The sequence below is a fragment of the Trachurus trachurus genome, assembly GCF_905171665.1.
Source record: "Trachurus trachurus genome assembly, chromosome: 3".
Lineage (NCBI taxonomy): Eukaryota > Metazoa > Chordata > Actinopteri > Carangiformes > Carangidae > Trachurus > Trachurus trachurus.
Window position 1 is genome coordinate 3,591,389 of NC_139893.1, and position 72,089 is coordinate 3,663,477.

Here is a 72,089-nt window from a genome sequence, read left to right on the forward strand (position 1 = left end):
GTAAAAGAGGCAAAGGAGGAGGTAAAAGAGGCAAAAGAGCCAAAGGAGGAGAAGGGGCAAAAGAGGCAAAGGAGGCAAATGAGGGAAAGGAGGGAAAAGAGGCAAAAGATGCAAAGGAGGCAAAAGAGGCAAAGGAGGAGGCAGAAGAGGTAGACAAGGCAAATGAGCAGGTAAAAGAGGCAAAGGAGGAGGGAAAATAGGTAAAAGAGACAAAGGAGGAGGGAAAAGAGGTAAAAGAGGCAAAAGAGGCAAAGGAGGAGGCAGAAGAGGGAAAAGAGGGAAAAGAGGCAAAGGAGGGAAAAGGAAGTAAGGAGGCAAAAGAGGCTGAAGGGGCAGAAGAGGAAGAGTCGAATGAGCAGCTGCTGCTCTGTTCAGTGATGGCTGATAATCACAGCTGATGTCAGGTCTGTTATTATATTGCTGCTGCTGCTGCTCATCATCATCTCAGTGGACGGGAACCAGAGGAGCTGAGATCAGTGTGTGATTAATGGAGAAGAGAAGAGAGGAGAGGAGAGGAGAGGAGAGGAGAGGAGAGGAGAGGAGAGGAGAGGAGAGGAGAGGAGGAAAGGAAAGGAAAGTGTGGCAGAACAGATAAGAGCAAAATGTTACGTAACTGTTGTTGGGAATAAAGTCACAAGTCGACCCCCGTCACCTCAACACAACCATTCACAAAAAAACACCTCAGTCAGTGTACAAACACATGACAAACACACATCAGTCACAGATAACATCCAGGAGGGAAAAACATGACACACTGCAAAAACTCAAAGTCTTACCAAGAATATTTGTCTTATTTCTAGTTAAAATGTCATTTCTAGTCAAAACAAATCCAATTATACTAAAAATAAGACTCATCGCATAAAAAGTAGCTTGTTTTTAGACGCTTTTTACTTCTTTCAAGCATATTTTCACTTACTGTAAAATAAGTAGAAAAATCTGATAGTGGATCAAGTTTTTCTTTCTTATTACAAACACAAAAAACTTGCTTTCACTGGCAGATTTTCAATTGAAAATTTGTCTTATTTTAAGTGGAAAGAGATTAGTTTTGACAAAAATTGAGACATTTTGACAAGAAATAAGACAAATATTCTTGGGAAAATTTTGAGTTTTTACAGTGTAGGGTTTCTTTTTGTCATCTTCATTTGTTTTACCCTTTTATTTTATTTTATGTACATTGGAGTATCTTACATACGTTCTTTGATGACAATCCGATTGTGCAGATTTAATGTAAGTTTTTGTTGACTTGTCTTTTTCGTGTTGTGATTGTACACTGCAAAAACTCAAAATCTTACCAAGAATATTTGTCTTATTTCTAGTCAAAACTAATCTAATTATACTTAAAATAAGACTCAAGACACTTTTTACTTCTTTGAAGCATATTTTCACTTGAAATAAGTAGAAAAATCTGATAGTGGAGCAAGTTTTTCTTCCTTATTACAAGCACAAAAAAACTGCTTTCACTGGCAGATTTTTCTACTTATTTCAAGTGAAAATTTGTCTTATTTCAAGTGAAGAGAGATTAGTTTTGATTAAAATTGAGACATTTTGACAAGAAATAAGACAAATATTCTTGTAAAGATTGTGAGTTTTTACAGTGTAAAGCAACAGCAACAATGTGCAGAGAAGCAGGTTCTGGAATCAGCTGAAGACACAGAACGTCCTTGATCTTATTTGAAGCCCAAATATTATGAGTAATGAGCCGATGTGGTGTTACAACACATCAAGATAACAGCGTTTTAAACTGCTGCCGCCTCATATCTGCCAATCTGTGTGTGTGTGTGTGTTGTAACGCTGTGGACTGTGTGTTCCTGGTGTGTAATAATGACAGAGGTTTATGGCCGAACAACGAGCTTTTCCTCCAGGATTTGTTTCGTCACAGCTGCTGAAGAAACGAGGAGCAGTTTCTCACTTTGACCTCCTTTTTTTTATCTTTATGGTTTTATTACTATTTCACAAAAAAAAAAAAAAAGGGAAAGGTTTCCACAGGAGTGTTTCATGTCGTGTTGTGTTGTGTCATCTGAACCTGTGGAAAGTTACTCACACCAGTTTGAGTTAATTTGTTATGCTGCCTTCAAAACAACTCGGAAGTCGGAAAAAAACCATCTCTGAGGTGTAGGTCGGAAACTCGGGAATCATTTCAGATCTCCGACGTTCTGACTTGACGTCACAACAACGTCAAAACATGGCGGCCCTCGTCTTAAGCGGTTAGAATTTGAACATTTTAAGTTATTTGTTGAGGTTTTTAAGGCATATTTTTTGTGTATTATTGCAGTATGAAATACGATCCCTATAGCCATAGCAGTAGGTTCGTAACCTTTAATTGTCGGTGCAAGCTGTTTTTAGAACGGCGGAGCAGAGCCGTGAGCTGCTCAGAGCTACACTACGGAGGCTCATGATTTCTTGGTTTCCCTCATCAAACTCATCAAATACACAATCCAACAACTCCACAACGCTCTGGTGGACAAGTTGTGAGCTGCACATTCACCACGCTATGAGATAATAACACAACGTTACCACACAGAGTTGTTTTAGAGGGAAATACAGAGACTGTTGATGAAAAACTGTCCCTGAAGGCAACGTGCATCAGTGGTTTTGCATGAATTTCCCTCTAAAACAACTCTGTGTGGTAACGTTGTGTTATTATCTCATAGCGTGGTGAATGTGCAGGTCACAACTTGTCCACCAGAGCGTTGTGGAGTTGTTGGATATGTGTGTCTCCTCTTCTCTTCATTTGCCTCCAAAACAAACAGAATTTACTGCTGCATTTATTTTTAAATTTCCGAGTTGGGAATTCCAACCTCTGAGTTGTTTTGAACGCAGCATTTTATTGTAAAGAAAACGGTGTGTGTGTGTGTGTGTTGTAGGTTCATTTAGCAACAGGCTCAAGATACTGTAAAAGATTATTACAGCAGGTGTCCAAGTGTGTGTGTGTGTGTGTGTGTGTGTGTGCGTGTGTGTGTGTGTGTGTGTGTGTGTGTGTGTGTGTGTGTGTGTGTGTGTGTGTGTGTGGGCTAACGGACTAATTAAGGCTGCATCTATATTTAGTCCAGATTGTGAATTAATCAGGTTCTGGCTTATGAAACACACACACACTCACACACACACGGTGTCAACATGGAGGGAGTTTGTCGATGTTGACAACATGTTTGTTACCTGAAGCTGTTTCCACCACACACACACACACACACACACACACACACACACACACACACACACACACACACACACACACACACACACACACACACACACACACACACACACACACACACACACACACACACACACACACACACACACCACACACACACACACGGTGAAAGGTTTGTGTGTTAGTCCTGTTAACAAACCTCCAGATTCCACAGCTTCTGATCCTCTTACATCACAAAGAACCAGTTTTATCTCTTACCCCCAAACACACACATTTAATCACAGCGCACAAACACACACATGGACACACACACACACACACGGACACACACATGGACACACACACACACACACACGGACACACAATATACAAAACAAACAATGGCCGTGCTAGAATCAGTTAATCAGAGTTCTGTTCAACGTCCAGAGAACTGACTGACGGAGTCTCCTTTAATATTGATGTTGTTGTTATTAGTGTGAAAGTCAAGAACAGGCTACACACACACACACACACACACACGCACGCACACACACACACACACACACACACACACACACACACACACACACACACACACACACACACACACACACACACACACACACACACGGACACACACACACACAAACACGGACACACACGGACACACACGGACACACACACGCAGCCCTGCAGGTCTTAGGATGCTCCACTCACAGATGGAGACGCGACAGAAAAGCAAAGGCAGATGGTCTCGTTGTCTCCTTTCCTTCTCTCCTCCTTTCCTTTCCTTCTCTCCACCCCTCTTCTCCTTTTCTCTCATCTCCTCCTTTCCTTTCCTTTCCTTTCCTTTCTTTATTTCATTTCCTTCTCTACTTTCCCCTTTTCCTCTCCTCTCCTCCTTTCCTTATTTCCTTTCCTCATTTTCTTTCCTTCTCTCCTCCCCTCCTCTCCTCCTTTCCTTTTTCGTCTTCTCTCCTCCTTTCCTTTCTCCTCTCCTCTCCTCTCCTCTCCTCCCCTCTTCTCCCTCCCTCCTCTCTCTTCTCACCTCTCCTCTCCTCCTTTCCTTTCCTTCCCTTTCCCCTCTCCTCTCATCTTCTCTCCTCCTTTCCTTTCCTTTCCTTTCCTTTCCTTTCCTGTCCTGTCCTGTCCTTTCATTTCCTTTCCTTTCCTTTCCTTTCCTTTCCATTCCTCATTTCCTTTCCTTTCCTTCTCTCCTCCCCTCCCCTCCTCTCCTTTCTCCTCTCCTCCTTTCCTTTTTCGTCTCCTCTCCTCTCCTCTCCTCTCCTCTCCTCTCCTCTCCTCTCCTCTCCTCTCCTCTCCTCTCCTCTCCTCTCCTCTCCTCTCCTCTCCTCTCCTCTCCTCTCCTCTCCTCTCCCCTCCCCTCCCCTCCCCTCCCTTCCTCTCCTGTCCTGTATGTCGGCCTGTATAGATTTTTTAAGTGCAGCTTCCCGGTCAGTGGTGTCGACTCTGCTGTGTTGTTATGTAATAACTCAGTCTTGTCCCACTAACACTCTCCAGGGCCGTTGCTAGGAATTCTGGGCCCCCTTAAAGAATACTAAAGTGGGCCCCTACACCCTGACTTTTCCAGTTTTTTTTTCTTAGACTACGTATGTATTATCATTTTTTATTTAGCCTTCTTTGTTTTGACGCTAATGCAGCATTACTATGAGTATTAGTCAGGGTCTTATGCAGAATAAATCAGTCATACAACAGCCCTGCCTCTCTCTCTCTCTCTCCCAGTGAATCATTAGAACAGCTGATCCCGTCTGTCCTGCTGCTGCTGCTGCTGCAGGCGTCATTGTCATGCAGGTGTGTGAACCGTCCTGTTTTTACAGTCTTTACCTCCGAGCAGGCGAGTGTGTGTGTGTGCGTATGTGTGTGTGTGTGCTGACGCAGGAGCAGAGAGCAGTCAGATGAAACATCCGGTTTAATGGATACGGGGACGACGAAGCTTCTTCTTCTTCCTCCTCCTCCTCCTCCTCTTTGTTTTAGAGACAGAGAGATGAGCTAAACGGTGTCAGGAGTTAGAGAGCGCACAAAGACAATCTCTATGTGTGTGTGTGTGTGTGTGTGTGTGTGTGTGAAGAAAGTCCTTGCAGTTATCACCTGAACCCGACCAGAGGAAGATGCCGTTGTACGTTACATAAGCTCAGTCTGCACAGTGTCACCAACCAACCAACCAACCAACCAACACTGTAAAAACTCAAAATCTTTCCAAGAATATTTGTCTTGTTTCTTGTCAAAAGGTCTAAATTTTAATCAAAACTAATCTCTTTCCACTTAAAATAAGACTCGTCACCTAAAAATTAACTAGTTTTTGATCATTTTCACTTGTTTCAAACTAATTTTCAATTGAAATAAGTAGAAAAATCTGCCAGTGAAAGCAAGTTTTTGTGCTTGTAATAAGAAAGAAAAACTTGCTCCACTATCAGATTTTTCTACTTATTTCAAGTGAAAATACGCTTGAAAAATGTAAAAAGTGTCTAAAAAAACAAGCTGATGAGTCTTATTTTTAGTATAATTAGATTTGTTTTGACTAGAAATTACATTTTAACTAGAAATAAGACAAATATTCTTGGTCAGATTTTGAGTTTTTGCAGTGAACCAACACTGGTGGTGCATGGGCCTCTTTCTTTCACAACACTGTGAAATGCCTGAGTTGCACAGCAGCAGCAGACCAGACATGAACTCTGTGTGTGTGTGTGTGTGTGTGTGTGTGTGTGTGTGTGTGTGTCTCTCTGTGTGTGTGTGATAGTGTATGGATAACACGGCTGCTTCAAGAGACCAAAAGTCACGGAAAATTAACGAAGGTGCAGGAACAGTGAACTCCTTAGCGGCGTTGGCGTCCAGTGGGACAGAGAGATAGACTCTTATATAACATCAGATACTGTATGGAAAACAGTATGCTGTGATGCTACAGAGTTACATAACGTTGTCTCACACTACAATAATTAAATGTGTCACTGATAAATTCATGAATGGTGGAGATTCTCACACAGCAGAACACACACACACACACTGCAAAAACTCAAAATCTTACCAAGAATATTTGTCTTATTTTTAGTTAAAATGTCATTTCTTGTCAAAACTAATTAGTCCAGTAATTTTAGGCCAAAAAAGGGGTCAACGTTAAACAAATTGCAACAGAAGCAAACTCAACTGATTTTGTATCCTCAACATGTCCTGAGTGAGGGGAAAAAAGCCCCGGAGAATCCCATTAGGGGAAAGTTTAAAAAAAGACCCAAACATATCCCATTTATACGCATATAAAACATTTTTTTCACATGAATAGGGTAACATTTTTAACCTTTAGATATCTCCATGAAAATTACTGAGTTGATTACTTACATTAAGACAAACAAAAAATGTATTACAAGTTTTTTGAAATTCTTTGTTAACATGAGCAAATTAGCATAAATCTGAATAAATTTGCATAAATTGCACCGTTTTGACGGCACATGTATACGTGAACTTGCTGTGGTGGTACCGGCATGAAAATTGGAATGAGTTGACTCCATCGGTCAACCGACAAGTTGACCACTTTAAATTTCAAGATGACTGCAATTTTTCAAGACAGACACATCCTTAGTAGAGCAGGTATGACATGCTCCGACTCTATTAATGCTCATGGGCCTAAATTGGTTCCATTCCTTAAGTTTTTTAACTGTAATATGTTAACAAGATTGAACAAGACATTTTCACCTGCTCTACCCAATGTTTAGATCAGGTGCTGTATACGCAAATTAGCCATACGTAATTGGATTATGCACTGTTGGCTCATGTCATACCTGCTCTACTAAGGATGTGGCTGTCTTGAAAAATTAACCAAAACCCGGCCATAGCAGCGTATTTCAGTTTGTGCGAATCAGGGGATTTTACAGTCATCTTGAAATTTAAAGTGGTCAACTTGTCGGTTGACCGATGGAGTCAACTCACTCCAATTTTCATGCCGGTACCACCACAGCAACTTATACATGTGCCGTCAAAACGGTGCAATTTATGCAAATGTATGCATATTTATGCAAATTTGCTCATGTTAACAAAGAATTTCAAAAAACTTGTAATACATTTTTTGTTTGTCTTAATGTAAGTAATCAACTCAGTAATTTTCATGGAGATATCTAAAGGTTAAAAATTTTACCCTATTCATGTGAAAAAAATGTTTTATATGCGTATAAATGGGATATGTTCGGGTCTTTTTTGAAACTTTCCCCTAATGGGATTCTTCGGGGCTTTTTTCCCCTCACTCAGGACATGCTGAGGATACAAAATCAGTTGAGTTTGCTTCTGTTGCAATTTGTTTAACCTTTTCTCATAAAATGACTGGACTAAATCTCTTTCCACTTAAAATAAGACTCATCACCTAAAAATTAACTTGTTTTTAGATCATTTTCACTTGTTTCAAACTAATTTACACTTGAAATAAGTAGAAAAATCTGATAGTGGAGCAAGTTTTTCTTTCTTATTACAAGCACAAAAAACCTGCTTTCACTGGCAGATTTTTCTACTTATTTCAAGTGAAAATTAGTTTGAAACAAGTGAAAATGATCTAAAAACAAGTTAATTTTTAGGTGATGGGTCTTATTTTAAGTGGAAAGAGATTAGTTTTGATTAAAAATGAGACATTTTGACCAGAAATAAGACAAATAAATATATTCTTGGAAAGATTTTGACAGGTTTTTACAGTGCAGAGAACAGTGAACCCACAGCTTTGCCCTCATTTCCTCACACGTCCGCTCTGATGTGATAACACACACACACACAGACACACACAGACACACACAGACACACACAGACACATGCTCGTCGTCGTCCAGACCCTGCAGCCGTCTGGTTTGAATATCAAACAAATACACACGCACACACACATTTCCTCACAGTCCAAACACGCAACGTCTGTCGAGACGCCTGCAACCTGCTGCCGCCATACGGAGGTTGAACTGATGATATTGATACTGAATTAATGACTTATATAAAGATATTATAATCACATATGTTCATGGGAAGATGTAAAGATATAAAACTCAGTAAAATGTATTAAAAAATATCTATTACATGAGTTTTTTCTTATAAAACAAGTTGCAACCTCACAAAATTACACATGTTAATTCTCTATGACAATAAAGTTGAATCAATCAATCAAAGTAAAGCAACAAAGATTCATTTTGGTTTATGCAAATATATTCATGTGACATCTGCCCACGATATTATCAGACTACACGTAAACATGCATGTGAGTCATGCAGATCTGTTAATATATGAAAATTGGTCTAATTTCTAATATATATTTTCATATAGAGTTATTACATGTGTGCACAGGCTGCAGAAACATATAAAATATAGAATATATAACGTGCACAGACACATTTACTGTAGGAGGAACAGATCTGAGGAAATGCATGAGCTGTGATTTTATTTATAGCTAAAGAAGACAGACATGTAGCCTATTTCTCACCTTATTCAAATATGTTTCGTGCATGGGCGTTTATACAGTAATCCTCTGGTGTTGTTGTTGTGTAATCCTTTTGATTTACACTGATAAAAAAAAACATGAATCACAAACAAAGAGCTGGACGGATTTACACAAATCTCACCCAGAAACAAGACGCTGATTCATTTCATTTCATTTCATTTCATTGGAGGCTGCAGAAACATTTGTTCTAGTTTTAGGACCGGGACTCAAACATGAAGACAAATGATTTATTAAGGGCAAATCTGAGAAATGAAGGAGGATAAAGAGAGAAGAAAGAGAGAAGGAGAGAGTGAGACAGAGAGGAGGAGGAGGAGGAGGAGGAGGAGGAGGTGTTGGTGTCGGTGTCAGACTCTCACCATACACAGAACAAGCTCCTCCCCTCTCTCCGGCCGGGACTATATTAACTTTCCATGGAGCTCCACCTCACAACCAGAGGCACATGGAGTAGGATAACACAGCGCTGAGGGCTCGGAGCAACGCACACACACACACAGACAGACACACACACAGAGAGAGAAGGAGAAACTCTCTGCACCTGTCACTCTCTCGCTTCACTGTTGGATTTATTTTTATTTTTGTATCTTCATCTCCTCTGGACTTTTCTTTTCTTTTCTCCTGGATGGACTGTTAAACTTCTGCACCATGTTGCTGCGGCCGCCTCAGCAGGAAGATGTCGTCGCCCTCAGTAAGTGACAATGACTGTTTATTATTTTTTTTTTTTTTTTTGGCAGGGTATACACACAGAAGGAGCAGCATTGCATGTTTTGTGTTGTTGCGTTGCTGTGTTATATAAATTAAGTTGTCTATTTTCTGTAGGATAAGCCCCTTGAGTTGTCACAACTCATTTACGAGGGCGTCTTACACACATAACATCAAGACACAACACTCAGCACAATACAATGAAAGGAAACAAGACAATACAGTACAATAAAATAAAAACACAAGACAGATATACAAGAATCACTTGGACAAAATTGCAACCAAAGTTTGTACAAATATGAGATTAAATATAGCGACAGAGTTAATGAAAGCATGAGCAAGATGTTTCAAGATAGGAGGATGATCTAATACCCACAGGTAAATGGTTCCAGTCATTTGAACATAAATGCTTTTCTACCTATTAATTTCCTATTGTGAGGGACTGAAAAGTAGGGATAAGTGGTTTGATAGTTGGATGTAAGTTGCACAAAATACTGTTTTAGATAAGGCCGCTATAGTTAAGGTAAATACATTTAGAAGAGATAGATAGAGAAGAGAAGTGAAGAGACTGGAAAATAGTGAGTATTATAAGGACAATAAAGTATAAATCTTCAAATGATATTGTTAAGAGGAGCTAGAACACGTTTAGAGGAAGAAGTGTACACAACATCACAGTAATCTAATATTGGAAGGATCAGTTGCACAACAAGTTTCTTAGTAAAACATTTCCTGGACCTACAGTATAGGCTATAACATATTAATCCGACAATTCACTTTACATTTACTTTGTTGAAGTTGAAACAGTGAGAACAGCTGATTAGGAGGAGGAGTCGGTCGCGCTGACCTGCATGTACAGAGTTCAGCTGAAAAGTGAGTAAGTGAGTCAATAAGAGTCAGAGCAACTATCTATGATGATGATGATGATGAACGGAGGGTAAACAGCATGTGCAATGACTTCACTGGACACACAAACACACACACAGACCGCCGCGCTCCACAAACACCTTGCAACAGTGTTTGTTTAACTGGAGAGAGAGAGAGAGAGAGAGAAGCACTAACACTAACACACAGCTGAGAGATCGGCTCAGATCGGTGTCAACTGGTTGTTGTCGTGATGTAAGAGAGGAAACCTGAAGCAGCCGAGGCCGTGTGACGATGATGATGATGATTTATTTATATATTTATTTATTTATTTGAAGAGGACAGTGCACATTAATAAACATGACTGTAAAGGTGCCAGTGTTAACCAGAGGTTCATTTTCCACTGTATAGTCCTCCGGTAAGATGTTAAAAGCCATTAAAATATATAACAAGGACACAAGGAACATAGATAAAAACAGGAAACACAGGAAACACAAAAATTAGCACAAGAATAGAACGAAACCAGCAGACAATGACACTAAATAAGAGACAATTAACATGACACTACTAAACAAAAACAACAGATAGACAGTAATACAGGATGAATAGTGCAATTAAATACATTTAAGTGAGATGAACTGTTAGTTAGGGATGGATAGATGAGATGGAGGTGCAGCAACGCAAAGACCAGAGCAGAGTTTCTTGTTGGAGTTGTGCTAAGATGGATTGAGAAACACAACGAAACCAAACAACGAAACCAAAGATAATACAGTGTAATAAAGTGCTACAGTGCTCATGTAAATTGGGTGAGAAACAACTGGGATGGATAGATGAGATGGAGGTGCAGTGATGCAAGAACTAGAGCAGGGTTTCTTGTTGGAGTTGTGCTAAGAGAGACACAACGAAACCAAAAACATACAATGTAATAAAGTACATAGCTCAAGTAAAGTGCTACAGTGCTCGTAAGTTTGTCCGTCTCTTCTGGTGGAGGATGATTCAGGTCCAACTAACTCGTCTAAACCAGACAAATCTGATACATTTTTTATTCACTTTGACTTAGATATACACTTTTTTTTGTATTTTAGTATGTTAGTTATTATTTATTTATTTTATCAGCCTAGTGCTGCGTCTCCGGCCTCGTGTTTCATGGTGTGAATGACGATTTTAGAAAAATCTATCTATCTACAGAGTCAGACCTGACGACCTTGACCTCTGACCTTCCAGTATAAGTTACAGCTGTAGGAGGGAAATCAAACCTCCGATCAATAAGGAATCAATTAAAGCAGAAGTGAGTGATCCGGTCGTTTTGGCTAATGCTGCGTTCCAGGCAGGCTCTTGAAATCATAAATTACAGCTTCAAGTCACAACTTACGACTTTGTAGCGTTCCAGGCAACCCACTCGTGTTTTTCCGACCTGTTTTACCGGTGAAAGTCACTATAACGGCCACTCGTAACTTCCGACCCGTGAAATCATACCAGTAAGTCTTTTTGTACAGTCTATGTACCAGATCGAACTGGTACGACTTCACAGGTCGGAAAAAACCGAGTTTCCTTGAACGCACCATAACAGTCCTCGTCCCTACGTCGCCACATTCACAGCGTCCCTTGGCTGCACACACAGCCCTGCATGCCGTTCTCTCTCCTCATTGGATAAAAACTGTAGGATACGATAAATGTTTTCTCCTCGACTCAGAGCAGAGCAGAGGGACTGAGAGACCCGTGTTTCAGACCAAACACTCTATGTAAGTGATTGCTGTCGGAAGATATAACTATTTAAGACTTATATTAACACAAATATATCACTTACTTCTGCTTTAAGTATCATCATAGAACACTGGAGGGAATTAAAAAAAACAACAAAAAAAAGTCCATCCGTCAGGCCTGGAGACTCTCATGAGGAGGTTGAACTGATGATATTGACAATGAATATATGACCACGCTATGAGATAATAACACAACGTTACCAGACAGAGTTGTTTTACAGGTAAATTCATGCAAAACCGCTAATGTGCGTTGCCTTCAGGTGCAGATTTTCAGCAAGCAGACTCTGTATTTACCCTGAAAACGGCTCAGTTTCGTAACATTATTTACTTTACATTATTACCTCATAGCGTGGTGAATGTGCAGGTCACAACTTGTCCACCAGAGCGTTGTGGAGTTGTTGGATTGTGTATTTGATGAGTTTGATGAGGGAAACCAAGAAATCCCATAATGAGCCTCCGTAGCGTAGCTCTGAGCAGCTCACGGCTCTGCTCCACCATTCTAAAAACAGCTTGCACCGACAATTAAAGGTAGCGAACCTACTGCTATGACTATAGGGATTATGGCAATGGGCCAATTTGCCAAAATGTTGAACTATCCCTTTAATATGAAAATTATCTAATTTCTAATATATATTTTCATATAGAGATATTACATGTGTGCATAGGCTGCAGAAACATAGGCTATACAATATAGACTATAGAATAACATGCACAGACACATTCCAATAAATCATATTATAATGAGATATGATGATATATCGACACCTGATCCTGAACTATGAAGACATCTAACATCTAAACGCAGAGAATCCATCATCGGTCAGGCCTGGAGACTCTTTCTGTTTCTGTTTCTCTCTCTCTGGACTCTGTCGCATGAGAGAGAGAGGCTGCATCTGCATCTGCATTCCCGGGCACATGGCTTCTCACATGGTCTGCCTGCGGAGGATGCTGCTGATGTAGAGCTGCAGCTGCTCATCCATTCACAGCATCCACAGAGAGAGAGGGAGAGAGAGGGAGGATCAGAGCAGCAGCAGCAGCAGTCTGAGAGAATCTGCTGAGCCAGAATAAACCACCACCAGCCTCTAGTTCCTCCTTTACATCTCTGCGCTTTTGTTTTTGTCCGCAACGTGGAGAGGAAGCGTGATTGAGAGGAAGAGGAGGAGGAGGAAGGACTGACCGCTGCCAGAGGGAAACACCCCGAGTCGAGCATCATCTCGCTGCTGCCAGATGGACTTTCTCTCTAAATCCTCCTCCAGCAGCCTGCAGTGACCGACCTGTCTGAAATCTGAGGAGGGATTTCTCTCACTGCGACTCAAAACCGGAAAACATTATTAGCTAATAATTCCCAGAATCAAAAGGCAAAAGGCAAAAACAACAGCAGCTGGAGGAGCAAAAACAAACGGAGGCTGGAAAACAACAGAGGACGCAAACAACGCGTATGTAAAAATAAATAAATAATAGGTTTAATATTGACGTGCATGGGTGAAAGTCCTCATATAGGCTGCAGGATATCGGATTCTGCTGCTGCTGCTGCTGCGTCTTCTAGAGGAAAATAACACACAGAAAGACGCAGAGGTTTTAAATCCAGCTGGAAGCAGAACAAACTGTTCTCAGGCCTTGTTTTGTGCAGTTCAGGACTTTTCCATCTCTCCCCAATAAGGGCAATAAATAAAACAGGGACACAATGTCCTCTCTCTCTCTCCCCATCTCACCTCTGTTTATTCTCACCTGCAGAAATCAACACATATCAATCAGTGACAGGAAGAAGAAGAAATGACCTCAGAGAGTTCTGGTTTTACCCAACAGGATCAGGAGGACAGGGCTGGTGTTAATGATAAACTAGGCCTAGACTAATGTGTTTTACTGTTTCTGCAGCAGTGGCTGAACTTTGCTGCTGCGGCTCTACACGCACACACGCACGGACACACACACACGGATTCAGCCTATAATTGAAGTGTTGACACGCATTTGAACGATGCTGTTATCATTTCAATCATAAACCTGTAAATAAATAGAAGAGGGATTTTTGAATCTACCGCTATCACGTGATGTGCAACTGTTTTGAATGACTGTTGATGCTTTCACTGACTGCTCGGTGTTCCCAGTGCTTGATAATAGGCCTAGCTGTTCCTGGTGCAGAGGAAAGGGTAGGATGTAGCTACAGTATATTATGAAGGTGCAACGTTGCAGGACAAGGAGCTTCTTCTGTGGCTTTGTTCAATTCAATTCAATTCAGTTTTATTTGTCACTTTCATGAGAAACCATTTGTTTAACATGGGAGCGAGAAGCCGTTCTCCCTGTCATGTTGTATGCAAAGATAAGAAAAGATAAGAGATAAAAAAGAGGCATGTTTAATGTTGTTTTATTTGCAATTAAGAATAATCAACCACGAGGAGCAGCTGACTGCTGTTGTAGCTGCATAAGGTTGTTATTTACATAATCTGCTATGAAAAGGTCATATGTAGCCTTTATTTATTTCATTATTACGTGTATTTAAATGGATAAAAATGAATTAGAATTAAGATGAGACAGAGAACAACTGGTAAAATATTTCTAGTACCATAAACAGCATACTACATGTAAAAAAAGAAAAAAAAGGTCAGTCAATGTAAATGATGCAAATTAGATTTAATTTGTGATAAATAAATAATATAAATGCTGATCAATAACCTCCATGTAAAAAATAAGGACCGTGTATTGACCTCATCTGTCTAATGAACCCTGTGAACCCTTAGCCGAATATCTGATAATCAGTGATATTACAGTAATAACAATTAAAAACAAACTAATAATATGTTATTATCACAAAATAAACTGGGAAACGTATATAGCTACTCGTGATTTGCCAAAGGAGGAGGGACAGATTATAGATCACAGATTACAGATCGATCAGAGAGAGTCCGTGAAGGGCTCTCGCCACACATAAAGGGGTTTTTCCGACAGTCCTTGAAGGCGTCCCCGTGACGTCACGTCGCCACATTAAGCTCCGCCCAGTCTCAATGGCGATTGCAACAGACCCGCAGAGCTCGCGGAGCAGAGCGCACTCAAACCTCCTGATCTGAACCCGCAACTAAACTAATGCGACGAACAAGGACTGTGAGTAAAAACCGATCATTTTTCGACCCTTTTATCGTTGTTGTTATTTTTTGTGTGTGTCATTTTCCGCTGTGGATTCGTGGTCGTTTTTTTTTTTTTTTTTTTTAGCGGCTTTGTGCGGTAACTGAGCCGTATCACACCACGTAGTCAAGAAGAAGCCTCCGCCGCTAACGCCGCCAACAACGGCTCCTTTGTTTGTTCCATCGCGCTGTAACGGCGGGATTCACCGGAGCACCGGGGTGGATATTTATAAAACAGGCCGTGTATTTTTGGTCGCTGTGTTACACATATGGTCCGGTTGGTGTGTGTGTGTCTGTGTGTGTGTGTGTGGATGGCACCTACACACACACACACACACCCGGTTGTGTGATAGATTACAACGGCCAGGCGGCGGCGGAGGGATCTGGCTCTCTGGCCGTCAGTAGCGTGTCACAGCCGTTGTGCTGCCGCTGCTGCTGCTTCTTCCATTTCTGGCTTTTTTCCGCCACAAGGCCAAAAAACACAGGAACAGATGGAAGAAACGCGGAATAAACGGCGTGTTTTATTTCTTTATCTGATGCCAGAGGAGGCTGTATAAATATATAAAACCAGAAACTCTCGCCCGTGGGTGTTAATCTTGGCTAACAAGGTTCTGTAGTGTGGATTATCTCAGTTTTAACGATACTCAGAAACCGGACTAGCGAGCTCGGGAACCGGGTGAGCGGCCAGGGGAGGGGTTTAGTTTCCATTAATGTTCCCCCTGGAGGAACACTGGAGGTTTAGGGTTAATGTAAATATATATAATATAATACAAATATACTGTTGTTGAATGATGGTAGTGTTGAAGGCAAGACCCAACTAACACGAGACCAAACCAATGACAATGAGAGACCATTTCCTAGTCCATCACTGTCCCCAGTCCCAGACTAACTAGTCCTCATAATAACCATGTGTCTTCTTGATATTTACATTACTCCTCCTCAGATAAAAAAGAAAATATGATTTAATGTAAAATCTAAACCATATTTAATGTAGTTAAGTTTTGTAAATTAAGTTACCGGTAAGTCTCCTCCCACTGTAGTCGACACTGGTGACACCAAAGTTGTTCACATGTGGTTACACAAGCAGATACTTTAGTACAACTACCGGTATTTGAATGATCTGGAACTTATTGATTTACATACCATAAAACCAAAGTGAAACATCTGTGGTTTTAAAAACAAAAGAAACAAAAGAAAGATGTCACTGCAGCTGTGTCTGGTCTGGTCTGGAGAAAACATCCAGAATCCAACTCGATGAGACTGAGACCAAGACCTTGAGGATGTGGACTCAAAACCGGTCTTTGGTACTAATATAACACTGTGTTAGACTTTGATTTAACCTCCTGTCTTTCTCCCTCTTTGTCTTTTCCAGGTTATACCCAAATAAAATGGAGGATAGTTTTGACTGCGACTGTGGCGAACTGGAGCCACCTGATCATTGAGGGTTAAAATTATTTTTTACTCTTGAAGACTTAAAGGCCAGACTCATTTCAGTTTCAACAGATCAGGTGACTTGACAGGAAACGTACAGATAAATACATATTATTATTATTATTATTGTTATTATTGTTATTATTATTTAAAAAAAGAAAAGAAAAGAAGAATAAAAAAGAAAAGTGCATTGAAGCACATTTCACATGACGCTGCTCAGGACCAGTCATACACTGAATGTATCTGCACTGTGAGGATGCAACTACATTTTGCTTTTATAGTTTAACATAGTCTCTCTGCTTTTTAATCAGCCTCAAGTCCATTCCATTGCAGTCTATATATAAACACTAGTGTACACAGTACTGTTAGTTTATTTAAAGTTATTATTATCCAAGCATCCAGGATCGGATCGGATTGGATCAGTTCAACTTTTTTCTTTTTAAAAATTTTCTCTCCTTATTCAAGATGGAAAGAAAGTTTGACTTTGCGTCGGTGCTCTGCATTTGACGGTGAGGGCTAGACAGGGGGGACTGGGTAGTCAGTCTGTGAAGCAGAGGAGGAATTGGCCAATAAATTCCTCTGTTGGTGTTAAGGTTGGACTTGAAACAGGCCAGAGACCAAACGGTAGAGAGATAGCAGCAGGCACTCGTTGTAAAAAAACTAAAATAACAGGCCCAAAAAAACAAACAAAATCAGTCGTCATGGCAGAGAAGTTTGAGTCGCTGATGAACATCCACGGCTTCGACCTGGGATCGCGCTACATGGACCTGAAGCCGCTGGGCTACGGCGGCAACGGCCTGGTGTTCTCGGCCGTCGACACCGACTGTGACAAGCGCGTCGCTGTGAAGAAGATCATCCTGACCGACCCCCAGAGTGTCAAGCACGCGCTGCGGGAGATCAAGATCATCCGACGCCTCGACCACGACAACATCGTCAAGGTAAAACCATCATTCATAATAAAAAACCTCTTTTAGATATTCATTTATCGTCTTGGGGCTGCAACTAACGATTATTTTTTATTGTTAATTAATCTGTCGATTATTTAAATGATTAATCGATTAGTTGTTTGGTCAATAAAATGTCCTCAAATGTCTTGTTTTGTCCACAAACCAAAGAGAGACTCAGTTTATTGTTATAAAGGAACAAAGAAACTAGAATTTTCCACATTTAAGAAGCTGAAACCAGAGAATTTGAATCATGAATCAATGAATCAGAGACTTTTTTTCTCTAAAAAACTACTCTAACTGATTATTAGATTATCAGAATAGTAACATGATGATTCATTTAATAATTGCAGCTCTACTTTTTAAAAATATATTCTGAGTCATCATCATCATTTCTGAGTTTCTAGTGCAGGGTTCCCATGTTTCCTGGAAAACCTGGAAAATGTTTGACCAATTTTCCACTCATGGAAAACACATGGGAAGATTTCCTTCAAAAAAAAAAAGAGCTTGTTGTCCTGGAAAATTATTTATCCCATGGTGACATCAGCTACCAGAGCTCTGTCCCACTAAGGATTTACTTTCCAGTGAAAACTAGAGACTCTGAGTTGATGATTAAAAACAAAAACATGTTTTTGCGTTGTCCTCTAATAAATCTGTCTTAAATTCTAAGCTTGTAAGAGATTATTTCATAGATAAATTAGATCCACAGACTGCATATCTTTAAAGGGATACGCCAACATTTTTTTTGTGTGTCTTGCCTCACTCCCGAGTCCATGACCAGCAGATAGACACCATCCTTTCGACTGTGCGTGCAGTAACAAGGGAGATACGAGCAGAGCTGGCGCACCGCTAATTAGCTCAGCTCAAACGCTGGAAGTGTATAGGTAGTGTTAGCCTGCCTCCACCTAAAGTCGCTAATTAGCTTAGCTCAAACACTGGAAGTGTATGGGTAGTGTTAGCCTGCCTCCCACCTAAAGTCGCTAATTAGCTTAGCTCAAACACTGGAAGTGTATAGGTAGTGTTAGCCTGCCTCCTACCCGAGCTGAAATCAGCAGTCAGAAGCTGATTTCATTTTAGCTCTAAACTCTGTAAATATATCACTTTATCCACATTTCAAACATTTTTAGGCGAGAAAGTAGCCGTTTAGATCAGCAGTGTGTCTTTAATTTGTCTAAATACCAGCTGTTTACAATTTAGTTTGGACGACTACACTACCCTCGATGTAGCTAGCTCGAACCAAAATAAAGCGTCTTTGCTTGAACCCTCCATTTTGACCGATCTCGTCCCGTTAGCGGCATTTGACCGCTCAAGATGCCTTACCAGAGAGTTTTGTCAGCTCTGAGACGAAGATCGGCCCGCCGGTTTCCGTTTAGAGTTGCTGAAGAGTTTCTCTGATGACTTTAGGTGGAGGCAGGCTAACACTACCTATACACTTCCAGTGTTTGAGCTAAGCTAATTAGCGACTTTAGCTGGAGGCAGGCTAACACTACCCATACACTTCCAGTGTTTGAGCTAAGCTAATTACGGGCGATACGGCTCTATCTCCCTTGTTACTGCACGCACAGTCGAAAGGATGGTGTCTATCTGCTGGTCATGGACTCGGGAGTAAGGCAAGACACAGATTTTTTTTTTTTGTGTGTATCCCTTTAATGATCTTTTAATTCCTGAGTATGAAACAAGAGTTCATGTCAATGTCGTTGTGTTTGTTCTCCAGGTGTTTGAGACGCTGGGACCGAACGGGCGGCGGCTGACGGAGGACGTGGTGTCGCTGACGGAGGTGAACTCGGTCTACATCGTGCAGGAGTACATGGAGACGGACCTGTGTCAGCTGCTGGAGCGCGGCCTCCTGTCCGAGGGCCACGCTCGCCTCTTCATGTACCAGCTGCTGCGCGGCCTCAAGTACATCCACTCCGCCAACGTGCTGCACCGCGACCTCAAACCCGCCAACCTGTTCGTCAACACTGAAGACCTGGTACTGAAGATCGGCGACTTCGGACTGGCCCGCATCATGGACCCACACTACTCTCACAAGGTAAGCCCCATCGCCGCTGCTGCTGCTGCTGCTGCTGCTGGTCTGGAAAATGGAAACTATTGTATGGAAATATATTTATTTTATTTATCTTATCTTGGTTTGGTCTTATCTGAAGTTATTTGGGTTTAACTATTTTGTATGTGCTGTTGTACTTGGCCACAATCTTTGGAAATGATTTGGTTGCATAATGGCGTACACATTCAGAATAATGAAAACAAGATAAGTTGCATGCTTTTTTTTTTATATATATATTATGCACATCTATTTACTTAAATATCACTAATTATTTGAATTTTTTTACTGAGAAGTCTGGAAAAAAGTATGGAATTTGGACACTCTGCTAGAAGTCCATTAATTAAACCAGTGGTTCTCAAACTTTTTTACACAACGGACTCCCATTGGACAAAACTTTGAAGCAACCACCAGAAATACCACCTTATAGGCTGGGCACCTTAATTGGTGCACAACACGTAAATAAATATAAATTCATTCATTCATATAGAAATATTAGTTCTGAGACTGAAGAGCGTCACTTTTTTTAGTCGGTGTACGTTCAAATTAGGGCCAATGGCGTGAATTTTTGGAAATATTGTAGAGAATTTTTTTGGAAAAAAGTGGTTAAAATTCTCAAAAAATAATCTAGAAAAGGTGGTAGAATTTCTTTAAAAAAAAGGAATACGTTTCTCAACGTTTAAATATTCTAGAAAGAAGTGATAACATTTTAATTGGGGATTACCGGTAAATTGGGGATCCCCTCGTGGACCAATTTGAGAAGAGCAAACACGGCGGTGTGTTTGCTCGCTCTCTTCCCGCCCACAGACAGCGGTGATGATGATGGTGATGATTGATGATGATGATGATGTGTTGCTGTGATACGATGTGTTGTTTAGTTACTGCACCGTAATGAATGCAGCGAAGCGATCCCCCCCCAGAGTGACGCCACGGCCGCTTCACAGCAGGAAGTAAACAAACAGGATGTGTGTAGCGCCTCTGTTTCCCTTCTCAGGAGGAGAGAGTGAGGTCGTGGTAGAACCACAACCATGGGAACTTTGTTGTGTTGTGTTTTCCAGTGTGTATATACAATTAGAGGTGATAACAGGCTAAAGTCTAAATATATAAACAAATGGATCATGATGTCGTGGCTCAAAGATCATAATCCACTCCCAGGTGGAAAGAAAGAAAGAAAGCTGTTGTAGATGTGCTGCATTTTAAAATACATAGAGATTCAGAGGAGGTGGTTGTTGTTGTTGTTGGAGGATGATGATGATGATGCAGAAGACACACACAGACACACACAGCTGTTTTCCCTTTTTTATTCATTGTTTCTCATTGTTTCCTGCGAACTGTAAACACAGGCTCTACCAGGCCAGATGTTAACAACATACCAAACTGTTGAACTACATCTTAATGCTCCCCATAAACTCTGTAGAGCTGCAACAGTTAATCGATTAATCAAACAATAATCGATTATTCAATTAATCATCAACTATTCTGATAATCTAATAATCAGTTTGAGTAGTAGAAAAGTCCAAATTCTCTGATTCCAGCTTCTTAAATGTGAATATTTCTGGTTTCTTTGTTCCTTTATGACAATAAACTGAGTCTCTCTTTGGTTTGTGGACAAAACAAGACATTTGAGGACGTCGTCTTGTGGTTTGGGAAACACTGATGTTTTTTTTTTACATTTTATTGACCAAACAACTACTTGATTAATCGTTTAAATAATCAACAGATGAATCGATAATGAAAACGTTGTTAGCTGCAGCTCTAACACTTTGTATTTATCGATTTATTTATTCTGGTGAAGCAGTTTAACAGCAACAAGACCAGAGTGTGTGTGTGTGTGTGTGTGTGTCTTTCACCTATTATTGCTGTTGTTGTAAAAGGAAGAGGAAACTCCATCGTAGACCATATGGTGGTGGTGTGATGTGAGGGGAAATCTAGGTTGGAAAGTCTCCCCCCCCCCCCTCTCCCCTCCTCCCTCTCTCTCCCTCTCTGGATCTTCTTAGAGCAGTCAGATGCTTACACGTGTCTCAGATTAGTCATCGGAGGCTCTGAAGTGGTTCACGTGACGTGATCCCTCTGACTGGCACAGCCTCATTCACATCCTGCCTCATCTTACATTACTCACACACACACACAGAGTAACACACACACACACACACAGACACACACTTGTTTACCAGAACCGCCCCATTTCCAGCAGCGATACCCGCCGGGCCGGTCCCAATCATCATCATGATCAGCTTCGTATATTCTCACGTTAGTCATTCAGTCGGTTTTAAGTTTTAGGTGGAGACACAATGATCTGTGTTTGTAACAGGAAGAGGAAGCTGAAGGTTGCCAGTAAAGAGAGAGTTTATCACACCACACCCCCTCTCTAGCATTACTTTAGTCTTACTTTAGTTTATCTGCACATTATAGAGCAGCCTACATAAAAACAATGAAAGTAATGAAATTAAATGTTGTGCAGGAGAGAGGAAAAGACACCTCCCCTGTGTAAAAACAGCGGCAGTCGTCAAAAACAGATATATTTGTTTATTTCACATATCAAACGGAAACGCCAACTGGAAAGACTCTGCAATAAAACTGGATTATCTGTTCACCTCCTTGCCTACACAGACCACCTACAACAATACAAAGATGCACTCAACGCAGCCCGGACCACCTACTACTCTCATCTCATCCACTCTGGCTCCAATAACCCCAAGGCTCTTTTTTCCACCATAAACTCACTCCTCAAACCTCATGACAACACCCCCTCATCGTTTACAACAGAAAAATGCCAGTCCTTCCTTTCACACTTTCAAACAAAAATAGACACCATCTACAGTAACCTCAACGCCCCTGGAATCCCTCCCGTCTCACCACCAGCCTCACCTCCTTCCTCACCACCTGCCACCATCCAGCCCCTGTCACAGTTCTCTCCAATATCCCCAGCACAGTTAATAACTCTCATGACCGGTATAAAAACCTCCACCTGCACCCTGGACCCCATCCCATCCAAACTCATTAAGGACTGCCTCCCTGTCATCTCCCCACTCATCACCAACATCATCAACACCTCCCTCAGTTCTGGTTCTGTTCCTCAAACCCTCAAACTGGCTGCAATCACACCCATCATCAAGAAATCTGGTCTCAACACTGACAACCCAAATAACTTCCGCCCCATCTCCAATCTCCCCTTTCTGTCAAAAATTCTGGAACGTGCTGTAGCCTCTCAACTCAGAACCCACCTCACCTCCAATAATCTCTTTGAATGCTTTCAATCCGGTTTCAGATCAAAACACAGCACCGAAACAGCCCTCCTCAAGATTACCAACGACCTCCTCCTCTCCTCAGACTCCGGACACCTCAACATCCTCATCCTCCTCGACCTCACAGCAGCCTTTGACACAATCAACCACTCCATCCTGCTCTCCCGACTGAAATCCTCAGCTCACATCACTGGCACAGCACTCTCCTGGTTACACTCCTACCTCTCCAACCGACAACAGTTCATCAGTATCAACAACTGCACCTCCACCACCGCTCCTCTGTCACAAGGCGTCCCCCAGGGATCAGTGCTTGGTCCCCTCCTCTTCATCCTCTACATGCTCCCCCTCGGAAAAATCATCCACCATCACGGACTCCAGTTTCACTGCTACGCTGACGACATCCAACTATACATCTCCACCAAAGCCATCACCAACTCCACCCACTCCACACTCAGTAACTGTCTCACCGAAATAAACAAATGGATGCAAAGAAACTATCTCCAACTCAACAGTAACAAATCAGACATCATCATCATCGGTCCCACATCCTGCACCAGAACAACCCAAAACTTCAGCCTCACCTTCAACAACTGCACTCTGTCCCCTTCCCCACACATCCGGAACCTTGGAGTCATCTTCGACAGCCAGCTTAAGTTCGACCACCACATCAACCACATCACCAGGACCGCCTTCTTTCACCTCAAAAACATTGCCCGTGTCCGCCCCGCACTCACCAACTCTGCTGCTGAAACCCTGATTCATGCTTTTATCACATCCAGACTGGACTACTGCAATAGCATCCTTTACGGTTCATCATCCAAACTCCTCAATAAACTGCAATACATCCAGAACTCTGCCGCCCGCCTGCTCACCCACACCCGCTCCCGAGAACACATCACCCCTGTCCTCCAGAAACTGCACTGGCTCCCCATCGCACACCGTATACAATTCAAAATCCTCCTGCTCACCTACAAATCACTTAACAACCTGGCCCCCACCTACCTCACAGACCTTCTTCACCACTACAACCCCCCCCGTGCCCTCCGATCCTCAGCAGGAAATCTCCTGACCCTACCCCCCCGGACCAAGCACCGAACCTGGGGGGACAGAGCCTTCTCCGTTGCCGCCCCCACCCTCTGGAATTCACTCCCCCAACCCATCAGAGACTGTACAGACCCCCACACCTTCAAATCACTTTTAAAAACCCACCTTTTTAAACTGGCTTTTAATCCATAAATTAAATTTGTGTATCTTGTTCTTGTATTTTAACTGTGATAATTTACTGCATTGTATTTTAAATTGTGTTTTTATGTAAGCGTCTTTGAGCACTTGGAAAAGCGCGTTACAAATAAAATTTATTATTATTATTATTAAAATTTATTAAATTTATTAAAAAGTTCAAAAAGATATAACATAAAGAATCCAAGACAACGTGAAGGAGAAAAAACATTGGCATTCTCCGACTACAGCTCTAAGCTACTGTGCATACATTTGTGAAGTACAGAAACATGTTTATACATAAGAAATACAAACATGATTTAACATTGTACAATGCAATACAAAACCTTGATAAAAATATAAAGTAATCCCAGTTTAGATTAGACCATGTGGAAAGTATTGACTGGTTAGCAGAAGTGACATTAGTGCTCTGCTCCTCCTAAAGTGTTGTAAAGATAAATTAAATTTTATCTTTACAACACAAGATTAAAACAGATGAATAATACACCGTAGTTCATAATATTAAATGCAAGAAGAAACGTGTAACGAGTGTATTTTAGATGAATGAAAGATAAAGATTGACTGATCCAGAAGTTACAACTCTTTCGCTAAAGAGTGAGTTTTTTTCCAGTTTTTTTTTCAAGAAAGTCAGTGAAGATGTTGGTCTTTAGTGATGTAGTTAAAGGTTAAAGCGTATTGATTGTGAGAAAGTCCAACAATATGGAAGATAAGAGTCGTTTGAATGTCGTGTATGATCTGAATGTCTGAGGAATCTCCTCCTCCTCTTCCTCCTCCTGTCCATCAGTTCACCACGTGGCCCCTTTTTCCTTCTGTATGAGCAGTTTTTGCTGATGGGAAACAACAACATGCTGCTGCTGGCAAGTGGCTATTGAAAAGCTGCTTGTCTGGCTGGTGTCCGTGTGTGTGTCTGTCAGTGTGTGTGTCTGTGTGTGTCTGTGTGTGTGTGTGTGTGTGTGTGTGTCTATCAGTGTGTGTGTGTGTTGTGTTGCAGGCGACTGCTGCTACAGACGCTGCCGTCGCTCTGATGCTCCTCTCCTCTCCTTTTACAAACAGTGTTGCTGGTTTTGTCTGGTCAGTGATGGTACAATGGGCATCGTCCCATCTGATGGTGTCTGTGTGAGTTTTTAAAGGGACAGTTCAACATTTAGTCAGATCCTCCTCTCACCATAATAACCCCTCTAGTCACAGCAGTAGGTTCATCGTCACCTTTAACTATCGGTTAATTAACTATTCTGTTCTAAAAGCGAAATTGACGGCTCCGACTACGTGCAGGTCCCAACTTGTCCACCAGAGCGTTGTGGAGTTGTTGGATTGTGTATTTGATGGGTTTGATGAGGGATAGGGGACCTGGACCGTTCACCTCCATTGTGTTCACTGAGCAGCTCACGTCTCTGCCCCGCCAATCTCAAAACAACATGCACCGATAATTAAAGCCCCAGTATGTAACTTATTTGGCTTTTTATTAGCAAAAATCAAATCTGTCTTTCATAAATCCGTATTTCACTGAAGGTGAATCACAGCTGCATACAAAGTAAAGCTTTCTGGTTCCTTAGAATGAGTTGTTACAAGTCGTTACAAATACATAAGTGGGCGACGCACCGAAACCGAGGCGGCCATGTTGCATCGCCATTTTTTTTTATGTTCAGTGTCAGCGTGACCGTAGGTAACCACGGAAACCGAGCGGAGCTGTGGGCTCGGCCTGTTAAAACTGTCACCACTGTGTAGTGTGAGGAAGGACGGAGGCACTGGTGTTGCATTCAGGTGCAGTCAGGCAGACGGCCGTCGGCAAACCAACCGGATGTCATTTTACTCCACCAGAGAAAGACGGTAAAACAATACCACATCACCATGACAACATATTGTCACATTGCCTGTATTGTTTTGCCTCGTGCTGGCGGAGTCGGACCACTTGTTTACATAGACGCTTGTTTATCCTGTTACATGCAGCGTCTGTTGTCTGTCTGACGTCTGCCCGATTTCACCTGAATGCAACATCAAGAATACGTTCAGATATGCAACCGCACCGCTAGATGGGGGATTTTTTTTTTAAAGGTGATGATGAACCTACTGCTGTGACTATAGGAGGTTATTATGGTGAGAGGAGAATCTGACTAAATGTTGGACTGTCCCTTTTAATAATGACGTGACGCTGACGTGTGACAGGCAGGATGAACTCAACACTCAGAGACTTTTGGACAAAGTCACCGAGGGCAGAATCTCTAAATCTCAGTCCCCACTGCCCTCTGGGTTTATGAGGCTTTAGGGGAGGAGGAGGAGGAGGGGGAGGAGCAGCTGGGTGGCTGAGTTCATGTTATCTGAATAGAGTCGTGTTTCTAAATAAAGACGCGCCGCTCTTTGCCAGTTGAACCTCGGTTTCTGTGGCGGCGTTTAGCGGTCGTTGTTGTTGTTTCACCTTTTTCCTCCTTCTGTGTTTTTTACTCTGTTGAAAAACACGACACCTCCTCCTCCTCGTTCTCCTCCTCCTCGATTCCCCTCAGGCTTCTTCGTGTTAATGCTGCATGGGATTTATCTCCTTTTAGTTTTAAGGCCGGCCCCTTCATGGTGGTGGTGGCCCTGGATCAAGAATGACAAGAATTCACGTGCACTCATCCAACCTCTTTCTTTTTCCTCCTCCTCCTCCTCCTCTCTGCTCCTCTCAGCCAGCTCTTTGTCTTTAACTGTGGGAGTCAATCTGAGGCCTGTGTGCCCATGTCCGCTTTTTACTTTAACCTTCTTCCAGTTAACAACGACACACAGAAAGAAAGAAAGAAAGAAAACCACATGAAGGGTTATTCTATTAGCTAAGTGGCTGAGCTGTTTTTGTTTTTTTAAACGGAGAGGCCGTCGTCGTCCGCTCCGTATAAACTCCTCCAGGATAGAGTGACACGTTTTAATTTTAATGTGCCGAGGCTGAGTGAGATCACATCTGCTGCTGAGCCGAGGGCGAACACAACACGTCAACAATTTAAACTCTTTATTTATAGATATTTTTTTAAATATATTTTTAGTGCAGAGACTGGAAAGGCAAAAACAAAAAAACATGGGTTGAGGTCCAGCAGGGTTTGATCTGTTTATCCAAAAGACAAAGTACTAGATTGAAGATTTCTGGCCGAGACGGACTCATATAATGATGCTATTGGTTGTTGGCATGAAGAGCGGCACTAATAGAAACTGTTAAAGTTAAATAAATAAATAGAAACTGGGCCGACTGGTGGATCTTTAGCTTCGCTGTGGTTTCAGTGTAAAAAAAGTCTGTAATTTGAGATGCTGCAGAGATAATGACGGGGAAGTTTTCAGGAATGTTATAACGAGGGGGTTCACCGAGGTTAGACTCTCACACTCACACAGACTCGCACACACTTCACACAGACTCACACACTTCCACACACTCTCACACAGCTCCAAACCACAACTGCAGCAACAGCGCACACACACACACATTTGACCCAATTATTCAGCCAGCAACAAGCCCGTCTGGCTCCAGACCGCACAGAATCCAACTAAAGAAACAGAGGAGGAGACGAGGCCGGATGAGTTTCAGAGCTGCTTTCTGTTTTTAGTTTTTATTTAACAAGTATCAGGACCTGATGACCGTGTTTTTTAGATTTTAGATTTTAGATTTATATGTTTGCACGGTTAAAAATATATAAGTAAAAGGAACAATTTGATAAGTTACCGTACGTATAGTCAAAGGTACATTGTGTAGGAATTGACTAGGGCTGACCCAAAAAATTCGAAGCTTCGTTCGTTGCCATGGTAATCGATCATGAAAGTCCGTGATCGATTTTTTTTTTCCCTTTTTGACACCGGTTCTCATCGGCAACTGTTACATTAAAATGAGTAGGCTACTTGGCATCCTGGAAACCTGCCTGATTTAGGAGATATGCAGTGTTTGTTTGCCATTACTTTCATTATTTCCGCTCGCGCATTTTTCATGCTGCATTCACGTGAAATTGGGCAGACAGCCGCTGCACGTAACGGCATAAACAAGCTGCCTGCCATGTCAGGTGGAGGTGGCGTCTGTGAAAAGTCACCGCGGTAACGCAGTGAGGAGGAATGGAGCGTTACACTGATGCTGCATTCACCTGCAGTCAGGCAGACGGCCGTCGCTAACAAACCAGATGTCATTTTAGTCACAGAAGTCCAGAGAAAGCCGGTAAAACAATACCACATCGCCATGACAACATATTGTCACGTGTATTATTGTTTTGCCTCGTGCTGACGGACCACTTGTTTACATAGAGGCTTGTTTATGCCGTTACGTGCAGCGGCTGTCGTCCATCTGCTGTCTGCCCAATTTCAGGTGAATGCAGCATGAAAAATATGATTGAGTTGCTTGCGATATACAAACACAACGCTAGATGGGAGGAATTCCTACACAATGTCCCTTTAACAATAATACTGTATAATGTCATACAAAGAAGACAACAGAACATGCAAATGAACAATCAGAAATATATAAATGATAATAATAAATATGAACACGGTGTTTATTAATCTGTCAGGTTTAAATTATAGAGGCGGTTTAATTGTTTATCCACATTAATTAGCTTCATATGTCCGATGTGTTATCTCTATTTATAGAGATGAAGGCTTTTTATCCATGAAATAATTCAGTGTAGAGTGTGTGTTTCTGTGTGTGTGGTAGTGTGTGTGTGTGTGTGTTTCTGTGTGTGTGTGTGTCGCTCCAGTCGTCGTCTTCATCCCCAGACACGCAGGTTCACCAGCTGGAGATGACGATGACCTCATCTCTCAGCGTCCACCTTCACTGACATGTGGTGTGAGCTGCTAAAGGTTGCAGCACTGATGACGAACACACACGCACACACATTACCACACACACACACACATTACCACACACACACACACACACACACACACACACACACACACACACATTACCACACACACACACACACACACACACACATTAGCACACATATTATAGAGGAGCTGTAATGACTCATTAAATGTCAGCGTGCTCTAATTCAGATCAGGTGGTTCAGTTATTCACCCACTGCTGCAGTGGAGCTGGGATGTCTGATGCTTTAATGCCACAGTGTGCGTCTGTGCGTGTGTGTGTGTGTGTGTGTGTGCGTGTGTGTCCCACTTAGACACACTCAGTGAAAGTGTGTAGTCTGAACTTTACGGCTTCGGCTCGAAGGCAAATTTCTCTAATCGTCTCCTTCAGGTCCAGAGTTCAGGATTCAGTTCTTGTGCAACGACGTCGACCATTTCATATCTGACCCCGTCTGTCTGTGTGTGTGTGTGTCTGTGTGTGTCTGTGTGTGTGTGTTGTAACGCCGGCTGCATGTTTCTCCACCGTCACCACATCCTCACAGGTCAAATCATTCACAAGCTGCTTCTTCTTCAACACCAGAGAAGCTGCAAGAAAATAACACGAACACACTGAAATATCTGTTTTCTGTGTTGATATTTGGATTATTTTTTTTTATATTTGCAGCGAACAACGGCTTTTTATTAATAAAACAGGTTATATCTTCAAGTTTACCTGTTGCTTCCTGCAGCATTTTCATTATTTCTAAGCAGAAGTTTATTCCTCCAACTGTATTTATCATGATTATCATGTAGCAGCTGTGAAATATAAACTAGATTAGGAGAGTTTTTCTAAAAATAGACTCTCGGGGGATAAAAAATAACTTGATAATGTTTCTTAATATATCACAACACATCATCATATTGTTGTCACAATGGTGACCGTCTGATCGTCCTCGACCTCATTATGAGCTTCACTCTGACCAGCGGATTAACTGGTCACCTGAAGGAGAAGGTGCCAGGTGTGTGTGTGTGTGTGTGTGTGTGTGAGAGTGTGTGAGTCCACATGGCGTGTCATTTATAGTCCTATTGAGACGAGGCGTGCAGAGCAGAGCGGCGGCGGCGGTGGCGTGTGAGTGACATCAGACACTCGCAGCTAAATTAGGGCAGAAACAGAAGCTGCTGCTGCTGCTCGGTGACCGATCTGGTCTCAATGCAAACTACGACAGCATGGAGAGGAGTTGTTTCACCCCCCTGCCTCCCCCTCCCCCCTCCCCTGTGTGTGTGTGTGTGTGTACCAACCAACACAAAACAAACACACACTCTCTCCCACAGGTCGGTTTGCTTTGCTTTGTGCCCGTGTGAAGCGGCGGCGGCATCAGGGGATTATCCTGCTGCTCTCAGACTGCTGACACGGCCGCACGTGTCTGTCTCCCCCGTTCTCTCCCCCTCTTTTATCTATCGCCTCGTCTTTGTCTGTGTTGGCGTACGTGACCGCGGGTCGGAGCCGGTCCGTCGTCAAGGAGTTTAGTGCCGGACCAGGAGGCAGAAACCGGTCTGTTCCTGTCCGGACTCACTGATGATGATGATTCTCGAAACGTGGTCGTAGATAAAACACAACACAAACTGATGATTATGAAGTGAAAGTGGTTTTAATTTCTCCCTCTAATCTGTTACAAAGACATTTTAGACACATTCTCCAGTGTTTTTAGTTTAGTTTTCTGGCTGTTTTTGAGTTTGTCGTAGATAAAACACAACACAAATGATTATGAAGTGAAAGTGGTTTTATTTTTCTCTTTTAATCTGTTACAAAGACATTTTAGACACATTCTCCTGCGTTTTTTAGTTTAGTTTTCTGGCTGTTTTTGAGTTTGTCGAAGCCAAATGTTAATGTGTCGCCGCAGAACTGTAGCATCGGCACAAAACCAACTCAACTTTATGAAGCACTTTAAAGTCAAAGTGCTGTACATGAGTAAAAATAGAACATAAGACATAAAACACAATAAAACGATAACGATGTTAAAACAATAAAACGATAACAGAGTCTCATGCTGGGTTACCCAGGAAATATTACTAAAACTGCTTCATCACTTGTTGAACTCACTAAAACTAAACTGAAATAAAAAACCATGGACAATTATTAAACTATAAAAACCTTGACACAGATTCGCCGTTTTAGCATCGATACAGAGTTGTGTGACAGGTTGTTTTCTTCTGAGGGAACTGGTTGTGATGCACACACGGACCATTTTTAGTAAAGAGTTTATGAAATAACTGGGAATATTTATTTATCATGTTGGGAATAAATGAATAAAGTTTTCATTGTTGGGAATCACTGGGGTAGAAGATGGAAGTGAAGTAAAGTCTCTTCAGTGAAGCTGTGAATGAATCCAACAGGTGTTTTATTTTATTTTCAGGGTTCCAACCCCAAACCTTGAATACCTGGAAAATGGTTGACCAATTTTCCAGTCATGGAAAACACATGGATCCCGGAAAAGCTTCAGTTGTCCTAGAAAATGATTTACCACATCAGCTACCAGAGCTCTGTTTGCTGTTTTCAGACCTCACTAAGGATTGTTTTCAATGTGTTTCCATGTTTGTGGTGTTCTATGATAAATTCATAGGAGTTTCTAAGCATGTTACTGTAAGAGATTAATGCAGAACTTAGAGCCACAGATTGCACATCTTTAAAACCAACTTCTGGAGCTGGGAGAGGAAGAAACAGAGAAACAAAAACTGTACAAAATAAACTGGTCCAACTGTCGAAAAGAAGACTTCTCCAGAGCATGAATGGGACACAGGATGTAGAATAACATGGAGCCGCTGAAAATGTCCGGGAAAAGTCCTGGAAAATGATTTCAAGAAATGAGTGGGAACCCTGTATTGTATTTTGTTTTATTTTATATATTTATTTTCCGTTCTCTCTGTGTTTCTCTGCAGGGTCACCTCTCTGAAGGTCTGGTCACCAAGTGGTACCGATCCCCTCGCCTGCTGCTCTCTCCCAACAACTACACCAAAGCCATCGACATGTGGGCGGCCGGCTGCATCTTCGCCGAGATGCTCACGGGGAAAACCCTGTTCGCAGGTAAACAAAACAAACAAACAAAAAAAAACACTGACTCAGCGTCTCACAGCTTATGATGACTCGGCGTTTACGGCTCGAAAACACATGAGTCACAGCAGTCGGTCGCTGTCGTCGTTTACAGTGGAGCTGCTTCACACACAACACAACACAACACACAGAGATGAGTTTAATCTGAGCCCGGTGATGAGTTATTGACAGAATTAAGATAAATTCATTAATAAATAGCAGCTGACTCGACGTTTCATTAATCTCCAGTCCAACAGAAAGCCCAGATCTGCTCCCACTCTCCTCATTGGTCTCTTTTCTACAAATCCATGTGGGTTAAAAGTGTCCTGAGCTGCTGAACAACACAAGCAGGGTTTGAAATTAACTTTTTGACCTACTAGCCCAGTGGCCAGTAGGTCAAAAAGTTACTTGTCAGACAGATTTTTTTTTACTAGCAAAAACCAACAAGTTGCTTCACTGTTGTATTTCGACATCACTAGTTATATAGCAGTCATAGTCGTAGAACCATATAACAGTCATCCTGTTCTTCTCAGTCAGTTTGTGCTGTGTAGACGATGACCTTTCAACGTTTCTGGAATAACAATATAAATCCCAATGCAGCAATAAGAAGACACATGAAGCAGATTATATTACCATTATCATGTCTTTATTATAATAAGACATTTATGTAACATATTTAAACACCAGCTATAGCAGAGTCTCACAGATTGCACTTTTGAAATGCTGTTCAATCAACCACAAAAATAAATGATTAATAAAAATACTATTTAAATAAATAATATCAACTGTCTGCATTAAAAACTAAAAAACAACTGCCTGGTGTCTCCATTGTTAAAGTCTAGTTTATCTCTGCTGCTCTAGTTTTTTCATTTCTTTTGGAGCGGCCTGGCCGAATAATTTCCTTCGGGATGAATAAAGATCTATCTATCTGTCTATCTATCTGTCTATCTATCTGTCTATCTATCTATCTATCTATCTATCTATCTATCTATCTATCTATCTATCTATCTATCTATCTATCTATCTATCTATCTATCTATCTATCTATCTATCTATCTATCTATCTATCTATCTATCTATCTATCTATCTATCTAGACACAGTAAGACTTTAAAACCTCACAACTACAAAACAAGACACAGGTAGACGATATCAAAACAAACAATATTATAACAAAACATATTAAACCCACAGTTAGAAATGAAAAAGATCAATGGAACAAAATTCCCGGGAACAGGCTTCAGATTAAGAAGTCGTTGTCTCTCATGACCGCACGTCGCCAGAAAATCTAAACTCACTCGGTCGGTGGTGCAGATGTTAAAACGTTGTGTTGTTGTGTAACTCTTCTAACAGTTCATTCATTCCTCTCTGTTGTTGTTGTTGTGTTTCTTCAGGAGCTCATGAGCTGGAGCAGATGCAGCTGATCCTGGAGTCGATCCCGGTGCTGCGGGAGGAGGACAGACAGGAGCTGCACAGCGTCATCCCCGTCTTCATCCGCAACGACATGTCCAAGCCGCACACGCCGCTGGCCAAGCTGCTGCCCGACGTCAGCCCCCAGGGTGAGTGGCACGCATCCATCCCATCATCCATCATCCATCCATCAGTGGTGCTGCATCTGCACTATTTTATTTAATAGGATAAACCCCTTGAGAGGAATCCTCTTGTTTTCGAGGGGGTCCTAAAATACATCACAACCAAAAAAAGGGACAAGACAGAAATGGCCACAGCAGTAGCCTAGTAGAACTAAGAGAAATGTATAATAATAACATAATATATTGCAAATTGAAATTACAGTGTGTTACAGATAATATTGATATAACATCATCTGAAACATGTGCAATTTAACTCAAAATAAGAAGAGAAGGCATATTTAAAACAATGAAAATAAGTCAATGAGCGTATGTTTAAAGGAAGATTATTCCAGTCTGATGGCGCTTTAAACATCAATGCTGTTTTACTAATTGTTTTGTTCACTGTAGGAATAAGGAAGAAGTAAAGTTGAGTGCCGTAATTGATATGTTGTGGAATATGGAATCAAACATTGTTTTAAATAAGCAGGATAATTGCAATGTATACATTTGAAAGTGAACTGTAACCAGTGATTATGTCTTCTTATACTGAGTGTGGGCCATTTGAGTGCATTATACATCATCACATCCATCCATCCCTTCAGGAAAAACTCACAGAACCATGAACACAGAGGTTGTATCTGTGTATATATGTCATAATCACCTCCTCCTCCTCCTCTTCCTCTTCCTCCTCCTCCTCCTCTTCCTCCTGCAGCTCTGGATTTCCTGGAGAAGATCCTGACCTTCAACCCGATGGATCGCCTGACGGCCGAGGAGGCGCTGGCTCACCCCTACATGGCCGACTACTCCTTCCCCCTGGACGAGCCCATCTCGCTGCACCCGTTCCACATCGAGGACGAGGTGGACGACATCCTGCTGATGGACCAGAGCCACAGCCACACCTGGGACAGGTAGGACCGACACCGACACCGAGCTGCTGGTTCACACATGGAGACAAACATTCAGATCAGAGTCAGATTAGAATGAAAATGCTTCATATAAACGGCTCAATCAGAATAAACTGAAGGGAGTTTCATTTGGTTTCACACAGGTGGAATAAACCTTTAATTTACAGGTTAATTATGTGATAATGTCAAGAAATAACAACTAACTGTGTCATAATGTCTAGAAATAGTCCAGAAATATCGGTCAATTGCAACGACTTGGTGGAGAAACATTCAGGCCTTTCCCAAAAAAAAACATGAAAAGCACGTGTAATCTTTTACCTTCATGAAAAACATGATGTTACTACGAAACTGACCGTTATTTCTAGACTATTTCTTGACATTATCATGTAATTAACAGCCTGTAAATTAAAAGGTTACCGACCTTTTCCTAAACCGATCCAAAGTAAAATGACATCATGTAAATGTTCTGTTCTTTCTGCTCCGTGTCAACGTAAATGTGTAGAGACGTTTCTTCTCTTCAAATGTTTAAATGAAAGAACAACTACTGATCTGATCTGGGACCAGTCGCAGTTCTCGACGGGTCTGGAGATTAAAACCAGCGCAGCTCACTAGCGTTAATCACCAACCCGAACCAAAGAGGAGAAACGAGCCGAGTCATTTCTATCTAAGTTCAGTCTGAACCAGGTTGTTGTGGTCGGCCCCGGTAACAACACTCTCACACGGCTGTAAACACCAGATCAGATCAGATGACATGTTAACAGTTAAAAACCTGAAGTCAGAAAGAGGAAACAGTCTCCATGGTAACCCAGCATGTATTTGTGTGACTTGTGTGAAGCTGCTGAACGTTAAAAACTGAAACTCTCTCTCCTCCTCCTCCGTCGTCAGGTATCACGAGAGCCAGCTGTCGGAGGCCGACTGGCACCTGCACAGCGGCCACGACCCCGACGAGGTGCAGGTCGACCCGCGGGCGCTGTCCGACGTCACCGACGAGGAGGAAGTTCAGGTTCGTCCTCGTTTGTTTTATCTCACACACCTTTTATAGGGATGTCACAATTACTTGTTTTCACAATTAATCGTGGTATTAAACGCCACAATTAATTAATTAATCGCAAAGATTCCTAAATACCGTCACTTCCCAAATTAGATTATGTAGGAACCGTATCGGCAGATGTTGCGCCAAAATAAAGATACTGGTCCATTTACCTAATGTTACATTGTTAGTGTGTCTTTTGTATTAAAAAACAAAATGAAAAAGGATTAAAAAACGCAAACATTTGGTATAGAAGACAATTTATGACCTGAATATTTCAAACACTTCCCCTGGAGGGTTAATAATTGGTCATATATTAATAGATACTTGAAATATATTGTGTAAACGATGAGTAATGTAATTATATTTTGACTATATTTGATTTTACACATTCATAGAGTCGTGAAATTAATTAATGCATAATAATAGTGATAATCGTAACACTGTGATTATTTCTCTGACAATAATCGTACCAAGAAAATGTATAACCGTGACATCCCTACACGCTTAGAGCCTCGTGTAGAGAAGTCAACAGAGAGAAACTGTAGAAACTAACAGCTGTTTCCCGTTCGTTCAGGTGGATCCTCGTAAATACGCCGACGGCGACCGGGAGAAGTTCCTGGACGAGCCGTCCTTCGACTACTCGAGCCTGTTCCCGCCGGAGCGCTCGTGGACGACGGACGAGGACAGCGACGAGCACCACGAGAACAAGTACTGCGACCTGCAGTGCAGCCACACGTGCAACTACAAGGCCGTGTCGCCGTCGTACCTCGACAACCTCATCTGGCGCGACAGCGAGGTCAACCACTACTACGAGCCCAAGCTCATCATCGACCTGTCCAACTGGAAGGAGCAGCAGAGCAAGGACAAGGCCGACCGCAAGGCCAAGAGCAAGTGCGAGAAGAACGGGCTGGTGAAGGCGCAGATGGCGGCGAAGGAGGCGGACCGCGGCGTCGGCGTTCCGGCGGCGGCGGATGTACAGGTACGGGAGACTTTATTGATCCCAGTTCAGTTTCTACAATCCACCATACACATACAGTAGGGGTGCACCGAATGGCATTTTTTTGGCCGAAGCCGAATACCGAATAAAGTCAAAACGCTTGGCCGAATAACCGAATAATACCGAATACCGAAAGTGGTTATAAAGTTTTTAAATAAAATATTTTTTTAAACTTAATTTTCAAAGAAAGTAAATGTTTATTGACTATTCTGACAGTTTTTGAATATTCCAGTTGCTGTTGCTCATCAAAAAAGCACAACAAGTTATATAAAGTTTTTCATTTAGGCCTATATCGGCCCATTGTGAGTGCTGAAAGATAAATGCAAGTAGGCTACATTCCAAAAAAACCCAAGTGTCTTTTAAAACAGTGGTTCCTAACCTTTCTTGGTCAGATTTTTTTTAATTCATCAATTAGGCTACTAGACATTTCAGGCGACCTCATTTGAATTTCAGGCGACCCCACGTGGGGTCCCGACCCCAAGGTTGGGAAACACAGTTTTAAAAGACGTCGGCCACGGACGGAGTGGGCGACATGCTGGGACGAGGAACTTTGGTTTTAACTGCAGCAGCCGTCTCTCCCTCTCACACTCAGCATGCTGTTCAGGGTGTTTGATTTTTAAATGATTAATTAAAAGGCGCGTTCCTACAGGAACGGTCCCCTCACTCAGTCCTCTCAGTGGCCGTGTCTCCGCTGCAGACAGGACGCACCGGCACCGGGCTCTTGGAGCGACGTGCAACGGTGCACGGTCGCTGTGCAGCTTCCCCCCCACTGCTCTTGTTACTGTTGTTTTTCCAGCAGTAGGAGTCACTAATAAAGCTCCATGGGGTTTAAGCTGCCGTTTCGATCGTCGCGATCGCGTATTTTCAGACTTTTTTTTTTTTTTTTTTTAATATTCGGCCTTGCTTTGCGCTCATTCCACCGAAGGCCGAATGTTGCTTTTTTTGCAATATTCGGCCGAATATATTCGGTTACCGAATAATCGGTGCATCCCTAACATACAGTCAGTCACACACACACACACACACAGACTAACACACAGTCAGTCACACACACATCCTAACACAGTCAGTCACACACACACACAGACTAACACACATAGCAGAGGTAGCATGATGGAACGTAGGGATGTACAAATGTAACTCATATCTAAAAGTATAGATAAAACTCATAACACACGAGGCAATGACGATCAAGTGCAATCTTAGGAGAATAAATAAGTAACAATGTTAAGAATAAGAGGTAAAAAATATATGTATATGTATTTCTATGAGAGATAATATATATATATATATATATATACATACATATAAATACGAAGGATTCACATCAACTCAGCATTTAACAGCACGACTGCTGAGGGAACAAATGACCTGCCATATCTATTGGTCTTTCTGGGAGGCAGCGTGTAGTGCAAATTCATTTTTGAGAACATGATCATGATTCATTTCATTTTCATTTTTAAAAGATTATGATATGATCTGTATACTACCTACTGCTGTAATGTTATGTCAAAATGTCATAAGTAAAAGAATGTTATATCAAAATGTAAAAAAAAAAAAAGCAAAAAGAAAAGATTATGATAAAGATTTTTATTCTGTGGGTAATGGGGGCGGGACTAGATAAGCTTTTGCTTCTCCCGCTTTCCCTTTCGGCCATGTGTATTGTATTATTTGAACTAAGATGAAGTGTGATGATGATGATTTAAATTGACATGCCCGAAATAAACTGATTGATTGATTCATGATTCACAGGAGAAGGAGGAGAAGAAGGAGAAGGAGAAAGACGGCGAGCAGGAGAAGCAGCAGCAGCAGCAGAACACCGGCTTCGACTTCGACTCCTTCATCGCCTCCACCATCAAGCTGAGCCTGCAGCAGCCCGAGCCGCCGCCGCCGCCGCGGCCCGAGGCGACGACGACGACGACGGCGGCGGCGGTCACCACGGTGACAGCGTTGCTAAGCGAGGTGGGAATCCTCAACGAGCTCAACTCGTCGGTGTCGCAGCAGCTGGAGCAGCAGCGGTCCGGCTCCATGTCCAAGTCCATCAGCCAGGAGAAGGAGGAGAAGTGTCTCGTCAACCTGGCGCAGCTCGGCGGCGGCGGCGGCGGCGGCGTTGGGGAGTTAAACGGCGGCTCGTGGCCCGTGACGCCGCCGTGGGAAAGCTTCGGGTCCGGCGAGCGCGCGGGCGACGGCGGCGGCTGCCTGATCGACGAGGCGTGCTGGGACATCGAGAGCACTTACACCAGCTACCTCGACCGGCTGTTCAGTCGCCGCGAAGACAGCGACCTCACTGAGACTGTTCCCGGACCCGAGCCGGACCCGGAGCCGTCGGAACCGCCGCCCGAGGCCGATCACCATAACGACAGTCACCGTAACGATCACCGTAACAACGACTTCCTGGGCTGCAGGAACGCGGAGATCGTGCTCAACGTGCAGCTCTCTGACTCTCTGGCGGCGACGCTGCCCGGCGTGTTCGCGACCAACGACAACAACAACGACCTGCTGCCGCCGCCGCTCAAATCCATCCAGGCGTCGCTCGCGTCGCCGTGCGCCGTCAAGTGCTCGCCGCAGATCGCCCACAAAACCTACAGCAGCATCTTCAAGCATCTTAATTAATTAACCAACCAACCAACGAACGAATGAATGAATGAATGAATGAATTAAAACCAGATGTTTCCTCCCTCACAACGAGAAAGTAGACCGTTCTGTTTTTATGTTTTTTAATAATAATAAGAATAATAATAAGAATAATACTATGGTATATTATTGTACTTGAATCATTTCATACCTTTTTTTATTATGGTTGCTTTTAATTATTTTGTTTAGTTATGTTTTTTTTAAAGAGTTGAGCGGGGTGATTTATTATTCTTATTGTTGTTATTCTTATTATTATTATAATTATTATTCTTATTCGTATTATTATTATAATATTGAAAGAGTCTTGGTCGCTCTGAGCCTTCATGGATTTAATGTCTAACGCCCTCATCATCGCTAAACTGGCTCAACGTCACCGGCACAACGAAGCTCTGCAGACGAGACGGAGAGAAGTGAAGTAGTTTAGGAAGGAAGGAAGGAAGGAAGGAAAGAAGGAAAGGACACAGGGAAGGAAAGGAAAGGAGAGGAGGATGAAGATGAGGTGTGAGGGAGAGGAAGATGGACGATAAAGATGCTGTAGGCTTTTAAAGTGCTTTCAATCAGCCTTCTTCACCAGAGGAGGAGGAGGATGGGATGTCTTTTTGTTTTTATTCTTATTCTTATTTTTATTTCTCCTTCTGTTTTTTTATTTTTATTATGACTTTATACCATTTGTTTTTTTTTTTCCCCAAAGAAAAAAACAAAAAAACTTCCTTGAAAAAAAAAAAAACGACAGCAACGACAACGACGAACCCTTTCATACTGTAAATCTGACACATGATGCCAGCAGCAACCATTATCGTAGGCGTTAATGTAAATGTGTTATCTACCTCAAGGTAACAGCCGCGAGAGACACTCGAAGCCGCACTAGTGCTTTACACACACGACCATCGTCATAACAACCATGAAATGAAGTGGTGGTCGCGTAGTAGAAGATGAAATCTGTCTCACTCTAGCATTTAACATAGTGAGGTGTTTCAGTAATCATTATTATTTATTTCTAGCAGATGTTGCGATATTTATTTTATCAAAAATGTGTTATTTCAATGTGATTATTGAAGATCTGAAGAGGAGTTTTTCGTTTTGTTTCGTTCTGTTTTTGTTTTGTTTTTTGGACGGACTTCCATTTTCATTTCGGCTCTATGGGCGTGTAACTGTTTCCTTTTTTTTTTGTTTTTATGGTAGAACCGCAAATTCATCTTCTTTTTTTTTTTTTTAATGTTCTCAAAGAAGAAATTGAGGATTTTTATTTTCCATTTTCCATCAATATTGTCCAATGGATATCATCATTCTTTCTGTTCATTCATTATTATTTTTTAATTTATAGGTGCGTTCTGTTTTTAGTGGAAAACAACAAAAAACTGCTTTATGGTTTATTATTATTAAAGAAGAAGAAGAAGCGCCTAAAAGTCTTAATTTTTTATCTCAATGTAATGTAAAAAAACACAAAACAATTGCGTGCATGGAAGCAAGAGAAAGGTACATTTAAAGAAGTAAGTTAATGGTGAGTATAATGTACATCAGTTTTAATTGTACGTTTTTTGTTAAATTTCTATGTACTTTTTCCAGGCAAGCATGATGAATTAGGTTTAAGGTGTAGCATGTAGAACACTTATGGACATTTTTTTTGTAATCATTGGTTCCCCTGTTCTACAAAATATCTCAAAATAAAAATTACTGGCAAAGAGTTCAGTCTTTCTCTCTCTTCTGTTTTTTTATTTTATTTTATTTCCGTCTCTCTGACCTCATGTGTTTTTTAGAAACCTCGACACTTTTATGTCACTGAGCGACTCGGTTCAGTTTCACTGCTGCAGCTCGAATCGGCAGCTAAATGTGGCCGCACACACACACACACACACAGACCAACACACACCTGTTTTAAGGTTTAAAACTGCACGCACACACACGAGGAGTTTCTTTTCTTGCCCGTTATGCAACAGTGACACATTGAGTGTTAAGAAATGAGGCGTGTGAACGTCTCGTTTCCCATCAGCCCCCCCCCACGTGTTTCCTAATCTCTCACAAGAAGAATCATTTCCAAACTAACGTAACAGCTGCACTTTGAGACTGAGAGAAAAAAAAAGTTAGGTTAGAAATTCAGTTTAATAGAACACAAACTATCCAGAAACGGGAAAGGAAAGTCATACTGTAAATAAATAAATGTTAATATTGTCGTCAGATCTAATCTCTTGTTCATTTTTAGGTTTTTATACCTTTTAAAATAAAGAGAGCTCTGTCAAAGCTGGAAACTTCTCTTCAACAATCTTATAATACTTGCAAATTAATGTGTAAGTGTTAATTCATGTACAGTATGATGAATGTTAAAGGGATAGTTCAACATTTTGGCAAATCGACCCATTGCCATAATCCCTATAGTCATAGCAGTAGGTTCGTTACCTTTAATTGTCGGTGCAAGCTGTTTTTAGAACGGCGGAGCAGAGCTGTGAGCTGCTCAGAGCTACGCTACGGAGGATCATTATGGGATTTCTTGGTTTCCCTCATCATCAAACTCATCAAATACACAATCCAACAACTCCACAACGCTCTGGTGGACAAGTTGTGACCTGCACATTCACCACGCTATGAGATAATAACACAACGTTACCACACAGAGTTGTTTTAGAGGTAAATGCAGAGACTGCTTGATGAAAAACTGTCCCTGAAGGCAACACGCATCAGCGGTTTTGCATGAATTTCCCTCTAAAACAACTCTGTCTGGTAACGTTGTGTTATTATCTCATAGCGTGGTGAATGCCAATTTACCAAAATGTTGAACTATCCCTTTAACATTCATTATACATGAATTACACTTACTTACGTCGACAAAATGTTCCCCAAAATAAAAACAGAAACAGAAAAGAAATATTAGACGTAAGGTGCATTCATTCTCTGCATGTGTAGATCTCATTCATTGTTTAGCTTTAGGTGGAATAGACATGAATCTGCTTTTTATAGATAGATAGATAGAACTTTATTCATCCCGAAGGAAATTATTCGGCCAGGCCGCTCCAGAGGAAAAAAACAAGAAAATAAATAGGATACAAAGAGGAAAATATATGATAAAATATATCCTGCAATGTCTAGACAATGAATATACATGACAAAGGAGCAACCTAGATATAAGTTAAAAGTTCAAATACAGTGCAACATTAATTTAAAAAGCGATGTAATACAAAAGTCCGAAAAATACAATCTAAATTAGATATGTTATTGTGTATGTTCAGGGCCGGCCGCTGGCATAAACCCTCTATGCGGTTGTTTAGGGCCACAGCCGTTAGGTGGGGGGGCCACATGATCAGAAAGGTACCGGGGTTCATTCAAGTCATTTAAACATCCTGAGGTCTGCACGTGCAGCTATGAGCTTTATATGTAATGTGAAGTCAATATTCAGCTTCTTTTATCTCACATTTGAGACATTTGGTGAAAATAGAACGGCAGAATGACAACATTTGTGCTCAAAAAACAATTTTACAAAATTTCATTTTAGACTTGTTTTCTACACGTATCTATTACTGTATTCATATCCTATTTCAAGCACCAAAACAGTTCATTCTCATGACTGAAGGAGTGTTTTCACAAGGGATTTGAAATTTTTCAAAAAGCAGACGTCAAATTTCCAGCATTTGGCCTAAATTATTTCTTTCTACAGTGTTCTGGGACAAACTGGCCTCAGTGTGCTTACAGCGGAGGTTCTAATATTTAGACATAAAACACTTGAGTATTGTTACATCTGCAAGTATCTTAAAAAGATAAATTTAAGAAAATATGTAAAAAGTCGAGAAAATGGCCTCAAACCTCAGAGGGAATAAACACGTCTGTATTCAGTTTTAACCAGTGATTTGGTGTTTGCGCTTAGAGTGCAGGGCCACAAACAAAAACCTTGTTTAGGGGGCCACCAAAATCCTATAGGGCCGGCCCTGAGTATGTTTATGTTCCCCTCCCAGCAAAGGGTGAGGACAAAGACAAAAGGAAACACGATGAGGATCTGAACAAATGTTTTTTCCAAACGTCTCTGAAGCAGAAACAGTTTGAGACACAAGACGACGACGACGTGACGACATCAGACTGAGAGGAAGTGAGGACGACTTCCTGTGTGGACACAGAGTCACCTGTCAGTCATCTGTTCTGGGATCAGAGGGTCAGAGAGTCGACGGGAAAATAAAACGGTGTTTTTCCACATTTTAGAGTTTTGTTTACAGGAAACACAGAGAAGAGAAACCACAGACTTTTACTGTGGAAACAGGCTGAGACGGAGGAACACGAGTCATCGCCCAGATGAGTTCATGTGAAATACAACTTTAAGTTATATACATAGGGCTGCAACTAATGGTTAATTTCATTATCCATCAATCGACGTCCTCAAATGTCTTGTTTTGTCCACAAACCAAAGAGAGACTCAGTTTATTGTCATTTATTCTGTCTTGTTCTCTATAATTGAAATACAGGCCTTAAATTCATTTGCCTGCAGGGGGCTACTTTTATTCATGGTAAAAACAAATATAAAAAAAAGCTAGTTGTTTACTATGCAAGTGCACTATGTTAAATGTTTCCTGTATTGAAAATTGACAAGAGATATGAAAATGCACTTCGTTGATTTTATTTAATTGACATGGGGTAGACTATAAGACACCATTTGGACTTTATAAGGTTCAGACCGGATGAAAGTTTAGTAACTGGACCTCAATTAATTTTAATTGAATACCCCTGTCATAAAGGAACAAAGAAACCAGAAATATTCCCATCTAAGAAGCTGGAATCAGAGAATTTAGACTTTTTTTTTACTTTAAAAACTACTCAAACTGATTAGATTATTAGAATAGTTGATGATTAATTTAATAATTGATTATTGTTTGATTGATCCATTACAGTAATTGTTGCAGCTCTAAAGTTGTAGCTAAAAGCTGCTGCTTCAAAATGTGAGTATAAGTTGAGTCAGCATGTAAATAACTGTATTATTACTGTTAATGTCACAGTGTCGGCTCAGTGGGAAGTTTAATGCAGTTTAATAACATCTTAAAGTAACTAAATAGAAGTTAGTTACAGTTACAGTTAGAGTATTTCCCTCTGAAGTGTATTAAGTAGCTACGTAGTAAGTGAGGTCGTCCATGTTAACGAGGTGACACCTTGGATCTCAAAGGGTTAATTACTGTAATTACCTGGTTAAATGAATCGATCAACTGAGGCTGTGTTTTCCCTGCATCATCCTCTGTTGTCATGGCGACCTGCTTCTGTATGAACCACAGTGTGTGTGTGTGTGTGTGTGTGTGTGTGTGTGTGTGTGTGTGTGTGTGTGTGTGTGTGTGTGTGTGTGTGTGTGTGTGTGTGTGTGTGTTTGAACTCTCTGCATCTGTATCCCTGCAGATCAACACTCGTCCACGTGAGTCCAACAACTGGTTCTGTTTTTTTTGTCCACATGTTTAATGTGACAGAGAAGGAGGAGGAGAAGGAGAAGGAGAAGAAGGAAAAGGAGGAGAAGAGAAGGAGGAGAAGGAGAAGAGAAGGAGAAGAAGGAGAAGGAGGAGAAGAAGGAGATTTTTCATTTTTCAAACACACTTTATTTACATGTCAGATAATGTGACAGAGAAGAAGGAGGAGTGGAGGAGAAGGAGTAGGAGGAGAAGGAGAAGAAGAAGAAGGAGGAGAAGAGAAGGAGGAGAAAGACAAGGAGGTGAAGGAGGAGGAGGAGAAGTAGAAGAAGGAGAAGATGAAGAAGAAGGAGAAGGAGTAGGAGAAGTAGAAGAAGGAGAAGATGAAGAAGGAGGAGAAAGACAAGGAGGAGAAGGAGTAGGAGGAGAAGTAGAAGAAGGAGAAGGAGAAGATGAAGAAGAAGGAGTAGGAGAAGTAGAAGAAGGAGAAGATGAAGAAGGAGGAGAAGAGAAGGAGGAGAAAGACAAGGAGGTGAAGGAGGAGGAGAAGAGAAGGAGGAGAAAGAGAAGGAGAAGAAGAGAAGGAGGAAAAGAGAAGTAGAAGAAGGAGGAGAAGGAGAAGAGAAGGAGAAAGACAAGGAGGTTAAGGAGGAGGAGGAGAAGAAGGAGGAGAAGGAGAAGAGAAGTAGCCTAGAAGAAGAAGAGAAGGAGACGGAGGAGAAGAGAAGGAGAAGGAGAAGAGAAGGAGGAGAAGAGAAGTAGAAGAAGGAGGAGAAGAGAAGTAGAAGAAGGAGGAGAAGAGAAGGAGGAGAAAGACAAGCAGGTGAAGGAGGAGGAGAAGAAGGAGAAGGAGAAGAGGAGGAGAAGGAGTCTGGATGTGGAGGCTCAATGAGCTGCAGCTCCTCTTCCAGCTGAGAGGAAACGAGGCCGAGCTGCTGCTGTTGTTGTTGTTCTGTTGTCATGGTAACAACCTCAGCTCAGATTAAACAGCTGCAGCGACTCAGCAGAGAAACTGAATGTAGGTCAGACATGAAAACATGGTGGTTCTCATTTAACCATCAACCTCCTCTCTCCTCCTGTTGCTCCCTCCTCCTCCTTCTCCTCCTCCTGTTGCTCCCTCTTCCTCCTCCTCCTCCTCCTCCTGTTGCTCCCTCTTCCTCCTCCTCCTGTTGCTCCCTCTTCCTCCTCCTCCTCCTCCTGTTGCTCCCTCCTCCTCCTCCTCCTCTTCCTCTTCCTCCTCCTGTTGCTCCCTCCTCCTCCTCCTCCTCCTCCTGTTGCTCCCTCTTCCTCCTCCTGTTGCTCCCTCCTCCTCCTCTTCCTCCCTCCTCCTCCTCCTGTTGCTCCCTCCTCCTCCTCCTGTTGCTCCCTCTTCCTCCCCCTCCTCCTCTTCCTCCTCCTCCTCCTCCTGTTGCTCCCTCTTCCTCCTCCTGTTGCTCCCTCTTCCTCCTCCTCCTCCTCTTCCTCCTCTTCCTCCCTTCTCCTCCTGTTGCTCCCTCCTCCTCCTGTTGCTCCCTCCTCCTCCTCTTCCTCCTCCTGTTGCTCCCTCTTCCTCCTCCTCTCTCCTCCTGTAGCTCCCTCCTCCTCCTCTTCCTCCTCCTGTTGCTCCCTCTTCCTCCTCCTCTTCCTCCTCCTCCTCTTCCTCCTCTTCCTCCCTTCTCCTCCTGTTGCTCCCTCCTCCTCCTCTTCCTCCTCCTGTTGCTCCCTCCTCCTCCTCTTCCTCCTCCTGTTGCTCCCTCTTCCTCCTCCTCTTCCTCCTCCTGTTGCTCCCTCTTCCTTCTCCTCCTCCTGTTGCTCCCTCTTCCTCCTCCTCTTCCTCCTCCTGTTGCTCCCTCTTCCTCCTCCTCCTCCTCTTCCTCCTCCTGTTGCTCCCTCTTCCTCCTCCTCCTCCTCCTCCTCCTCTTCCTCCTCCTGTTGCTCCCTCTTCCTCCTCCTGTTGCTCCTCCTCCTCCTCCTGTTGCTCCCTCTTCCTCCTCCTGTTGCTCCTCCTCCTCCTCCTCCTCCTCCTCCTGTTGCTCCCTCCTCCTCCTCCTCCTCTTCCTCCTGTTGCTCCCTCCTCCTCTTCCTCCTGTTGCTCCCTCCTCCTTCTCCTACTCCTGTTGCTCCTCCTCCTGTTGCTCCCTCTTCCTCCTTCTCCTACTCCTGTTGCTCCTCCTCCTCCTCCTGTTGCTCCCTCTTCCTGCTTCTCCTCCTCCTGTTGCTCCCTCCTCCTCCTCCTCCTCTTCTTCCTCCTCCTCCTCCTGTTGCTCCCTCCTCCTCTTCCTCCTGTTGCTCCCTCTTCCTCTTCCTCCTCCTCCTCCTCCTGTTGCTCCCTCCTCCTCCTCTTCCTCCTCCTGTTGCTCCCTCTTCCTGCTTCTCCTCCTCCTGTTGCTCCCTCCTCCTCCTCCTCCTCTTCTTCCTCCTCCTCCTCCTGTTGCTCCCTCCTCCTCTTCCTCCTGTTGCTCCCTCTTCCTCTTCCTCCTCTTCCTCCTCCTGTTGCTTCCTCTTCCTCCCCCTCCTCCTCTTCCTCCTCCTCCTGTTGCTTCCTCTTCCTCCTCTTCCTCCTGTTGCTTCCTCTTCCTCCCCCTCCTCTTCCTCCTCCTCCTCCTCCTGTTGCTTCCTCTTCCTCCCCCTCCTCCTCTTCCTCCTCCTCCTCCTCCTGTTGCTCCCTCTTCCTCCTCCTCCTGTTGCTCCCTCTTCCTCCTCCTCCTCTTCCTCCTCTTCCTCCTCCTCCTGTTGCTCCCTCTTCCTCCTCCTCCTCTTCTTCCTCCCCCTCCTGTTGCTCCCTCCTCCTCCTCCTCCTCCTCCTCTTCCTCAGCTCTCCCTCCCTCTCAGGTCTTCCCCAGTTTCCAGCCTGTCTGGTGCCGTCACTGTTAAAAATAAAAAGTTAAGCAGCTCAACAACTCATCCGCTCCTCCTCCTCCTCCTCCTCCTCCTCCTCCTCCTCCTCCTCCTCCTCCTCGTGAATTCTCTTTTCTTTCTTGGAAGAACCAATTCAAACTCAGAGTTGGAGATTTGAGCAGAAACCAGGAAGTTAATCCTGCTCAGAAACGATCAGACTGGATCAATAACAGTGATTTTTTTATAGACTGAACGACACATTGAAGCTACATACACATTAAAGGGATAGTTCAACATTTTTGGCAAATTGGCCCATTGCCATAATCCCTATAGTCATAGCAGTAGGTTCGTTACCTTTAATTGTCGGTGCAAGCTATTTTTAGAACGGCGGAGCAGAGCCGTGAGCTGCTCAGAGCTACGCTACGGAGGCTCATTATGGGATTTCTTGGTTTCCCTCATCAAACTCATAAAATACACAATCCAACAACTCCACAACGCTCTGGTGGACAAGTTGTGACCTGCACATTCACCACACTATGAGATAATAACACAACGTTACCACACAGAGTTGTTTTAGAGGGAAATTCATGCAAAACCACTGATGCACGTTGCCTTCAGGGACAGTTTTTCATCAAGCAGTGGGTTTGTTACCTTTAATTGTCGGTGCAAGCTATTTTTAGAACGGCGAAGCAGAGCGGCGAGCTACTCAGAGCTACGCTACGAAACAGAGTCGTTTTCAAGGTAAATGCAGAGACTGCTTGATAAAAAACTGTCCCTGAAGGCAACGTGCATCAGTGGTTTTGCATGAATTTACCTCTAAAACAACTCTGTCTGGTAACGTTGTGTTATTATCTCATAGCGTGGTGAATGTGCAGGTCACAACTTGTCCACCAGAGCGTTGTGGAGTTGTTGGATTGTGTATTTGATGAGTTTGATGAGGGAAACCAAGAAGAAATCCCATGAGCCTCCGTAGCATAGCTCTGAGCAGCTCACGGCTCTGCTCCGCCGTTCTAAAAATAGCTTGCACCGACAATTAAAGGTAACGAACCTACTGCTATGACTATAGGGATTATGGCAATGGGCCAATTTGACAAAATGTTGAACTATCCCTTAAAGCTACAGACACATCAGAATTAAATAATAAAACACCAGTTTATTATATTTAATGTTAATCTAACATCGTTCATGAATCCTCAGTCTGGTGGTTTTGCTGCTTCAGGTTCGATCCGCAGAGTTCAGGAGCTTCTTCGTCCCCTGACGTCGCTTCATTCAAATGTTTCACCTGGAAATATTTTCATATCTGAGTCTGTTTTAATCTTTGACGGCGACCTTCACCTGAGAACAGAGTTATAATCAAACCTTCACCTGAGAACAGAGTCATAATCAAACCTTCAGCTGCAGCAGAATGAGCTCAGAGCTGTGTAATAAATGACAGACTGTGGTGATAACGGAGCGACGGCTGCTGTTCATCATGAACCACAGACACCGGAGGAATTTCCATTAGTTCACTCATGTGTTTCTATTTCATTCATTGGTTTATTTAACATAGTTAAGGGGCAATGCAACATTTAATCAACAGTATAAAACACTATAGCCAGAGTTCACCAATAAGGATCATTTTCACCTGCTGTCCCTGGCCAGGTTTTAAAGGCAGCCTGAACACTAATAAAAGACATGATCAATTAAGTAATGCATATACAGTAAAAAAACAAAAGCAATAAAATATGGATTTAATTTTCTATAAGTACATAAAAGGCTCAGAACAACAGGTGAAACACCTGCACATAGTAAAATAAACTCCCAGCAGGAGCCGGTGTTAGCAGACACCTACAATCAAAAACATGTTGATAATAAACATTTCGATTTTTATAAAACAAGTAACAAGGTCAATAATATAACTTGTATTTATTTTATTTCTAGCAGAGGAAGGAGCCGGCAGCTTCGTCCTCTGAGCTGGATCATCAGATTGAGACCAGGTCAGTGTTTCACAATAATAAAGTGCTTTTTAAAATCTGGTTCACTGAGTCACGTGACACGTTGGTATGACCTCTTTTTACTTTTTCTTTTTTCTTTTAAATGCGTCTTCTGCTGCAGCTGTCTGTTTTAGACGTCAGTGGTTTTGTTGTTGTTGTTTTTTTTAGGATCAAATCTGATTCTTTTATAAAAGTTTCTGTTCTGTATTTTTTTTTATACTTGACCTTTATTTTACTTCATCACATCCATTTCTACATCAATAGTATTTTAACACCCATGTGAAAGACAATTTATTCAGTTGTTTATAGATCCAGATTCTTTATTTGTCATTCTGCATGTTAACAGAAGTGTTTCTCAGTGAGATAAAAAGATAAGAATAAAACAATACATAACCAAAGAACATACGAACCAATATAAGGAACTAAGAACCTATACTAATAAATGAATAAATAGGCAACAACATGTTGGAGTAACACACACTTAAGTGCAATACAGTGCAATGCAGAGGACCGTTTGTATATATATATATGTTTAAATGTGATTTTATGGATTTTATTTGTGTTGCGTGTCTGAATGAAGTTTCACCTTGCTAAGTTGTGATTAGAGCACTGGAAGAGAGAGTAAGGACACCACCATTGACTCCCGTGGTAAGGGTTTTGCTCCCCTAGTGGCAGGATATGGGTATTGCAAAAGCGCCCAGAAAACCCATTCACTCCAATGTATGTGTGTTGCCCACTTGCTGCTAAATTGATGAAAACGGCCGTGTTTTGGTCATATCAAATTACACTTATAATTTGTTTATTACAAAATGTAGATTGAAACATTATAATGTAGACAACAGTTGTTGTTTTTTTTACTCGCCTATGTGTTAATGTTTATCTGTAAAGGGTCCTCAATGATGCTATTAACGTGGGTGATCTATAAATGTACTTAAATTATTGAAAATACCACACTTGCTCATTCACCAACAATGCAGAGATGTCAGTTCTTGGGCGCTTTTGCAATACTCATATTCCGCCACCAGGAGGCGCTTCCATTGAACCAATGCATGTCGTTACTCTCTTTTCCAGTGCTCTAGTTGTGATATAAGTGATGAAAGAGCCTCTGAATATAAATACACTATATCGCCAAAAGTATTCGCTCGTCTGCCTTCACACATATATGAACTTGAGTGACATCCCATTCTTAATCCATAGGGTTTAATATGAAGTCAGCCCACCCTTTAGCTACAACAGCTTCAACTCTTCTGTGTTTATGGGAATCTCTGGACCAGCAAGGAGTTGGTGAATGAATGAATGAATGAATTTATATTTATTTAAGGCGCCCAGCCTATAGGGGCTTACAAGACACATTTCATCTTTAGACACCAAACAAAATCATCAGAGCACAGACAAAACAAAACAAAAACCACATGGAATTCACATCAATAATTCACTTTTTCTTTTTGACCAGGCACTTTTTATGAAAGTAGCTATAGTATAGTGTAGTATAGTGATGTGCACTTTAGGGCACCGTGCAATACAACTTGGTACCCATGCACTTTTGCACCTTTGCACTTTATCTCTCAGAAACTCTTTAGGTCCCACTACCCATGGAAGTGTTGTGAAAAGGTCAATGTTTTATCTCGTTATAGTTGTTTTGTTATGTCCTTGTTGTCTGCATTGTTATGTCGTTATGTCATAATACTATGTTTTTCTGTCACTCCGGCACATTTACATGTTTTTAATATGTTCATTGATGTGCACTGTCCCACCCAAATAAACAAATAAAGTCAAGTAAAGTAAAGACTTCTTTTCTGAAGAACCATTCCAACTTTACCTCATCATCATCAACTCAAAACAACTCAGGTTTCACATTTTGCATTTTCTGAAACAAAAACTGCCTGTTCTGGCTTCGTCATATAGTTGGTGCTGGTCTGGAAACAGTTTTAATAAGAACCAGGAGCCGGTGCTAAGTCAGGAACTGGGTCCGAACCAGCACTGGAACCAGCTCCGTGGAAAAGGGGTAGGCTATTTAAGCAATATATCACTCCAGTCCGTGGTATATGCTCATTATACCACGGCTAAGGGGCATTGTTCGGCCCGACGCGAACGGTTACCAATAAAGGCAATATGAAAGAGGAATACGCAATCAATTTCATGTAGTTTTATCCAACCAGAAATAGATATTATCCAATAAAATAGTCTCACTGTGGAAAAAATAGTCCCACCTCTCCAGACGTTAGCTCCAAGTAGCTCTGCATCTGGTCTTTTCCTCTGTCACTGCTCAGTCCCCTCTACCATTGTTAACCCTCTGGAGGTGAAAGTTCACCTTAAACATGTCAATTACACTACTTTTTTCCATTTTTTTACATCGTAAAAACACTGACTGTCTTTGGCTACGGACTGCAACAACTTCCATTCATACCAGTCATACGTGCCTGAGGCGGAGTGATAGCCTACGCTGTGATAAGGCTTTAGAATAGTAGCCGTGGTATATGCTCATTATACCACGGTTAACAGCCAATCAGATCGCCGGATTTCACCTTTCCGTTTTATAAATGATAACAAACTCCTCTGTCTATGAATGAAACTGCTGCTCATGGATGAAGCTGTCTCTGTCTTTCTAACTTTAACTTGTGCTGTTGCTGTTGTTCTTGTTTTATTTGTATTGTGTGTCTGTCTTATGCTCTCAACATCATTGAAAACGAAGGTTTGCTCTCAATCATTCTTGAGGTTAAATAAAGGTTGAAAATAAAAAGCGTTCACCTGAACATCCACCTGGTTGTTCACCTGGTGACCTCGGCTCGGCCTCATCAGGAAACTCACAAAACACAGAAACACAGACTTTAGCACTTGTCCTCATTTTCCTCTCACATGAGAACCTGAACTCTCTGTCTCTCTGTCCCACCTCGATAACAACTCTCCCAGTTTTCCAAAACAAAGTCGACCTTTTTTTTCTTTTTTTCAGCACGTGAATGTTTTTGTTTGAAACTCAAAAATGTCAAAGGTCTTAAAAAAAAAAAAAAAAAAAGAGGAAAAAAAAGTAAGAGACAAACAGTTTCAGACAGAGCTGCAGCAGATAAAACTGGTTAAAACTGGTCGACCAGGACCAGTGTGTGTGTGTGTGTGTGTGTGTGTTATCTGGCAGAAAGTCAGACTGGTGCATTTTTCTCAGGAGACGCCACAGATAAAATTAGAAACATTGCAAACTCAGTTTCACACACTGTTTCTTTTATTAGCTTCACTTTATTCAGACGTTCAGTTCTGATCTGATCTGGATGCTGCTGAACGATGAACATCCTGCTACCTGAGACCCGTGTGTGTGTGTGCAGGGCAGTGAACAGCATCAGCACTTGTGGTGTCCTGTGGTGTGTGTGTGTCTGTGTGTTTCTTGCTGATTCTTCAAAATGAAATGAGTATTTACTGAGGACACAGACGTGTGTTTGCTCAGTAAGTCTCTGTCACCTGATTCTCTCTCCTCGGTTTCCTTCACAGCTTCAGTTATTTGTCAATTCACTGTTTATTAAAGGTACATTGTGTAGGAATTCCTCCCATCTAGCGTTGCGGTTGTATATCTCAAGCAACTCAGTCGTATTTTTCATGCTGCATTCACCTGAAATTGGGCAGACGGCAGACGGACGACAGCCGCTGCACGTAACGGCATAAACAAGCCTCTATGTAAACAAGTGGTCCGTCAGCACGAGGCAAAACAATACACGTGACAATATGTTGTCATGGCGATGTGGTATTGTTTTACCGTCTTTCTCTGGACTTCTGTGACTAAAATGACATCTGGTTTGTCAGCGACGGCCGTCACGCTGCCACTGAACGTAAAAACATGGCGACACCACATGGCAGCCAGCACCGAGCTTACCCGCTCCATGGAGATATGAATGATATGAACGGCTCATTCAGAGCTGAAAGGAACACTTCACTTTGTTGATTAATGAAAAACAGACTGAAGAACCAAATAATCAATTTTCCTGAAGAGATAACAGGAGAAGTTACACAATGTCCCTTTAAATACAGTATGTTTCAATATTATACATCAAACTACGGTGGCCCTGAAGGATCAACTCACTGCAACTTAAAGGGACAGTTCAACATTTAGTCAGATCCTCCTCTCACCATAACCCCTATAGTCATAGCAGTAGGTTCATCACCTTTAATTATCGGTGCATGTTGTTTTGAGATGGGCGGGGCAGAGACGTGAGCTGCTCAGAGCTACGCTACGGAGGCTCATTATGGGATTTCTTGGTTTCAACTCCACAACGCTCTGGTGGACAAGTTGTGACCTGCACATTCACCACGCTATGAGATAATCATGTAACATTAGAGACAGAGTTGTTTTAGAGGCAAATGCAGCCGGAACTACATTCCAGACACGGCTGCTGGGCGGAGGGATTTCAGAAGAGAAAGTAGTTCAGAGTATTTGCTTCATGTGTTGTAATGTTACATGATTATTCTTTATTATCTCATAGCGTGGTGAATGTGCAGGTCACAGCTTGTCCACCAGAGCGTTTTGGAGTTGTTGGATTGTGTATTTGATGAGTTTGATGAGGGACAAGGGGACCTGTACCGTTCACTGAGCAGCTCACGTCTCTGCCCCGCCGATCTCAAAACAACATGCACCGATAATTAAAGGTGATGAACCTACTGCTGTGACTATAGGGATTATAGTGAGAGGAGGATCTGACTAAATGTTGAACTGTCCCTTTAAGAAAACACCTGCAAAAACACAACCTGCTGCAAACTCACATCAGCCTTTGGCTCTGGTCCCTCGCTTTATTGTGTCCTCCAGTGTTTCTGTGTTTTCTTCAGGTTGCAGTGAGTTGATCCTTCAGGGCCACCGTAGCCGTAGTAAAGAGTCTAATGCTGTGTACAATAAAAGGAAAGACAAAATTTCAGCAGTAAAAACCTTTAAAATGAACTGAGTGATCTAAAGGTCGATCACAACCTTCGCTTGTCTTTACTTTCTGCTTCTGTTCTCTAAATAATCAATGATTAAAGAGACGTGGTTGTTGTTGTTGTATGGTTTCAGATAATCTGTGTTGAGTGTCATTAAAGAGGAAACATGTTGTCTTACTTCAGACTCCCACATGTTATAAAAACCCCTCCTGGTGGTGTGGGAGCCATGAAGAGGCCTCTTCACTCTGAAACACAAAAGAGGCTGTTTCTGTTCCTTCATACACACAAATGAAAGGGTTTTATTAGAAAGGAGAGGAGGCCATGCTGAAGGAGAGAAGATGGCCTTTGATATTAATGGATTCACATATTTTCATCTTGCGAGGCCTCCAGCCGACTCTGATGATGATGATGACAGAAGTTTATCTGGACGCCCTGCAGCTGCAACACTGTGAGACTCTGTTTGTTCAAACACTGCTTTAGTTTCACTTGCACGTTACATAAATGTGTTTATTCAACACATAAATGTGTTTATGTCACGACTAGGGATGTCCCGATCCGATCACGTGATCGGAAATCGGGGTCGATCACGTGGTTTCAGACTCGATCGGAATCGGACGTTACATCCCGATCAGGAATCGGATATATTACATATCTACATGTCAGGGTTTTCCTATCTGTCTAAAGCGAAGACGGGCCGCAAGGGGGGGGCGTATTATTGTGAGATTGTGATATTGTTACATCCCTAGTAGAGCACAAAGAACAGAAAAATAGTGGGATGATACAGTTGATCTACATTAAAAACTTTACTGCATTGCCAAAGTATCGGATCGGGACTCGGTATCGGCAGATACTCAAAATCAAATGACTCGGACTCGGACTCGGGGGCAAAAAAATGTGATCGGGACATCCCTAGTCACGACCAAAAGTATTCCAATTGTGTATGGAGGGAAAGTACATCTTCTGTGAGAGCTGGACCAGAGAGAATATTATTGGGACCAATATGCATATCACTAGCGATACCAGTCATGGAGTACGGTGGGTTTTTTCGGTCGGGACTCAGTGTCCACACTGACTGGGCAATAAGTGGCTGGTTGGTTTACTTTGTCCACTTGTCCACAGGTATTGTCACCTGACTCTGCATCACTTGCATCAGTCATCATCTAACATCATGTCCAAATCACATTGTCCATTTTGGATGATAACACTCACATCCAGCACACTGTACCAAGGATCTGGCCCTCTGAAATGGAAAAAATAAATGTGAAACAAAGGTTTATCTATAAATCATGCTTAGAACAGAATTGAAGGTAGGCCGAGTTAGAAATTAAGTAGTAAATTAAAAACGATAAGCCATGGCAATATATTTAATTCCCATATAAATAATACATACAATATCATAAAATAAAACTAGAAAATTTCCTCTAGGAAATTTTGAAAGGCCCACGGGGCTACTACCGGTTTTGCCATCTCTGTCAACATGGGAATCAAACCCACGATCTTAAGGTCAAGACAGAGCTGATCAGACAGACACATGATCATCTTTCTATAAGCACTGATATGAAGGAGCTGTAACCACATTAGGTTACCTGTGTGTATCTGTGTGTGTGTGTGCATGTGCGTGTATCTCTAACTATAATCACATGAAGTTACCTGTGTGTGTTTGTGTGTTTTGGAGTGTGGGAGATGTGTATGTTACCTGTGTGTTTTGATGTGTGTGTGTGTGTGTGTGTGTGTGTGTGTGTGTGTGTGTGTGTGTGTGTGTGTGTGTGTGTGTGTGACTGACTTGACACATGTTATGAGCTGCATTCTGTGACCAGTCTGATTTAGCGTGTGTGTTTATAAACCAGGGGTGCAAACTCATCAGGGGTAAAAAAGGTGACAAGATACCGACCCCCTAGGGGGGTCCGGGGTCATGCTCCCCCGGGGAATTTTTTTTTAAAACCAACTTTAAAGGTGAATTTACAGTCAATTTTAGCACGAGACTAGGGTCCAGATTTACTCAGGTTTGCACAGCTTTTGCTCCTGTTAAACCTGCACAATCTGTCTCTCTGTGTTTGGTTTTGAAATATGTGAAGGGGGTCTTCAGCCTATGCAGGTTTAGCATGAGCAAAAGCTGTGCAAAACTTGGAGAATCTGTCCCTTGATGTCCATCAGAAGAACCTTGCAAACCTTGCCTTCAAACTAAATACAATTTAATACAGACTGATTGGTTCATTGTGAAACATTTATTTATTGATGTAAATGTGTTTTCTGTAGGCTACGTAGGCTATGCTCCGAGGTAGCGCTGCTCTTTCTGTCCAATAACACACATGAAGCTTAAAAATGCCATGGGCTACATAAAACATATTAAGCGGCAATATGTATTTAAAAGATGTTCAAGCAAACGGTTCGGTTCACGGTTTTGTGGTCATGGTTTTCGGTTCGGTTTGGTATACTTTGATCGTTGGGAAAATCAATCATGTCTTGTATATTCAGGTTAAAACTGAAAGAATGAGGCAGTCTGACATCTGATACATCATTGTGACAGTCTGAGGTTAAAAGTAGGTGAGATTCTGGTGGCAAGAGAGGAGACATTGATAGTTCCAACATGTTTTAATTTATTGGGCAAAGAAAGTTATCTAACAAATGCTAAGAACAATTAGATATTCACTGAAATATATAACCTATATTTATTAATTGTGGTTCTTACAAAAAATATATCTTATAAAATATAAAAGCTAAAATGTAAAGCTCTGCCCCTTTAATTAGTGCATACAAAATAATTTAACTTTAGCCTACTACTTTTACAACCACATTATTTACCAGCAACATAAAATGAAACAGGGGTAGAGGTGTCCTGCCACAGTCAGTCAACCTCCTCCTCCTCCTGCTGCTGAACAGGTCGCGCTGGAGCTAGTCTCGCTCGTCAGACCCTCCTCCAGAGAAGAAGGAGACACTGGAGCTAATTAATGCTAAACGCGCTAACCGCTAATTGGCCGCGATCGCGATCATCACACACACGCGGTCCCATACAGCAGAGCAGACCTATACAACACTGCTGGCGCATCTTCTTGCTCCGACTCTTTCACTCGCCATGCTCACAAAGTCGCGTTAGTTAGTCTGTATTAAAAGTGAAGCTTCAGGTGTGTATTGCTGGACAGAAGAGGAGCGCTGCCACCATGCGCCTTAAAGAGACAGGTGCATTGCCTCGCCTCGGCTTGCCTCGCCTCGCCTCGCCGGACCCCCCCCCTCTCAAATTTTTTTTTATTGCGGATTTACACGAATCACACAAATTACCAATTTGGGATCCAAAACGGCGAATTTCGCCGAAAGGTGACAAGTTTGCACCCCTGATAAACATATTAACGAGCTCCAGGTGGATTGTTTATAAAGTTAACGAGCTCTGGCCTTAGGATCAGAGGTTACCACAGCAACTTGAGAGGGTTGCCAATGACGATAGAGGCCCCACAGGCTGAGACAGACAGAAACGTGGAGAAAAAGAGCGATTTTCTGCCTCTGCACTGGGCTCATATTTAGGCTTACTGTAACAAAACGGTAGCTCCTATCAGAATAAACCCAGACTGAGAGCGTCACAAGGACTTCCTGAACAATTCTGTACGATTTGGTGTTTCTACAGTAAATATTTAGCAGAAATGTATGATTTTAAAACAGAAGTCCATTCTGCTTCTCTCAGAAAATCTTTGTATTGGAGTCAATGAGGAGCAGAGACAGACGTGGCCACACTTAGAGGCTGGCAATTCTAATTCAGTATATCTCTTAGATATTTTGAGCACATTGTGAGAGACGGAACAAGTTTGTCTACAAATTTGGAAAAAATCATGTGCGCAGAGCGTAAATTGTGGCCGGGAGGAGTGTGGAAAGAGAAAAGTTTCAAACGATTTCAGACAACTTCTCCCACTCTAACCGATGATGTCACCCACTCTGACACGAACATTCTGTGCAATACACACCCATTATAATCTCATAATTTCTCCAAAAATGATCATGGTCATTGATTAGGGATTGATCAAAATCTATATGAACTATCAAAACGTGGACTGATACGCCAACACGCAAGACTTGTGTCTATACTGTTTAAAGTTTAAATAAATGTAAGTCTCTAGGTGAAAGTATGCCTGAGCAATAGACGTTTTGGGAAAACTGTTGGGAAAAGTAATAGCACACCGATCCTGATCAAACCGCACATTTTGATATATAATATATTATATAATTATGGTAGCGAATCGAAAATAGTCCGGAAGATGAAGAATAAAAATATTATGGAAGACAAAATCCACACAATAACAGTAGCGCCCGGTGCCCTTGCCCTAATGCTACAGCAGGAAATAAAGTAGGCAGGTTAGGTTGTAGACTTTTTAGTGAACCACAAAATATACAACAGCTGGCAGCTAACAGCTGTTAGCTTCATCTCTTGACTCGCTCCCACTAAAAACAGAAACACAGACCTGTGGACCAGAACCGGATGGACCGGAGGGCTCATTGTCCTGGTGGACCGCGTTCTGCTCCTCCCCTGTAGTCCCAGTCTGCCCAAACAGATCCGGAACCTGGTTCTCCTCCTTTATCATGTTGTAGTCCTGGTTCTCCTCCTGGTTCTCCTCCTTTATCATGTTGTAGTCATGGTTCTCCTCCTGGTTCTCCTCCTTTATCATGTTGTAGTCCTGGTTCTCCTCCTGGTTCTCCTCCTTTATCATGTTGTAGTCCTGGTTCTCCTCCTGGTTCTCCTCCTTTATCATGTTGTAGTCCTGGTTCCCCTCCTTTATCATGTTGTAGTCCTGGTTCTCCTCCTGGTTCTCCTCCTTTATCATGTTGTAGTCCTGGTTCTCCTCCTTCATCCTGGTCCTGGTCAGACAGGACCTCCTCTTGGTGCTTTTCCACTAGCTCAGTACGGTACAGCACTGCTCTACTCGCTTTTATCCTCTTTTCCTCCTCGCGCCCCTCCTACCTGCTACCTGCTACTTCTTTGGTAACGCCTCAGCGAGCCGTGACTAAACGTGACGTCAGCCGAATGCCTTCCCCTGATTGGCCAGAGCGTCGTCACTGGAAGACGAGTGAGTCTGGAGCCAAAGATACTCTGTTTATAAACCGTCTTTGCTGGAGCTGACGAGAGGAGAGAAACAAGAGAGCCGTTAGTGGAAACAAAGATGGTTTATAAACCGAAAATAGAGTATCTTTGGTGGAAAGCGCCTTCTGTTTACCTTTGTATTCTCGCGATCTCTCCGACTTTCGCGGTCACGTCGCAGTCTCCTCCCCTTAGATACCATTGCTAAGGTGTCGGAGTTGACTGTGCTGTAACTTCAGAATCATGTAGAAATGTTTTGAGGAAGAGTGGGCCTTTTAATTAGTGTTTACAGATCTTCCATTCATTTAAACACTGTACTCATTTGTGTTTCAGTTTCATTTCAGTTTAATTTATTTGACAAGGGACAGTGTACATTAATAAAACATTATAAAAAAAAAAAACACAAATGTAAATGTACCCGAGTTAGCAAAAATAAAAGCTAGTCCCTCCGCCTGATGGTAAAGGGCAACCTTTAAAAAGAGTAACAATTAAGTAAAATACCAAACACACATTCAGTACGCATTAATAAATATACATTTGTAAGACAGTAACACACATTTGCGATGACACAAGGTAGTTAGTGCTCATAATATAATTAGTTCTTAGTGCTGCCATCATAGGGCATCAGAAGGACTTTGGCAATACATAGTATTAAGAAACAGGATTCATCACAAATCACTGTTTGTTGTCAGGACTTAAATAATATGTTCAGACACAAATTTCCAGAAGTATTCCAATGGTGTATGGAGGGAAAGTACATCTTCTGTGAGAGCTGGACCAGAGAGAATATTATTGGGACCAATATGCATATTACTAGTGAAACCAGTCATGGAGTACGGTGAGTTTTTTCGGTCGGGACTCAGTGTCCACATTGACTGTGCAATAAGTGCCCGGTTGGTTTACTTTGTCCACTTGTCCACAGGTATTGTCACACAATACCTGCTGCACATCCAGCACACTGTATCAAGGATCTGTCCTTCTGAAATGGAAAAAATAAATGTGAAAAAAAGGTTTATCTATAAATCATGTTTATTAGCTTGTAGATTACCTGCAGGGAAAGTTGGTGTGGTAGGGAAATTGAGTAAAATATAAAGTGTTTACACATTCACACATTTCACCAGTCACACAACACTGTCTGCCTAACCTATTATACTCTGTGATTAATTATCATCGTAAAAGGTAGCTATGCATGCAGCCCCGACTTACCACCACACCCAATCCTGAACATTCACACCTGCTCCAGAACATTACCACCTCCAAGCATCCCCCATCACTGCTTTTACTATGAATGGGCTTTTTGCACAGCTCCACTACTTCCGGAATTTAATGCTGCTCCTTTGTTTCCTGTCTTACATTATTGGACAAACTGAATAATCCAGGTGTGTCGGACCATTGTGACTACTCAGGCACACCTGGATTAATCAGCTTGTCGAATAATGTAAGACAGGAAACAAAGGAGCAGCATTAAGTTCAAGAAGTAGTGGAGCTGTGCAAAGAGCCCATTTATTAGAAAATGAGCTCACGGAATTGAAGGTAGCACGTAGTGAAATGATAAACCATGGCAATATATTTAATTCCCATATAAATAACAAATAAAGGAATATTTGTAACAAAACATAAGGATAAGGGCTAGAATGTGTACAAAGTACTCAATTCCAGAAGAAAAAATACAGTTGTGCAAAGTTGGTCTCTTTGGGTGATGTTCCCATTTATTGTAACAAAAAAGGTTATTAACAAAACAGTAGTTGATGTGGATAAAAACAAAGATCACTGGCTTTCCTCCAGCTGTCGGTAAGAACTGTGTAAACCCACCACCATCCAACTCAAACTAATCACCCTTCATTTCAGGCAGCTGCTGGGTGTTAAGCAAACAAAATGAAAAGGTATACTGCACCCTTGTGGTCAAAGTAAAGTACTTGCACAAAACACAAACTAAAGAATGGCTCCTACAGATTTCATGGCTGCAGATGTCGAGGCAATGGGTCTGTCATCATTGAGGCAAGAGATGTTCTTGGTCTTGGGAACCGGGACGATAATGGACTCTTTGAATCAACTGGGTACTGAGCTTTGACAGAGGGAGATGTTGAAATGTAGGTTAAAGTTTGATCCAAGTTTGTCCGCTCCGGTGAGTGCACCGCCACCTATGTTGGAGAGTTTATCAAGAAAAAAAGTCATAATTCTCTGATTCCAGCTTCTTCAATGTCTGGTGGTTTGAGAAACACTGATTGATATTTTAGAACATTTTTTAGCATTTTATTGACCAAACAACTTATCGATTAATCATTTACACATCGACAGATTAATCTATGATGAAAATAATCGTTAGTTGCTCAGGTGTAGGACCAGACCGTCCCGTCGTCTAGCTGCTGTGGAATTGCTGGTGTTTCTTCAGGATGTTGGACTTGCTGAACGCCTTCCCACAGTGCCCACACACATACGGTTTCTCTCCGGTGTGGACGCGCCGGTGGACAGTTAACTTTCCGGATTGAGTGAATGCCTTCCCACACTGCTCGCAGCTGTATGGCTTCTCTCCAGTGTGGACGCGCTGGTGGACCGTTAACTCTGAGGAGGTAGTGAACACCTTCCCACACTGCTCGCAGCTGTACGGCTTCTCTCCAGTGTGGATGCGTTGGTGGACCGTTAAATTTGCGGGGTTAGTGAACACCTTCCCACACTGCTCGCAGCTGTACGGCTTCTCTCCGGTGTGGACGCGCCGGTGGACAGTTAACTTTCCGGATTGAGTGAATGCCTTCCCACACTGCTCGCAGCTGTACGGCTTCTCTCCGGTGTGGACGCGCCGGTGGACAGTTAACTTTCCGGATTGAGTGAATGCATTCCCACACTGCTCGCAGCTGTACGGCTTCTCTCTGGTGTGGACGCGCCGGTGGACCGTTAACTGTCCGGATTGAGTGAATGCCTTCCCACACTGCTCGCAGCTGTACGGCTTCTCTCCGGTGTGGATGCGCCGATGGACCGCTAACTGTCCGGATTGAGTGAAAGCCTTCCCACACTGCTTGCAGCTGTACGGCTTCTCTCCAGTGTGGACGCGCCGGTGGACCATTAAATCTCTGGAGGTAGTGAACGCCTTCCCACACTGCTCGCACATGTATGGCGTCTGTCCACATTGGCATCGCCGGCGGTGAGTGTTCAGATGAACTGAGGTCCTGAACGTGTTCCCACACCCATTACAGCTGTGCGGTTTCTCTTTGGTGTGATCCTGTTTCTATGGCAACAGACAGGAACAGAGAGAATCAATTAATCAATGGATGGATGGACATTAAGTACCGTCATCACACAGCTTGTTGATGCTGCTGTTTTGTCTTCCTTTTTAAATTCTTCATTCAGAGGTTACCAAATTGAGGTGGTTGCCAATTATGATAGGGGCCCCCCAGGCTGAGGCAGACAGAAACGTGGAGAAAAGGAGTGATTTTCTGCCTCTGCACTGGTCTCACATTTGGACTTATTCTGACAAAACGGTAACTCCTATCGGAAAAACACAGACCGTGAGCATCACCCAGGACTTCCTGAACAGTTTGGTATGATTTGGTGTTTCTACAGTAAATATTTTGGTGACACTTGCGATTTTAAAACAGGGGTCTATTCTGCTTCTCTCAGAAAATGTTTGTATTGGAGTGAATGAGGAGTAGAGACAGACGTGGCCGCACTTAGAGGCTGATAATTCAAATTCTGTAAATCTCTCTGATATTTTGATCACATCGTGAGAGAGATAACAAAATTGTCTACAAATTTGGGAAAAATCATGTGTGCAGAGCGTAAATTGTGGCCGGGAGGAGTGTGGAAAGAGAAAAGTTTCAGACGATTTCAGACAACTTGTCCCACTCTAACCGATGATGTCGCCCACTCTGACACGAACATTCCGTGCAATACACACCCATTATAATCTCATAATTTCTCCAAAAATTATCATGGTCATTGATCAGGGATTGATCAAAATCTATATGAACTATCAAAACGTGGACTGATACACCAATACACAAGACCTGTGTCTACTGTACTGTGTTATTTTTAAGCGTCTTGAGTGGGAAGCTGTCTTGAAAGGCGCTATATAAATCAAAACTATTATTATTACTGTTTAAATTTCAAATGAAGTCTCTAGGTGAAAGTATGCCTGAGCAGTTGACGTTTGAAAAACTCCAATGATTTCTTTTTCACTCTTTTTTTCCCACCCAACTGTTGGGAAAAGTAATAGCACACCGATCCCGATCAAACCGCACATACAAAATACAAAACAGCTGTTAGCTTCATCTCTTGACTCGCTCCCACTAAAAACAGAAACACAGACCTGTGGACCGGAACCGGATGGACCGGAGGGCTCATTGTCCTGGTGGACCGCGTTCTGCTCCTCCCCTGTAGTCCCAGTCTGCCCAAACAGATCCGGAACCTGGTTCTCCTCCTTTATCATGTTGTAGTCCTGGTTTTCCTCCTGGTTCTCCTCCTTTATCATGTTGTAGTCCTGGTTCTCCTCCTGGTTCTCCTCCTTTATCATGTTGTAGTCCTGGTTCTCCTCCTTTATCATGTTGTAGTCCAGGTTCTCCTCCTGGTTCTCCTCCTTTATCATGTTGTAGTCCTGGTTCTCCTCCTGGTTCTCCTCCTTTATCATGTTGTAGTCCTGGTTCTCCGCCTTTATCATGTTGTAGTCCTGGTTCTCCTCCTGGTTCTCCTCCTTTTTCATGTTGTAGTCCTGGTTGTCCTCCTGGTTCTCCTCCTTTATCATGTTGTAGTCCTGGTTCTCCTCCTGGTTCTCCTCCTTTATCATGTTGTAGTCCTGGTTCTCCTCCTGGTTCTCCTCCTTTATCATGTTGTAGTCCTGGTTCTCCTCCTTCATCCTGGTCCTGGTCAGACAGGACCTCCTCTTGGTGCTTTTCCACTAGCTCAGTACGGTACAGCACGGCTCTACTCGCTTTTATCCTCTTTTCCTCCTCCAGCCCCTCCTACCTCCTAACTGCTACTTCTTTGGTAACGCCTCAGCGAGCCAAAGCGATACTAAACGTGATGTCAGCCGAATGCCTTCCCCTGATTGGCCAGAGCGTCGTCACTGGAAGACGAGTGAGTCTGAAGCCAAAGATACTCTATTTGTTTATAAACCATCTTTGCTGGAGCTGACGAGAGGAGAGAAACAAGAGAGCCGTTAGTGGAAACAAAGACGGTTTATAAACCGAAAATAGAGTATCTTTGGTGGAAAGCGCCTTCTGTTTACCTTTGTATTCTCGCGATCTCTCCGACTTTCGCGGTCACGTCGCAGTCTCCTCCCCTTAGATACCATTGCTAAGGTGTCGGAGTTGACTGTGCTGTAACTTCAGAATCATGTAGAAATGTTTTGAGGAAGAGTGGGCCTTTTAATTAGTGTTTACAGATCTTCCATTCATTTAAACACTGTACTCATTTGTGTTTCAGTTTCATTTCAGTTTAATTTATTTGACAAGGGACAATGTACATTAATAAAACATTATAAAAAAAAAAAAAACACAAATGTAAATGTACCCGAGTTAGCAAAAATAAAAGCTAGTCCCTCCGCCTGATGGTAAAGGGCAACCTTTAAAAAGAGTAACAATTAAGTAAAATACCAAACACACATTCAGTACGCATTAATAAATATACATTTGTAAGACAGTAACACACATTTGCGATGACACAAGGTAGTTAGTGCTCATAATATAATTAGTTCTTAGTGCTGCCATCATAGGGCATCAGAAGGACTTTGGCAATACATAGTATTAAGAAACAGGATTCATCACAAATCACTGTTTGTTGTCAGGACTTAAATAATATGTTCAGACACAAATTTCCAGAAGTATTCCAATGGTGTATGGAGGGAAAGTACATCTTCTGTGAGAGCTGGACCAGAGAGAATATTATTGGGACCAATATGCATATTACTAGTGAAACCAGTCATGGAGTACGGTGAGTTTTTTCGGTCGGGACTCAGTGTCCACATTGACTGTGCAATAAGTGCCCGGTTGGTTTACTTTGTCCACTTGTCCACAGGTATTGTCACACAATACCTGCTGCACATCCAGCACACTGTATCAAGGATCTGTCCTTCTGAAATGGAAAAAATAAATGTGAAAAAAAGGTTTATCTATAAATCATGTTTATTAGCTTGTAGATTACCTGCAGGGAAAGTTGGTGTGGTAGGAAAATTGAGTAAAATATAAAGTGTTTACACATTCACACATTTCACCAGTCACACAACACTGTCTGCCTAACCTATTATACTCTGTGATTAATTATCATCGTAAAAGGTAGCTATGCATGCAGCCCCGACTTACCACCACACCCAATCCTGAACATTCACACCTGCTCCAGAACATTACCACCTCCAAGCATCCCCCATCACTGCTTTTACTATGAATGGGCTTTTTGCACAGCTCCACTACTTCCGGAATTTAATGCTGCTCCTTTGTTTCCTGTCTTACATTATTGGACAAACTGAATAATCCAGGTGTGTCGGACCATTGTGACTACTCAGGCACACCTGGATTAATCAGCTTGTCCAATAATGTAAGACAGGAAACAAAGGAGCAGCATTAAGTTCAAGAAGTAGTGGAGCTGTGCAAAGAGCCCATTGATTAGAAAATGAGCTCACGGAATTGAAGGTAGCACGTAGTGAAATGATAAACCATGGCAATATATTTAATTCCCATATAAATAACAAATAAAGGAATATTTGTAACAAAACATAAGGATAAGGGCTAGAATGTGTACAAAGTACTCAATTCCAGAAGAAAAAATACAGTTGTGCAAAGTTGGTCTCTTTGGGTGATGTTCCCATTTATTGTAACAAAAAAGGTTATTAACAAAACAGTAGTTGATGTGGATAAAAACAAAGATCACTGGCTTTCCTCCAGCTGTCGGTAAGAACTGTGTAAACCCACCACCATCCAACTCAAACTAATCACCCTTCATTTCAGGCAGCTGCTGGGTGTTAAGCAAACAAAATGAAAAGGTATACTGCACCCTTGTGGTCAAAGTAAAGTACTTGCACAAAACACAAACTAAAGAATGGCTCCTACAGATTTCATGGCTGCAGATGTCGAGGCAATGGGTCTGTCATCATTGAGGCAAGAGATGTTCTTGGTCTCGGGAACCGGGACGATAATGGACTCTTTGAATCACCTGGGTACTGAGCTTTGAGAGAGGGAGATGTTGAAATGTAGGTTAAAGTTTGATCCAACTTTGTCCGCTCCGGTGAGTGCACTGCCACCTATGTTGGAGAGTTTATCAAGAAAAAAAAGTCATAATTCTCTGATTCCAGCTTCTTCAATGTCTGGTGGTTTGAGAAACACTGATTGATATAACATTTTTTTAGCATTTTATTGACCAAACTTCTTATTGATTAATCATTTACACATCGACAGATTAATCTATGATGAAAATAATCGTTAGTTGCTCAGGTGGCGGACCAGACCGTCCTGTCGTCTAGCTGCTGTGGAATTGCTGGTGTTTCTTCAGGATGTTGGACTTGCTGAAGGCCTTCCCACAGTGCCCACACACATACGGTTTCTCTCCGGTGTGGACGCGCCGGTGGACCGTTAAGTCTCCGGATTGAGTGAATGCCTTCCCACACTGCTCGCAGCTGTACGGCTTCTCTCCGGTGTGGACGAGCCGGTGGACCATTAAATTTCCGGATTTTGTGAACACCTTCCCACATTGCTGTATTGTACATTTACATATCAACAGATTAATCGATGATGAAAATAATCATTAGTTGCTCAGGTGTAGGACCGGACCGTTCTGTCCTCTAGCTGCTGTGGAATTGCTGGTGTTTCTTCAGGATGTTGGACTTGCTGAAGGCCTTCCCACAGTGCCCACACACATATGGTTTTGTGTGGACGCGCTGGTGGACCGTTAACTGTCCGGACTGAGTGAACGCCTTCCCACATTGCTTGCAGCTGTACGGCTTCTCTCTGGTGTGGATGCGTTGGTGGGCCTTTAAATTTGCGGGGTTAGTGAACGCCTTACCACACTGCTCGCAGCTGTACGGCTTCTCTCCAGTGTGGATGCGCCGGTGGTTCGTTAAATTTGCGGGGTTAGTGAACGCCTTCCCACACTGCTCGCAGCTGTACGGCTTCTCTCCGGTGTGGACGCGTTGGTGGGCCTTTAAATTTGCGGGGTTAGTGAACGCCTTCCCACATTGCTCGCAGCTGTACGGCTTCTCTCCGGTGTGGACACGTTGGTGGGCCTTTAACGGTCCAGATTGAGTGAACGCCTTCCCACATTGCTCGCAGCTGTACGGCTTCTCTCCGGTGTGGATGCGTTGGTGGGCCTTTAACGGTCCAGATTGAGTGAACGCCTTCCCACATTGCTCGCAGCTGTACGGCTTCTCTCCGGTGTGGATGCGTTGGTGGGCCTTTAAATTTGCGGGGTTAGTGAACGCCTTTCCACACTGCTCGCACATGTATGGCGTCTGTCTACATTGGCGTCGCCGGCGGTGAGCGTTCAGATGAACTGAGGTCCTGAACGCGTTCCCACACCCATTACAGCTGTGTGGTTTCTCTTTGGTGTGATCCTGTTTCTATGGCAACAGACAGGAACAGAGAGAATCAATTAATCAATGGATGGATGGACATTAAGTACCGTCATCACACAGCTTGTTGATGCTGCTGTTTTGTCTTCCTTTTTAAATTCTTCATTCAGAGGTTACCAAATTGAGGTGGTTGCCAATTATGATAGGGGCCCCCCAGGCTGAGGCAGACAGAAACGTGGAGAAAAGGAGTGATTTTCTGCCTCTGCACTGGTCTCACATTTGGACTTATTCTGACAAAACGGTAACTCCTATCGGAAAAACACAGACCGTGAGCATCACCCAGGACTTCCTGAACAGTTTGGTATGATTTGGTGTTTCTACAGTAAATATTTTGGTGACACTTGCGATTTTAAAACAGGGGTCTATTCTGCTTCTCTCAGAAAATGTTTGTATTGGAGTGAATGAGGAGTAGAGACAGACGTGGCCGCACTTAGAGGCTGATAATTCAAATTCTGTAAATCTCTCTGATATTTTGATCACATCGTGAGAGAGATAACAAAATTGTCTACAAATTTGGGAAAAATCATGTGTGCAGAGCGTAAATTGTGGCCGGGAGGAGTGTGGAAAGAGAAAAGTTTCAGACGATTTTAGACAACTTGTCCCACTCTAACCGATGATGTCGCCCACTCTGACACGAACATTCCGTGCAATACACACCCATTATAATCTCATAATTTCTCCAAAAATTATCATGGTCATTGATCAGGGATTGATCAAAATCTATATGAACTATCAAAACGTGGACTGATACGCCAATACACAAGACCTGTGTCTACTGTACTGTTATTTTTAAGCGTCTTGAGTGGGAAGCTGTCTTGAAAGGCGCTATATAAATCAAAACTATTATTATTACTGTTTAAATTTCAAATGAAGTCTCTAGGTGAAAGTATGCCTGAGCAGTAGACGTTTGAAAAACTCCAATGATTTCTTTTTCACTCTTTTTTTCCCACCCAACTGTTGGGAAAAGTAATAGCACACCGATACCGATCAAACCGCACATACAAAATACAAAACAGCTAGCAGCTAACAGCTGTTAGCTTCATCTCTTGACTCGCTCCCACTAAAAACAGAAACACAGACCTGTGGACCGGAACCGGATGGACCGGAGGGCTCATTGTCCTGGTGGACCGCGTTCTGCTCCTCCCCTGTAGTCCCAGTCTGCCCAAACAGATCCGGAACCTGGTTCTCCTCCTTTATCATGTTGTAGTCCTGGTTCTCCTCCTGGTTCTCCTCCTTTATCATGTTGTAGTCCTGGTTCTCCTCCTGGTTCTCCTCCTTTATCATGTTGTAGTCCTGGTTCTCCTCCTTTATCATGTTGTAGTCCTGGTTCTCCTCCTTTATCATGTTGTAGTCCAGGTTCTCCTCCTGGTTCTCCTCCTTTATCATGTTGTAGTCCTGGTTCTCCTCCTGGTTCTCCTCCTTTATCATGTTGTAGTCCTGGTTGTCCTCCTGGTTCTCCTCCTTTATCATGTTGTAGTCCTGGTTCTCCTCCTGGTTCTCCTCCTTTATCATGTTGAAGTCCTGGTTCTCCTCCTGGTTCTCCTCCTTTATCATGTTGTAGTCCTGGTTCTCCTCCTGGTTCTCCTCCTTCATCCTGGTCCTGGTCAGACGGGACCTCCTCTTGGTGCTTTTCCACTAGCTCAGTACGGTACAGCACGGCTCTACTCGCTTTTATCCTCTTTTCCTCCTCCAGCCCCTCCTACCTGCTACTTCTTTGGTAACGCCTCAGCGAGCCAAAGCGATACTAAACGTGACGTCAGCCGAATGCCTTCCCCTGATTGGCCAGAGCGTCGTCACTGGAAGACGAGTGAGTCTGGAGCCAAAGATACTCTATTTGTTTATAAACCGTCTTTGCTGGAGCTGACGAGAGGAGAGAAACAAGAGAGCCGTTAGTGGAAACAAAGACGGTTCATAAACCGAAAATAGAGTATCTTTGGTGGAAAGCGCCTTCTGTTTACCTTTGTATTTTCGCGATCTCTCCGACTTTCGCCGTCACGTCGCAGTCTCCTCCCCTTAGATACCGTTGCTAAGGTGTCGGAGTTGACTGTGCTGTAACTTCAGAATTATGTAGAAATGTTTTGAGGAAGAGTGGGCCTTTTCATTAGTGTTTACAGATCTTCCATTCATTTAAACACTGTAGGCTCATTTGTGTTTCAGTTTCAGTTCAGTTTAATTTATTTGACAAGGGACAATGTACATTAATAAAACATTATTTTAAAAAAAAAACACAAATGTAAATGTACCTGAGTTAGCAAAAAAAAAAAGCTAGTCCCTCCGCCTGATGGTAGGGCAACCTTTAAAAAGAGTAACAATTAAGTAAAATACCAAACACACATTCAGTACGCATTAATAAATATTGTAAGACAGTAACACACATTTGCGATGACACAAGGTAGTTAGTGCTCATAATATAATTAGTTCTTAGTGCTGCCATCAGGGCATCAGAAGGACTTTGGCAATACATAGTATTAAGAAACAGGATTCATTAAACAAAAAAAGGTTTATCTATAAATCATGCTTATTAGCTTGTAGATTACCTGCAGGAAAAGTTGGGGTGGTAGGGAAATTGAGTAAAATATAAAGTGTTTACACATTCACACATTTCACCAGTCACACAACACTGTCTGGCTAACCTATTATACTCTGTGATTATCATCGTAAAAGGTGGCTATGCATGCAGCCCCCAACTTACCACCACACCCAGTCCTGAACATTCACACCTGCTCCAGAACATTACCACCTCCAAGCATCCCCCATCACTGCTTTGACTATGAATTGATTAGAAAATGAGCAGGAATTTCTTTCTGTGATGAAACTTCTCACGGAATTGAAGGTAATAAGTAGTGAATTAAAACGATAAGCCATGGCAATATATTTAATTCCCATATAAATAACAAATAAATTCATATTTGTAACAAAACATAAGGACAAGGGCTATGTGTAGAACATGTGTAATTTAAAGTACTCAATTCCAGAAGAAAAAATACAGTTGTGCAAAGTTGGTCTCTTTGGGTTAAGTTGAAATAAGAACTTTGCAGAAATTAATGAAACTTTTCCCGTTGAGCTTATTTGATGACGTGTTAAATGAGTAACAGCAGCTGCATGTGCACGCCGTCAGGATGAGAGTCTGACATTGCTGCAGCGCTGTCTGTCTGAGGATTTCTATCTGTGATGAGTTTTCATTCTGTAAAAGTTTGTTTAGAGGGAAAATAAATGTTCCAGTGAAATTGATGACTCATTATAATGTGTTTCATTATGAGGAAGATCAATGGGTTGATGTGTGAATCATTGACTGTCTCTCACGTCTGCAGATCCTGGTTTATGATTCATGTCCAGGCTGTTTTGTCTTGACCGACTTCTTCTTTTTCTGTAGAAATAAACTGAAGCTACATTTTTTTTGATATTGTTACTTATACTTTATTGTCCAATTATGTTAAGATAGGCAATTTTTGTTACAAGTCATGTTCATTTTTCTTACTTTATGTCTGTTTAGCTACTTTTCCATTTGTTATTCATTTAATTCAGTTTTATTGCACAGAGACTTTATTCTACTGCTCCTCGTCCTGTGAGGCCTTGGGGTTGTTTTGGGTTCTGGGAAAAAATAGAAAAGGCAAAAGGTAAAATCTCTTTGTAGTCTACTTACTGTTGTGTTTCTTAAAAAGATTAATTCATTAAAAAGAAAGAAAGAAAGAAACTGAAGCTTTTACAGTCACCTGATGAAGCTGTGGTGGTTTGACTCTTCTCTGCCTGTAGGTGGCGCTGCAATCTGGAGCTGAAACCAAAACACACGGATTCTTCCAGGATTATAGAGTTTATTATGGTTTGTCTCCACAGTTTGAAAGAATCTCGGTTTTATGTTTCATTAATAAATTACTCTGACAGTTGATGTTTTCATGTGTTGATACTTTACTGAATGTACATGAACTCAGTCCCTCAGAGCCAGGAGCAGTTTGTTTAATGTCAAACCACTGTGATCAGTACGTTTATTATTAAGGATTTACTGTAAATGTGTCAGAACTGATAAAAACTGTGTTGTTTCATATCCAGACTTTATTATTGTCACTGAGTTTGTCTAATGGATTAAAAAGAAGTCGTTTGTTTGACTTTCCACCAAATCTCAGATGTAAAACAGATCAAATAAAAACCCAGTGTTTTAATGTTCATCTGAACTGGTGACGTGATGATGGAGGTGGAGAACAGAGTCGGATTATTAAAATCTCCTACAGGTTTTAACTGGTTCAGATCTGATTCAGTCAGTCAACTAAATTTTTCTTCTTTTTTTTGCTCCCATAAATTGTTTTCTAGACTCCGTCGTCTGGTTTTGGTCCATGTGATAAAATCCATGATAATCAGTCCGAGGTTCAGTCTTTTAAAGCCCCTGTACAGACTTTTCATTTAGTGTTGATTTTGGCGGCCCCTGTGGACGAAAGCGGCGGAATGAAGACTGCATTTCCCACTGTCATGAGGACGTTTGTCTGGCCGGCG

The 72,089-nt window shown here is 42.3% G+C and overlaps 1 protein-coding gene across 2 annotated transcripts; it reads left to right on the forward strand.

Moving 5' to 3' along the window:
• The first annotated feature begins 9,049 nt into the window (after window positions 1–9,049).
• On the forward strand, window positions 9,050–40,632 carry mapk6 (mitogen-activated protein kinase 6). Of its 2 annotated transcripts, none has more exons than XM_083996836.1 (9): window positions 9,050–9,291; window positions 16,418–17,414; window positions 19,135–19,452; window positions 31,665–31,809; window positions 33,209–33,373; window positions 34,098–34,293; window positions 35,176–35,293; window positions 35,898–36,302; window positions 38,073–40,632. In XM_083996836.1, exons 2-9 carry the CDS (start codon window positions 17,178–17,180, stop codon window positions 38,931–38,933), a joined length of 2,445 nt encoding a protein of 814 aa, XP_083852962.1. In that variant the 5' UTR covers window positions 9,050–9,291; window positions 16,418–17,177; the 3' UTR covers window positions 38,934–40,632. The 2 variants fall into 2 exon arrangements, with proteins under 2 accessions (XP_083852962.1, XP_083852963.1); XM_083996837.1 differs by lacking the exon at window positions 9,050–9,291 and adding an exon at window positions 14,925–15,025.
• Window positions 40,633–72,089: the final 31,457 nt, after the last annotated feature.

Excerpts from the sequence above, each read along its gene's own strand:
- mapk6 (XM_083996836.1), top strand. The coding sequence starts at position 17,178 with ATGGCAGAGAAGTTTGAGTCGCTGATGAACATCCACGGCTTCGACCTG. Across the intron at positions 34,294-35,175 it reads CACAGCCACACCTGGGACAG|GTATCACGAGAGCCAGCTGT; the intron begins GTAGGACCGACA and ends CTCCGTCGTCAG. Across the intron at positions 36,303-38,072 it reads CGGCGGCGGCGGATGTACAG|GAGAAGGAGGAGAAGAAGGA; the intron begins GTACGGGAGACT and ends CATGATTCACAG.